This window comes from Centroberyx affinis, unplaced genomic scaffold (assembly GCF_046629955.1).
Source record: "Centroberyx affinis isolate AG114_WGS23_722 - 3 ecotype Tasmania unplaced genomic scaffold, CSIRO-AGI_Caff_v1 ptg001373l_1, whole genome shotgun sequence".
Lineage (NCBI taxonomy): Eukaryota > Metazoa > Chordata > Actinopteri > Beryciformes > Berycidae > Centroberyx > Centroberyx affinis.
Genome location: NW_027279859.1, coordinates 195,994 through 268,082, shown reverse-complemented (window position 1 = coordinate 268,082; position 72,089 = coordinate 195,994). Strand labels below are relative to the sequence as shown.

The 72,089-nt window shown below is 42.8% G+C and overlaps 1 protein-coding gene across 1 annotated transcript; it reads right to left on the bottom strand.

The window, feature by feature from the left end:
- Positions 1 to 13,650: 13,650 nt before the first annotated feature.
- clybl (citrate lyase beta like) lies at positions 13,651 to 69,763 on the bottom strand. The gene is made up of 8 exons (XM_071525981.1): positions 69,714 to 69,763; positions 39,987 to 40,200; positions 28,116 to 28,304; positions 22,968 to 23,069; positions 21,551 to 21,644; positions 20,738 to 20,905; positions 15,824 to 15,948; positions 13,651 to 13,979 (listed from the first exon to the last, which is right to left on the bottom strand). The coding sequence occupies exons 1-8, from the start codon at positions 69,755 to 69,757 to the stop codon at positions 13,884 to 13,886; spliced, it is 1,032 nt and encodes a 343-aa protein (XP_071382082.1). The 5' UTR covers positions 69,758 to 69,763; the 3' UTR covers positions 13,651 to 13,883.
- Between the last annotated feature and the right edge of the window lie 2,326 nt (positions 69,764 to 72,089).

The window sequence follows — 72,089 nt, the reverse complement described above, 5'->3', positions numbered from 1 at the left end:
TATACATAATATGCACGCCAGGCTGCAGGGGAAATATTCGACAGCAAGTTAGAAGCGGCTCAAAACTTTGGTATTTTTCGTGGATGAACTTTTTTTTTTTTGCCCTAATTCGTGGATGTTGGTAGCTGGGGAAAAAAACACTGACTAGCCTTTGTCCCGTTTTGCATTTGGACTGTCGGACGTCTGCAGGGGAAATGTCGCTCCTCTCCAGCCCAACTTCAGCAGCTGTGGTTTCACCTATTAGCCCCGATGTCTTTCCCAAAGGAGTGCGGGAGTTAAACATCTGACAATGGGCACGCCGGGGGGTCACTCAACTGACCTGTACCCGGTTTTAATAGTTTCATAGGAACTTCATTAAATCAATTACCTAGTGAGCACATCATAATTTATTTGTAATTATCTGTGAAAAGCTATTTCTTTTCTTGATGCATGTAGACTTGTCATTATATGGTGCAACCTATATGAATTGTTTACTTTAGGAGCTACACGTGTAACTAACAGTTTTATTCAGCCATATAATTCATTTTAAGGAGCCTGTGTGTCGCAAAGGAAAGCAGGCTGTTGGAGCGACTGGCATTTTGACGCAGTGTTGTTTCAGATCTCAAAACGAGGCAAGTTTCAGAGTAAAGGTACACCAAGCTAAGTGGTCTTGAGTTAGAGTGCCAGACTTCACAAAAGTTTATCTTTATTCTCTTGTTTGCAGTAGCTCATTTAAAATAGAGTACACATTTTTTTTTTATGGAATTCAATGGCATAAAATGTATTCCAACTTGAAAGGAAACTCGAAGCATACAAGGCATAATCAAAACACTTCTGGGAGAAAATAATAAGCTATACAGAGATTTTCCATCCTTTCATTAATTCGTTTTTTAATAAGTAAAGAAAAATCAAATAAAACAAAACGTGAGTAAGGAATTAAAAGCAACCATAGCAAGCAATAACAGGTGCCAACAGGCTAATAGGCCTCTCATACTAAACTTATGTAGTCTAAGCATATGCATACATGCGATGAGTGTACACATATTATATTTGCAATACTAACACTGAGTAAATATATTTGCATAATTGATATTGTTTATATATTGTTTTGTGTGAGATAAAAGACATGCATTGAAAAAAATCATGTAACAACTTTTGTATTTTATCTTTCTGACACTGAAATAAATGTCTTCAGTTGTTCGAGTGTTGGCATGTTTAAAGTGAAAAGTGTTATTTTGTTCATTATTAAAATATTTTATTTTGGTTGGCACTATAATGATCAGCCATTACGAGGAGATTTTACTATTTTAGTGATAAGTTGGTCATTTCTCAATGAAATGTTAGTGCAAGAGAAGTATGATTTAAAAGAAATTCTCACTGAAGGTTTTTTAGGATCAAGGGGACCTCATTGATTTTCCATGTTGTCACATGGACCACGGCTACTTTACATTCATCCACCGCTCTACACAGGAGCAAGATACATCACTCTGATGCTGCCTGTCTCTATCTCAGAGAACTGACATAATATCTGGCGGCTCAGTAACATCTGTGGGGGTAGAGACTTGGTGCCGGTCCAAAGCCCCATCCCAGGACTGGGAGCCACTCCAAGGCAGTAGGTGAGGAGAGCAAGGTCGTCCACGGACAACCGCATGAGCCAGGCCCTGCTACCTGGCCCTCATGCAGCCCACCGGCCAGAAGGTAGAAACTAAAGTGCAGATAAGCGTAAGCACGCTGCCCCAGTAGTCTCTTATTGAATGACAGGACTTTCCTAAAAGCCCCTAAATGCAGGATGTAGGCTTCAACGTACTTGGAAACTAGGCTGACCAGGTGGAGGGAAATGGTGAATTATATTCTACCAAAGGGAACCAGATGGACTTTTTAGAGCTGGATATTTAGATTTGTACCCATGGATGATGTTGCTTAGAAGCTACTTTAGTCAGAACCAACAGAAAAAAAAGGCTTCATTTCTGCAGGAGACTTAAGAATGTTCTGTATGGATCTAAACGTCTAGCAGGCATTTAAAAACAGGCATTTAGGATGTATGTTATTTTAACTGGGGCTGGTTTGGGATATGTGAGCAGAGCCAAGTGAAATGGGCATGATGACAGTATCAAGACATATCAAATTTATCTCACTGTGTGCAACACATTTTGCCTCATAATCCAATGATGCTTTTCAGATGTTATTATGCAAGACATAATGATGCTATCTGCTGTAAAAATGACCTGGGAAACAAATATCATATTTAGAACTTAATTGATTTCTCAACCTTTTAAGGGACTGTGTTCATCATCACAACCCCTCCAACCCAATTAAAATGTATGTATCTTCCTTCCTTTTCAACTGAACCTACCTTAAGTGCATGCCCTATGATGAATCAAAATTATTTCAACAATATAGTCCCGGTCCACCATTTTATCTACCCCCATTCTTTACTCCTTCCTTTTCTTCTTTTTTCCTTACCATCACTCCCTCCAGTGTGGGCAAAGATCGGTATCTTTACTAGATTTGTGTGGAACTATCACGCCTGCAACATCAGAGGGCCGGCCCTGAATGCATCCCGTTTTATTGCAGAAAAGGTCAGCATCCAGAGTGGGAGAAATCATTCTATCACAGCTGGAGGGGAGGGGGGGGGGGGGGGGCATCCTTGGAAAAGAGAGCGGAGAAAGGAAGAGGGATGCATGGCCAGGTGAGGAGAGAGAGAAAGAGAGCAGCCTGGACTCAAGACACTTTCCTTGCACATAAAAAAGAGGAGGAACCGTCCACACGAACAGTAGCTAGAGGAGTGTGACAGTTAAGAGTTTGACTCATGCTCTGCCTATTAGGGGTCTGGCTGTCTTCATGTTGTGGAGCCTCTATATTGTTCATGGTGGGCAAGTTGGTTAAGTTGGTTACCAAACATCCTCAGCTTCCAGTCTCCCTGCAGGAGCTCTAATCCAATGTGATTAGCCAGTGCACTAGCAGTAAAGTATCCAGTGTGGCGGCACCGCTGCCTCCCCAACCATGCAGAGCCAGGACCTCCCTCTGACTTCGTGGAGGTGTCTGCGTGGATCTGCAACATCACAAGCCTCACGCCCATTCTCTTTAACAGACTTGGGATTGGCAATAACAGATATGGCTCTGGATGGGCAGAAGAAAATATGGTGTCTTGATGTTTCCAACTGACCAGGGATAAGCCAGAAAGGAAATATGGCTGGATAGGCAATAAGATTGAGATATGGGGTCTCCAACTGACCGATGGCTTCAAAGAGATGGGGTTTTGGTCTATGGAGGCCCCAGATGAGGCTTAAGACAGAAATGATTGAATAGCAAGATGACCTATGTTATTAATGGGGTCCAATAAACAGCACTTACCCAGTTCTTCATCCACCTCTCCGCTCTTCACCTACCCTACCACCTGCCCTCCTGGTCTACTGCAGACAAGATGTTTGGGTCTCACTCTAGTGTTCAATGTCGACCTGTAATAAGAAACTGCATTTAAGAAATAGAAACGACAATGTTATACACGTTGAATGAAAGGAATCACAACCCTCTACCTCTTCTAAGGACATGAGCAGCTCACTTATTAGGATGAGCTCTCTTACTTGTTGTGAAGATACTGATGACAGGCATAATGTGTCTGGTTGTCCCATAGGACACTTAGCTCTGGACTGTCCCAATCACAAGACTAATTGTATAATTAGGCCAGCTCCGTTGGGGATGGGCACCTTTTGGCCCTTCCCTGACACTTGCCATGGTAAATGACAGTATATCTCACAAACTATCACAGCCGATCCATCTTAGTGACACTAAACCTAGAGAGACGGCAATATTTTATTAACATGACTGATAGTTTGTGAAAAATATAAGATAATAACATGAGATCTAAATCTCAAACATGAAGCATTACAGTGCCTATCTCATGATGTGTGTTCATTATAAATCTAAAGTGCCCTCAAACTAATGAAGATTACCTGCTTATCATCCCAATAACATGACTCATGTTCTCAAGTTTATCAAAGACCTTTAGACCACTAGACTACTTTTCCTTCTAAGTCTATAAGGGGTTTTTTTAATGAGTAGAGCAGCCAATAGATTATCTGCATCACTTCAGTGGGATGCTTCAGAATATGGCGCTTTTCTGAATTCAGCCTCATAAGTGAATTGGTCCTGCAAGGGCTCCTCCTGTGTACAGTGATGGAAATTTCTTGATTTCCCTACTACACCGGTAACTAGCAGCCCCCCTCCTTAGATTTTCAGCATCACTATGCACATCATTATAGTTGTCAAAAAGTTGTGCGTCGAATATGAACTCTCGGTGAAGGGGGCTGTGGCAGGCGCTGCCCGGGGGGAGCCGGGAGGGGGGGGAGGGGGTTGAAGGTGTCGGCGCTTCATTTCTGACTGGCCGTGGCGAGGTTAGGACACCTCTCCATCCAGGAGGGCCCCATAGGTGCTCTCATTACGCAGGCCCCTGTAGCACCGAGCGGCGTGCACATGGAGAGGAGAGGTGCGACTCCTTGCGCGGAAAGTCTCCCTCTCCCACCTGGCCTCTGTCTGCCTGTCACAGCTCCTATAGGGAAGACTGCTAATATGAATTATAATAAGGATAATAACGGTCCTGTGTTTGCGGGAACACTGAATATATTAGTAAAGAGGTGCCGGTAATGGCACATTCTAATGGTCAGAAAGTTAGACAAGCGTCAATTTCACAATGCAACGAGACGAGACAGTGGAGCACAACAGACTGAATCAGCTCAAAAAGTACCCTGATGTCTGCACTTAATCCGCGCCAGAGTTTCCATTTCTTTGTAGTTGCAGAAATAGTAAAAAGAAAAGAATCCAACACTTTTCCAGTCGAGCCTTTTCAACATAGTTTATGGTGCATGCATGGAAAGTATGTAAACGAATGAAGTTCCTCCAAACTTCCCCGCTGCATACTGTGACCGAGATTCAAAGGGCAAGTGGTGCTTCATTAACCGTATCCCCATTTACTTTAGATCCCCCCTGAGTCTCAGAGAGAGCGGATTAATGTCAATTACCTGTCATTTCGGAACACCTACAATATGTTATGTCGGCTCCGGCTCGGCATTAATGGCAGCATGCGGCTTTTCCCTCCAAAAATAATTCTGAATTTACAATTAGGGATCATTTTTAAAACACTTTAAATATGCGCTACGTGAAAATGATAACAGATGAAATTATTAAATTATAAGAAATGTAATTATTCGCTTAGTCGTTAATTAGTCGCTTGTTTTTGATCTACGGCCAAATGTGCAAGTTTTCATTCAAAACAAGGTAGGCTACTGCTATATCGCGTATCACAAAAGATTTGATTTATCCTGCAATTTACTCTGAACAGTGTGTGTGTGTGTGTGTGTGTGTGTGTGTGTGTGTTGGGGGGGGGGGGGGGGGGCCTGAAAGGAAACTGAAGGACTGAATGATTTTATCGGTCACAGTTTTATGACAGGCGTATAGGCATAATCTGCTTGAACAAACCAAACAAACGAATACATTAGGCGCACTTTAAATGACTAATAGCCTAATAGTTTGGTTTTGGTTTTGCCTAAATCCCAATTAGCGGGCTCCTTGGATTAACTTTTGCCTATATGATTTTAACAAGATAATAAATGGAGACTAAATGTGTTATTTTTTGTTTTGCATCAATAATGACGAAGTAAATAAAAAACAAACTGATCACTGTCACCAGTTCAACAAAAGTGTTTGTCTTCTCTAACAGCCAGCATTTGGCTGTAATGCATGATGGACTTGCTGAACGAAAAGCCAGAGTATGGGCTATAGAAAGCAGCATCTATCTCAAGGACTTCCATAATGAGGGGATTCTTTCACTTTTCAATCACTTCTAGTCGTGCCCGGGATTAAGGGAGGGCTCTTGACTCTCTCTTTCACACAAAACCAAGTGTGCTTGTCAGCAACTCGAGGGAGAAAAGAACAGAATAATATACGTGAGTCCAGGGTTATCGTGTTTAATTGGATTAGATGGTGTCATATTGAAGGCCAAGTCTGGAGCATGACAAACAAGGGATAGACAGCCAAGTGGGACATAACAGGGAGAAGAAAGGGGTTCCGGACAAAAAAAAAAAAAAGAAAAAAGAAAATATGTTCAGTTGGTTGTCAGTCGCGCTGAATCGTGGGATGTCTTCCAAAAGTGCTCACCATAATCATGAACACAAACTCGACATGAACATTTCCAACATGTCCCATCACATCAACATCTGGCAATGACTGACCTTTATTGTGCCGTGACAAACACACAGTCAAACTTGGAGCAGTAGTTTGGCAGCATGTAGGCCAGGGATTTAAGGGAGGTAAACTCACTTCATCTTTTTATTTGCGGTGTAAAGTTTAAACTACTTTTTCAGGCTGACATAAATCTCATAAATTCAGTAGGCCTATACATCAAACTAGTAGCATCAAACTAAGTTAAATTAGGTATTTTAAGGTGAAAGAGGATGCTTTCCCCTATAGGTTTTCTTAAAAATAACAGATTTTATTTAGAATGCCGATTGCTTGTCTTATGTTGATCACCGACTGGAGGTGATATAGTTTGTCCTTTTTATTTAGCACATTATTCTGAGACACAGAAAGGTAGCAAAGGGGCCCAAATCATTGTATTTGCCAGACTGGCCTACACTGCACGCCTCTTACCCATTATCACTCCCAAAACAGGAGACGTGAAACACGCTAAAGAGCCCGAGTCACTCAGAAAGTGGAAATGAGCTGACACAGAGAACTTTTGGCACTGGAAAGGAGAATGGTCGGGATTGTGGTATGTGTGTGTGTGTGTGTGTGTGTGTGTGTGTGGGGCGCTGTCTGTGCGTCAAGCAGCGGCAGCAATAACAAGGTGCGCGCAGCTGAGCGTGCAGGTGCCCGGCCTCCACCTGCTCAAAGGCAAGGGAGAGAGAGAGAGAGAGAGAGAGAGAGAGAGAGAGAGAGAGAGAGAGAGAGAGAGAGAGAGAGAGTGTGTGTGTGTGTGTGTGTGAGTGTTGGGGGGGGGGGGGGTCGATGTCAGGGTGCAGAAGGGGATGGGGAATCATGTAGTATGACAGTGATGCCCCAAATCACTCTGGTGTATCGCACCATTTTGTTCAGGAACATCCTCTGACACAAAGGACAGACAAAAAAAAGCATGTAAGCCTCGGTGAAGCTTATCAGTCTTTAAAGCGTGTAAAGATCTACTCAAACACTGATGACCATCACTGTAAAGGCGGCAAAACCGTCCAGGTAAAGGAGGCTGGGACACAGTCAGAAGGACAGACTTTTTTTTTTTACTTGCATGCTGTTAATTGCTGACTGGCAGAAGTGCGCATGCACTGACTCAGGATTTACAAATAAATATCAAATAAATATCTATTTTATCTTAGGCCACAATGGAGGTCAGGGATATCTGCCTCTATGGGGATGTGAGGCTATCCGATACATATATTTCTAAGATTTGCTGAATAGCTTAGATGAAAAATAGGATGGAAAAACATTCACCCTATTTCATTATTCAGTTACTTTATTGGCATCAAAACTCTATTGCCCAATTAATGCGGCTATTACAGGCAGAAGTGGGATCTGATTGCCGTTCATCGTCTGTATGGCTACAGAATTTTACAGACCTCTACAGACCTATTCATTTTATGAGGTGCCGTTGCTTTTTTTTTCCTTCCCTAAAACTGTCTGTGACAGTCGCATAAACTTTCTATTGGTCTGTCTTGTCTGGCGCGTTCATGTGGCGTTGCAGCAGCATGCAGGAACAACAAAGAACAACAAACAAACAAGCTGCCGCTCCTCGCTCCCTGTCCCGTCAGGGTGGGAGTGTACTGATTCATAATGAAGTTTAGAGCTGGGGAAGGGACGGGTTTAGTCTGCACTATCACGGATGCGGGTTATTATAATGGGAATGGTTGTGGTTGTACACGTCAGAAGTCACATCCTTCTGAAGTTGAGTCAGAAGAAAAATAGGCTACATACAATCTATGGCAATACATGGCATACATGTTAGTTTGCACATATGTCTGTACTAATAACCTCACCATAGACATAGGTTACTGTAAGCCACAGTCTGCTGCAGTGGTGTATTAGTGATTTATAGAGTTCAAGTAGCAGAAATAAAACAGTAGAGTGCCACTTCTGCTGCAGTGAAGTTGAAGTCGAAGAGGCTTCCTCCCAAGTTACAGAACAAACTTGAAGGAGTCAGATCTGATAACCGATGGACTCTATATATTCACTCACACTCAAGGTAAAAAACGAAACAAGTTGGAGACACTTTTGTCGCACTATAACGAGTCTCATTACCATGCACCCCCCTCCTCCTCCTCCCCGACACCCTTCCTTCACTTTACCAGCCTCCTGGCAACAGCAGACAAAGCGGCCGGGTTTTTTAGTGGTCTCCACCGGGGCCGGTCAGCCTTTGATCTGGCCCCGTTAAGGAGAAGGGAGTCAGGGGGGGAGTCAGGCCGAGGAGGGATGCAGAGGAAGGTAAAGTCACCTAAAATCATTTTACCCACCTTTTTATTGGCAGAATAAAGTTTCCCACCGTTTCAGGCTGATATAAAACTAGTGGTATCAAACTGATATACGAGGATAAGGTCTTGTAAGCGGGAATCCCTGGAAATATATTTGATTTTCGTTGATACTTGTGTTTTTGTTTTTTTTCTTATGATGATGTCATATCTTTAACCCACCTTTTTCTTCGTCACTACATCACTGGAAGAGAGAATGCTCCAGGTCTACACAAGTCGCACTCCATTGACAGTGAATAATTATTTCTGCGTAACCAGAAAAGGTCGAGGTAGGCTATAGATGGGACACTGTAAGGGAAACGGACCTATAGAGCTGAACTCAGCAGGAAGCCTATGCAAGGCCGAGAGTTAGGCCTTAAACCAGAGGCCCTGAACTGGTATGATTGGGATAGATTATATAGAGAAGGATCCCCCCTCTCTCCCTCCCCATGAATAACAAGGCATGTAGGCTAGATTTGGAAATAGGTGGGCGGCAGCTATACAGCACCTATAGAACATTTTTCACATGTAGAGGTGAATAAAAAGGTGGGTAAACTGTAATTTGCAGACATAGACAAGTCATGAGGTAAACATCCACCAATATAAACTAAAAATCAATTATATATTTTAGAAAATCATTCATTTATCCTTTTTAAATACATCATTCTGATAGTATTCGGTATGAATAGGCTTACTATGAATTTACATAATAATCTATCAGCCTAAAAATGTGCGTAAACTGTATTCCTACATATAAAAAGGTGTCTAAACTGAGTCTGAGGTGGGTTTATCCCCCACTACATCTCTGATCCTGAGTACCGCGCCAGCGCTCCGTCCCCTCGGACTGTCTGGCTGACAGGGACACTCAGACAAAAGGTCTCCTCAAATGAAGTTAGTAATGGTCCACATGTGCCAGATCAGTCATCCAGCCTCCAGACAGGCCAGCGAATTTCATATCATGCAAATTGACTGAAAAGGATGCTGGACATATGCCGATCATCAGTGGGGAAACAGGCTGTGTGTTAAAACTGGCCCGTTGCTTTGCAGTTTCTAAGAACAATGCAATATCAAACTGATATTCCTCTAACACATGTGTTTGCATTCAGAAAAACATGTAGAATATAATTAGTAGCCTAGAAATTTTGCCTGCCACCATTTCATTTAATTGAAAAATGAGTCATTTTGGGCAAATAAACATAAAAGGAAAAAAAACATATATTAAACAGATTAAAAGTAAATTTACCCCTTTACCCCAAAGCCCACGTCGTTGTAAAATTAATATAAAGCATTTCATTCATTAATTGCATTTAAAAAAAAAAGGTGCATATTGGCACACCAATTACTTTGCAATTGAATTATTTTGTTTTTAAAATTGTGTAAAACCAAAGTCTTTATCTCAGAGGAAGGGAAAGTAAAACGAATCCATTTCTTTTTAGTTGAGAGCCTGTGTTTATTTTGAATGCAATAATTGATAAGGGAAAGAAAAAAAAACATTTTGTTGCCTGCCTCAAGGCAATGATATGCTGAAAATTAAAGACTGATTATCATGGTAATAGAGTTGTAATAATTTTGTGACACATTAAAAATTTCCCAGAAAAAAAGGCTTTTGTACAAATTTAGAAAAATTAAATTAAAATCCGTATCCCTTCTAATTTACACTATATCCCTAAAATATTGAAATAAATGAGAGAATTAATGATTAGCCTAAATGCTATTTCTTGTTCAACTCTACACACATTATGTTTTGAAGCCATTTTTGCAAATAGCTTAACACTTTTCTTTTCAAACTGTGCTGTAGCTACAATAACGAGGGCTTTTATTGCTTTGGAATAATCTTTTGTTGAAATTAGTTTGTCATATATTGTCATTAGCAGACTATTAAAACAATGAAGTCATTATTTGGGCATCCCCGGGCGGGGAATTAGGAGAATAAAACCATCTTTGCCACACGGGTCCCATTTAGATTAATGGAAAAATATGTAAAACATTTCGTTTTAATTTTCCTCTGACAGTGTTTTGCATACATGCATTTTCTCCGCCTGCGTTGTACCTCATAATTTATGAAAGCAATCTCGACCAGCACATTACGGGGCTATGAAATACTGCTCGCAGCCTAATTGATTCCCGTCACAATTTTGTGAGGTTATAATCGTGTTAATTGTAATTTACTCTCTCAGGGAATACCGGAGAGATGTATTTAAATAAATCTGCCGAGCGGACTGAGAAGATTATATCAGTTCCACACATAATAGAAATGTCATGTAGAATTACACAGCAGAGGCAGACAAAGATGCATTCCTCTAATCTACAGAGATGTCACTCAAATCTGTTACTTTTTCATTCCCAGATATTACTGGAATCGTCAAGGTGCAACGAAAATTTGGGTTATACCTAGATAATTCTGTGAAGACTAGAGGACACCTTTAAATCGGGGGAAGGAGAGGGACCAAAAAGTGTGGCTATTAGTGTAAATATAAAATAAGACGTGGAATATTGGATGGAATAAGAAAATTGACATAATACACCTGCAAGCAAGTGGAGGAAATCAGGGGTTTTTGTGCTTCAAATTTAAAACCAGCAAATTAATTATTTCATGATCATCTCCAGAAGAGTTGCCCTGTTTGATTCGTCCCTGCATGAAGCCATATGCCTCTGCTTACTCTGCTTTGAGATCTTCCTTCCTGCCTGTGCTTTGGGACACCTGTTGTTAGCAGGTTGGAGAAGTCAGTTGTCCAGTCAGAGTGTCTCCTCCTTGGTGCAGAATCACCAGTGTCACCTGCTGCTCCACTATCTAGCTCTTCAGTGACTGCTGAATATTCCTACTGCAGCGGCATGTGCCATGACGCCTAAGTTTGAATTTCTGTAGCTTTTGATACAGTCCACTGTACAATAACACCATATACAGCGATACAAAAAGTCAAAGAGGGGACCTGGAACTGGAAAATGTGTTACTGTACATGCACCGGTGCCATTGTCTTATTTAACAACTGAGTGAAGACAATTTAAAATCTCACATTTTCATGCCAAAGTGTAAAGCCATTGTTCTCCCTATCCATTTCAATCCTTTATATTGAAAGGAATATAAATATTTGATCCAAAGTTGTTCTGACATAAGCAACTTTGCTTTATTTTCAACTTTACTTTTGATATTGTGACAAAAGTTTATTAATATTTTAACAGTAACCCAGTATATTGTATATCAGTATCATACATCAAATTAAACTCTTAGATGAAGAGATTGTTAAACCCATTTGACTCATTCATAGTTGTGTGATTTAACAAATAAAGGATGCATCTGATTGTATGTTTGCTTTTTCATGTAATATTCAGGTGGATGTTTGTTCTGCGACTTGTCCAACAATCAGGAATGCATGCATTTGTTCAAGGGTCATCACCTCCAACCAGCAAGATTTAGCCACCACAAATGATAAATGAATGGAAGTAAGAAAGCCACTGTGAAATATATTAAAGTTTGATATATCACAAGACATATCACAGCTTTATCATTTATGGTTTCCAGACTTGAGATGCTTGTATGGCTATTAAAAGAGAACAAGACCTTGCATTTCAGTTTTACCTGGTTTTACTACTTATAGTCCAAAGATCCTGTAATTGATGAGCAAAAGAAACATATTTTACATGTTAGACCAATCATTCCATTTTAAGGTTAGTTGTAGTTCAAGTCATCCATGCCTACAGTTCAAAACATGTTACATCCCAAATCTAACACACATTCTGCAGAGCTGGGGAACACTACAAAGCGGCTCTACCCGAAAACTGTTTGAGGATTTAATTAATGTCACACGAAATAGATCTCTCTCCACCGACCTCAGGGTAAAATAGTAGGTGGGATTGGGTGAAAACAAACAAACAAGCTGAATGTGAATTGATGACAGAAAAGTGAACCAGGGGTGAGGGAGATATGTGGCCAAATGCCAAGGAGACAGCTTACTGTTGGGGCCTTTGGCTGGGCGCAGGAGTGGTTTCGATCTTTTTGTCTGGCTTGGCCTGACACAGACCACAGTCCTGCCCCAGACACAATAGATCATACAGTATGAGAGAGAGAGAGAGAGAGAGAGAGAGAGAGAGAGAGAGAGAGAGAGAGAGAGAGAGAGAGAGAGAGGTGGATGGGGTGGGGTGGGGTGGGGTTGGGGAGGTGTAGCGCCTTTCATTACCATGGTCACCAATGGCACTATTAACCATTCAACACCCCCCCAATTATCCTCCCATCCACAGTCAGAGAGACAAAGCCTTGGTCCTAGTCTGCTGGAGCAACATGGCCACTAATCTGTCCCACTCTAACATCACACCCACTTCACTGTCTCCAAAAGTCAGACACGCACAAGCGCTTCACACTGCCCCATTGTAGTTTTATTTGAAACTGCACAGCAAACTACTCCACTGATGCGTTGCCCTGGTGTCGGTGTTCATTTTTCAAATGCTACCATTTATCACTGACAGCTGTGTAAGCAGAAATAGTTATCGGAGATGTTGATATATGGGCTGATAACACCAGGAGTACAGGTGAACATAAGCCAGAAGCAATATTTATCTTCTTATAGTGCTGAATTGAAATGAGAACATCCAAGTTTAAGTGTTTGTCCCGAGGAGAGAGCAGGTAAAGAACACTGTAGCAGCAACTGTTGTGCAGGTCCGAGTGTGTCTGACGCCACATGCCCTCCACACCAACAACACAGGCTCACAGCTGACACACAGAGAGCTGCGTGGCTTTACTAAGGAGACTGAAACAAAAAGCTAAATTGTTAGTTTAAGCACTTCCATTGAGGCTTTTTTAGCCAAACAGGACTTTGATGTTTGTGAGTCGGGGCCTGGGCAGGGGGTCGAGGCCCGGGCTGAGGCCTGGCTTGAAGGCTGGGGCCCGCCATGCCCTGGCTGAATAGATCAACAACAGTGGCTTGTTGTGTTTGTTTACCCTTTCGCCCAGCTGCCTGGACCCTGGAGATGGGAGAGCATCCGTCATGACCCAGGAGAGGTGGGAGGCATGGGCACACACACTGGAGAAGGACACAATGGCACACACATTGCAGAGCTTGCCAAGAAAGCGCCCACACAAGACAATAATCCTAGATGCCCCGTTACAATAGAAGCAAATATCTGCTGTTGCAATAAACAGAGTTCATACTGTTAAAAAAAAAAAAAATAAAACTATATGTCAACTGTCATATCAAATAATTTAATTTAATCAACATAAAAATCAACAAAACATATATTTCAACAATGAGTACAAGTTTACAACCACAATTTGCAGTGTCCTGTTACATCAGGCAATAGTTGTTGAGTTTCTGACACTATTCCTGTCAAGAGACCTGCAAAGTTTCTGGTGTTATCAGGTCTCCTTCAGTTTCTCCCAGCTCAGTTCCGTTGTGTGGTTCCTCCGCTTTCTTTCCTCCTCCAGTTTTATTTCTCTGGCACGGCGGCGGACAGTGTTATGATGTTCTGCGCCTGCTTCAGCGAGGGCATGTCGATCATACTGCCTCGGAAGGTGAAGGCACCCTGGACGGGTTCACAATACAGGAGAGAGAAGCGAGAGCAGCATTAGAAAAGGACAGCAGAACCACTGTAAATACAGGTTATTCAGTTCTACATATTTTCCTGTGGGTAACATCATTCACAGATGCTAATGTATGTGTATAGGTGAAGCAAAAGTAGATTACTGTGCCAAAAATACAAAATACAGGGTATTATTGTTAGGGGTTCATGGCATCTATCATAGCAAATATTTTGTGTGCATGAGCGATGTGGCGTATAAGTGGCATAAAAAATGGTTGTGCACTTCTCAAAATGAACAGAAGAATCAAACATAATCCCACTGATTGTAGCAGAAATGTGTTATGGAAGAAAACGTAAATCAATAAAGAATGTTTCACTTTGGTGAGCCAAATTTTGCCCCATCTTTCTTCTGTTATAAAAACACAGTTTGAGACATCAGGTAAACTATCTCTTTACAGTGTCACCATTGTGCCTATCTATTCATGCTAGGAAAAACAAAAAGCTGCAAGTAACATCAAAGTCAAAAAAGCAAAAGACATTATAAAAAATTGAGTTGATACTAGTAGCTGTAGTGAATAGCTGGAGGTGAGAATTATGAAAAACAAGCACCTGTCGTGTTGTAAGACAAAGGGATTGACCCTGCTCTCTGTTCAAACCCCTATACACACACACACACACACACACACACACACACACACACACACACACACACACACACACACACACACACACACACACACACACACACACACAAACGCACTGCATGGCAGAGGGAAGGGTAGGATATGAGTCCCTCGGGCGATGCTTAGTGAGAGCAGCCCTGGCAGGGAGAGAGGTGTGGGCAGATTGTGTATTACCTCAGCAGATAGCCCACAGAGCTCAACACACAGGATCCAACCATGCACTAAATTAGGAACAATAATATTGTACACTTAATTGGCCCACCTCCCCCCCCTCTGTCTCCTATGTTGTCTCTGAGAGTCACCCAGGGGTGTACAGTATGTATTCTCTGGAACTACAGAGGTGTGTGAGTGGGTACACAAAGGATCAGTCCAATTCTCTGAGCAGAGAAAGACCGCTGTCATCTCTCCATGCCCCGCACTGTCAACACAGAAATGGTGTCACAGTGGAGCCATACGCTAGAGGGATATGGGTGTGGGTATGGGTGTCTAAAGACAAAAAGAATATTGCAGTTCAGTCTAAGTTGCTTCTCTAAATCTCCACAGGGATGTTAACTAATTTATTTAAGAATTTGAAAATATATATATAGAAATAGTCATTTTGTCACAGGACACGTCCCAGCAGTAGGATACAGCGCTCTATACATACATTGACCACAAACCACAGCCAAATTTAGTAACTTCAAAATGTCGGTCCAGATTTTGGAAAATGTGGTTGGCCTCTTTTAGAATGAAAGTGATATCTTAATGAAGTGGTAGCTTAAGTGAATGTTATTGGAAATACCACAGTAGTCACAGGACAGCCGCTAAAAAGCTTATGGGAAAGAGTGATGGGCATGTGTCCCGTCCATTAAATAGTTATTTTTGCTCTACATTTGTATACAACATAATGTTTTATGCAAACAAAAAATACATACTTTATACAGCTAGGTATGGTCATATTGCATGTTATGGTTATTGATAAGTAACTTCTTATTAGTGAAAATTCCCTTTGAGTTAATTCATGAACTGTCCTGTGTCAGCATATTTCAGCACTGGGAAAATACGGTGAGCATTTCCTACTTACTTGTCCACAATACTAACAGGTAAGAAACTACACAATAATTTTTTAACACTAAGAAATGAGCCACTGTTTTGTCACTGCCTGGTAGAGGGTGTTAACGTTACCTTTCCCTCCTTCTGGTGTTGGTCAAAGGCAGCGATCAGCTCTTTGGCCCACTGTACCCTCTCCTGGCTCGGGGAAAACTCCTCCTGTACAGCCTGGATCTGCCCCGGGTGGATAACCTGCTTACCTGTACACAGGAAAACACACACACTTTCAAAATGCACAGAAAAAAAAAATATATAAAGAGTATAATGACAGGGGGACAGTGGTTTCTAATGAAATGACATACAGAAGCACCCTGTTCTTATTAAGCAAAAACAAAACATGTTTTAATGTAGTTATATTCACATGCCAGGACTAAATCAACACAAAACATATTTTTGTATGAGAATTGGTATTGAAGAAGTAGTTATAGAAAATCGGGAGGAGTATCAATATTTGTGGGCTGCGGCTGGCACACAAGTATGCGGTGTGTGTGTGTGTGTGAGAGAGCGAGAGAGAGAGAGGGAATGAGAGAGGAGGAGAAAGAGAGGGATATGTAAAAGACTCTAAATGTGTGTGTGTGTCAGCATCTCCTAAGCCAGTCAGTGGGCCACCACAGGGCCGCAGGATGCCATGCATCACAAGTGATATCAGGTGTCTCCTCTATTGTGTCCTCCCGGCCCTGTGCAGCCCTGCTGCAGGGCAGAAACTTTGCTGCACGCTTAGTTACACTTCAATCTGTGACAGAAGTCATCTAGAACAGGACCCCGATGACGATAAAGTGGCCTGTGCGAGCCCGACGGGACCTAAGCACACACACACACACACACCCACACACACCCACACACACACTCACACACACTCACACACACACACACAAGCGTGCAAGCAGTCAAGTAAAGCGTGGAAAATTGCAAAAAAAAACAAAAAAACATATAGAATCGTATCGTATAATAAGACAATATGCCTGTAATTCAGTACTGCAATGATTATAGCCAAATGGTAATTTTTGATGCATCTTTACTGTACATTAATCCATAATTAAAATACTAAAATATGAAATGCCTCATTTTCTGTTTCTACAAATGCATATATGGTGATTATTAATTTCCTCTGTGCAGTGTTCAATGTCAGCAGATCCAAACCTCTCCTCAGACAATTGCAGAAATGACACCTTTTTGTCCAACTGAAACAGAAGCCTAACAGGGAGTTAAGGCAGCTCTGTCTGACACAATCCTCGCTTCCCTCCACTCCTTCACAGTTAAATCTGGGCGAACGCCACAGACATAATCCCGTGTACATTTGCGGATCAAACTTGTAGTGATAAGTTAAGGTTATGAAACGTCTGGTGAGAACGACAGCCCAGCAGCAGCCAGCAGGAACTCGTCACTTTAGGGCTTAACTCTGTCGCCAACAACAAATCCTTCAAGGTGGCCGAGCAGGCGGGCTGCGCTCGCAAAATTTAGCCCAGGAGAGGAGGAGAGGCGAGGAGGGGAGAGGAGAAGAGGCAAGGAAGGGAGAGGAGAGGAGAGGAGAGGAGAGGAGAGGAAAGAAGAGGAGAGGGGAGGAGAGAACCCACTCCCTTCATCTGCTCCTCTCACCCCAGTTAACCCCACAGACACTCACACAGCAGTTACACAATCAACGCACTCTCATTAAGGATTTTGGACAGTGGGTTCCAATTATTGATATGAAAGAAAATAATTAATTAAATTGTGACTAATGATGAATAGATACCTACTACCCAAGTGTGAATATTACAAAATACATTCTGTGTGTGTGTGTTTGTGTGTGTGTGTGTGTGTCTGTGTCTGTGTCTGCATCCATGCTTGTGCATGTGTGTAGAGCCGAGGGACACTGTAGTTGTATAGTCTCTGTTGGGTAAACAGCCTGAAGACTCCTTAGTCCCAAGATGGAGGTGTGTGTGTGTGTGTGTGTGCGTGTGTGTGTGTGTGTGTGTGTGTGCGTGTGTGTGTGTGTGTGTGTGTGTGTGTGTGTGTGTGCGTGTAATCTTGCGTATGTGAGTGTGTCACCTTGCATGCAGCAATTCACTGACTAAGTATTTTGGTTTTTATGCTTTTGCTTTTGTGTTTTTATGCATTTTGTGCATGTGCGTGTGTATGTGCATGTGTGTATGTGAGTGTGTGTGTATGCAGCACGTATGTTGCGGTCTAGGGGCGTGGCAACAGAAGCGTGCGTTCCCTCCTCTGCCACCTGTTTTGCTTCTGGCGATGAGTTGAAGATGGAAGTACGTTTCCACACTCTGTCATGAATCCCTGGAATTGGCAGGGTTAAATAAAAGTGGGTCCTATGTTTGTGTGTGTGTGACACTGTGTGTATGTGTGTGTGTGTGTGCGTGTGCGCAGGATGACAGGAGAGTGACAGAGCACAGAAACAGACAGTGTGACTCAGGTGCCCTCAGTTACAACCCATTGGTTCCCCCAAAACGCATCATTCATGCCCTCCAGCCAATCCCAGCCTGCCATGTGGTGCTGGCATCTCATTGGAGGATTGCTATTTAGCAAAGTGCTCTCAGGCGAATGATGGGCAGGGTCCCGGGGATGGCAGTGAAATGTGGTGCCTGAAAGCAGAGAATTTCCACTGCAATTTTGTGAAACCGTCCTCTATTTCTACTTGCGGAAGGCAGATATTTTCCAGTTGGTTGTCACCAAGGCGTAATGGCAAATGTGTTGTAACACACAGGTAAAAACGCCTGAAATATGTGACGCTGAAAAAGTGAAGACGCTGTCAAAGCCCCAGAATTAATTAGCTTCAATGCTGGGTTTTGCCTTCACCCCGTCCAGTTCACCAGTAAGAAGCACTGGGTGTTAGTGTTTCACCAGTGCTTTCCGTGCTCTGTGCTAATGGCTGCTGTATGCGGCTTAGAAAGTGCCAAGGTCAATTACTGCACAGGTAGAGGCTTTTGGCTGGACCGTATTATTGCTTAAGTACACTCTGGCCAGTAATAGCCACTAACTAAGATTATACAGAGTGCCCAGGCTTGTAAGCCATTAATCCATAGTCCTTTGAGTGGTTCTGTTCCATATCAAATCAAACTATTCATTTCATCAGCTGGCTGCTTCCCTCATCGTCTGTTATGGCTCACCTTGTGTACACACACCTCCCAACAAAGGCTTCATTTGTGCATTTCTGTTTTCATAAATATATTTAATTTAATTAATTTAGACTGAAACACACACAAATAAATCAAAATATTATATTTATGCTATTTGTATCAATTTGGGAAAACCCCAACGCTAAATGCATCGGATCTATCACACTTGACTGGGTGAATATTTCATACTGAAATTGTAAAAAAGAGAAAATGTAAAATTCTAAGGTGGCAATATTCAAATCATCTAGATGGTGAAAATACTCTGACTACCTTGTAGTAGTGTAGAGTAACTATAAAAAAAAAAGAAAAATCCAGTGTAAACACACACAAACGCACACACACCCACACGTACAAAAAAAAATAGCCTCACACCCTCCTTTGTGCACTGTAAACAGTGTCTGTTGCAGGCCGCAGGACCAGAGAATAGTGGTGGCAAATGAGGTCATTTGGAAAATCAGCTGCTATACAAGACACACTGAAACTCCAAGCAATGAAAAAAATCCATTACATCACCGTGCATATTTATGTGTGAGTGGACGTGAGTATGCAAGACATATGCTAGAAGATCACCTGCAAGAAGATTCGACATGGAAAGTGTTTGACTGTGTGCATGTGTGTGTGCGTGTGTGTGTGTGTGTGTGTGTCTAAGCCAGTGCAACGTGGGGAGGGTGCTCATGGATTAATGATTTGGCAAATAAAAGCAAATGCCAAGCACTTCTTTTCCTCCATTTCTTTCCAGTGTGAAAGCCCATTAATGATCATAATGTAATGTCTAACCTTGTGCTGCTCTATTCAGCGAACTCTTACTGCTGCCAGACACATAAAAAAAAAATCCAAACCGAAACAATACGGCATGTTAAAAAAAACGGTATATCTCGAGATCCAATGCTGGTCTTTTCTCACGTTTACGTGGAGCCGGACAACAGGAGAAAATGCCTCAATCAATTATTCTTCAAGGGACGAAAATACCAGAACAACAATATTTGCTGCAGCAATAGAAGAATAACTCTGGAATATCCACTTTGGAACAGACTGTCCTGCCTCCTGCGGTCTGTTACACACAGTCTGTGGGGCACACGCACGCAAACGCACACACACACACACTCACATACACACACACGCACATTCTGAAAGCGTTGCCTGGCTACAGACACACACTGAGCTCTGTTAAGCTAGAAGCTAACATTCGATGCTAACTGCTCCCTTCTCTGACACACACACACACACACACGCACATGCACAAACACACGCACACAAAACCATTTAGTCCTCCTTTCATGGTGGGCAGAACAGAAATGTCATAATCAGAGACCAACGTTTAACGACTGAGCAGTGCTATCCAGGTTTCGTTAGAACGGAAACCAAAGCGTGGAGTGGAGTGTGAAAAAGACGAAGACATGTAGCCGGTAATAAAATCACGGACATGTGATATCTTTTCTACAGTGCGCGAGAAATGTATGTCAATTTCAAATGAAAAGCCGGGAGATCGTTTGCTGCCTCCCACTGCTTTTCTAAGCAACATTTTAAACATTCATGAAACAGCTCATAAGTCCAATTCTCCTTTGGAAAGCGGGGAGGAGTAAGAGAGAGTGATGGGGGAAAAATGAGGAGCGGAGAAGGGACACACTGAAATGTTGCATCGGCCTGAATGGTTTGGGCAGAAAGAGCATGGGATATAAATAAAGGAAGGCAGACGAGGAAGATGTGATGGGATAAAATAAATCAGAGGAGTCTGGGGGGGCTGAGAGAAAGATATATAGATATATATTGACCTAGGGCAGAAGTAAAAGCTCTGCAGCCCGTTGCAGATGAGCTATCCTATCGGTTAATGGGACAGGGGTGAACCTGGCCTGGAGAGTCACATAGTAAGAAACTGTACCTGTGAAGCCCATGAGAGCTCCTTCTCTGGCCTGCTGTCTCAGCCCCTCCTTATCTTTGTAGTCGATGTAGACCAGGTCAATGGCCTGCAGCCCAAATGCCTTGGTGGTCACCACCACCTTCTGCCGGGCATAAAGGAGCTCCCTGGCATCCTTAGTCCGAGTGGCTCCTACAAGAAAATATATGGGTACACATGCAGAATGTGAGCATGTACAACACACATTACATACAGTATGGAGGATGCGTGGTGAAGATCTCAGAGAGAAACAAGTGGATGTGCAAGGAAATAAGAGGTGGATAGGGGTTAGATGTAATGGATCTAGAATGAAGATGAATGGAAGAGGAGCGAGTATGAAACCCAGGACAGCAATGTTCCTTATACATGCCATTCTCTTTCTAGCATCTGGCATTTGAATGTTACTTCCCTTATTGGCAAAAATGCATGCCTGGAAGACCATGACTTAAAACCTTTTATGGATCGGTAGAGTCTACTGGTAAATTTGGCATACCTACGATCTGCCAAGCACCACCTACTTCAATAATGACGATTTGTAAAATGACATTTGTAACTGGTTCAGCTGCAATTCATACAAACTTCTTCCATTCCTCCTCCAAAATACACCATAGAGGTGGCATGGGGGGCATGTACTGTGAGGCATGTATTTGGAGATAAGGCAACATTAAACTGACAGATTTAACAACAGAGTTTGACGTGATGTTCTCTCCCATACAACCAAAAGGAGAAAGAGAGAATGGCAGATAGCAAAGGGTGAGAAAGTGGTGTGTTGTGTGGAGCGGACAGACTAATGGGCACCTATGCTGGCACAGAAGTCATCAGAGCCAAACACCACGCCGTCATGGTGGAGACCAGCCTTGGGAGCAAGTCGACGCACTTCCTCGCACACCGCCTGGAACACACACAGCGGTGTGTTATAGCCACAAAGAATATGTGTCTAATACAGGCAGACACAAGCGAGACAGATGCAGGAGAGAAATGTTATACATCTTTGCACCATGTCACGTTTCTCTTTTCTTACATTCTGATGCTGACCATAAGCTGTATTCCTATATTCTTTCTAGAGTCCAACCAATATGGGTTTTCAAAGGTGGATACAATATTTTTGGATTAAAGCTGCCAATAGCCGATATTTTACGCTTATATTCTGTATATATAATTTTGAACATTTTCATTCCAAAAAACTCTAAATAAAAGCATTTAGTGTTTCCTCTGGAATTTTATTATTTTTAGGGTGAAAAAGCACTAAAACTCTCCATTAAAACCCATGCTAATGAACATATATATATGTATATCGGTCTAACCCTAATTCATACTCCAGCTTCCATTTCACAAAGATTGACATTAATGTGAACTGTTCCACTAAACACACCGCATGCAGACATGCACACTTACACGCAAACAAACACAAAAACACACACAAAACACCCACAGATACTAAGAGATGTCTGTTCATTTTTGGCCTGCCTCAGACACCTTGCTAAGATGACAGCTGAAGATAAGACTACTGGCCACAAAGACTATTGAATGAGGAAAAAAAACATGACTGGAATGTGATTGTCTATGGTGAAGAGCATGGAACAATAGGAATGTGCCTCCTGCTTTTGTCGGCTTCCAAATTAATTTCACCACTAGCTGTGACACAGCGATTTTTTTTTCCATGCTTGGAACCTGGGGTTCAGTCTGGGCAAAGATACAGGGTGTTCTCAAGAAAGCACACAGAGGCAACCCCCCACCCAAAAAAAAACACTCACACACACACACACACACACACACAGACACGATCACAAAACAAGAGGGGGGAACTAAAAGACAAATCAAAAGAAAGAAGGACAGCATGTTTCTCCCCAAATCCCCAAAACCGTGCCCTTTCCCCCGTGCAGCTGAAGGTCGTGCTGTAATATAACCAGAATTGCTTTGATGCTTGCCAAAAAATCATTAAAAACTCATCCAATAAGATGATATTAAAACAGGTCTAATTAAAACATGTCAGTGTGTCTGGAGAGAAAGAGAGACAGAGAAAAATAGGAGACAAAAAGAAAAAAAAACAGGCTCAAAAGCCTCATTTTGAGAGACTGTCCGAGTGCTTTGAATCCCTTTCTTTTTGGACACGTGGAGCGTTTCGCTGGCTGACACAGTCTTTAATCTAAAGTGAACAAGGGACAAACAGCAAAATGTCTTACGCAGGCAGTTTTTGGGTTTGTTTGTAATTTACCTTAAAATTGAGCAGGCCCACAGCGGTTTCCACGAAGGTGACCAGGCGAACGGGCTCTGTCAGCGCCCGTCCTTTCAAGTGGTGCTGAAACCTGTCAACAAACTAAACACACAGGGACAATCACACGCACAACTCATTAACTATAGCCATTGTTCATCTGAATAGAAAAAAAAAAGAAATACTCCAAACAATCATAATAAATTCATTTGTTCTCACTACTGTGTACGCCACACTACAGATATTCTAAAACAACTCAAGTATTCCTCAAATCTCTGTGCGGCACTGGAGCTCATATATCCTCTGTCGTGTTTACTTTTTCTCTATGTTTTTAAGACTCATTATCAATTTGAAACTATTTAATTTTGTTTATGACAACCATTGAAAGCCAAGGAAATGTTGAGTTATGATATATTTGTTTTAATCTGTGTGTGTTTCACATTAATATGTGTGGTGAAACACTGCTGCCAAGCTCAGTGGAGTCATTAATGCATTATGAGTTATATGAATGGGGAAAAAACAGGAAACCCAAACTGAGATATTGAACTGTTTGTGTCAGAGTGAATTTGAAATTGTGAAAAAAGCTTCAGGATTAACAATACATAAAATGGTAAGACAGCTCTTTCAAATCCACTGTGGGGGAAGACAGAGAGAGACAGGGAAAAAAAAGAAATTTAAATGTACAAAAACTCACTTTTGATATAAATCTTGACACCTTTATTACCTGTATCGTTCCCATTTCACTCCTTATTCAGAAATAAATCTGTGAGTGTTCAAATAGCAGGGACAGGGGAGCAGGGGAGAGGAACGACAAAGCAGGGGGAAATGAAATATTTTACATTATCACCAGGGTTCCCCCTTCGTCTGAAGTCTTCTGCTCTACCTTCTTTCAGAGGCTCCGCACAACTACAGCATGTGCTCCCCCGAGAGAGCGCTCACATGTAAATGCACACGCGCACGCTCGAGCACATGCATACACACCGCGCAAGAAAGAAGAAAAAGTACCAAAAAAGGGGAGAAGAAACAAGATTTGGGATGTCTTTGAGTGTGTTTTACTCCTACATTATTCTGTTTTGCGTCCCCCCTCCGTGGCAGGGAACAGGGAGATTGGAGCAACAATCAGAGTGTGATATGACACTTTGCTGAGGCCTTTATTCTGCACGGCTCCTGCTAATATGCGAGCTCACCTAAGAAGGGCTTTAAAACCAAGTTTAGTTCTTTGAAGACCAAAGCATTCCAATTTTTTCCAACAGACCAGTTCACAGCTAGCTCTGGACTGCCAGTGGGGTAGCCCAAATTCCAAAATCTATCATCTGGAAACACACAAAAGCCCCCTCCGTCAGATATTTCCTTTCAAAGCCAGTCCAAAAAAAAAAAAAATAGGAGAGGGGGTGAAAAGCTCAGAGTAGAAATGTCTAACTCCATGTCCCCCCTTCCTCTCCTTTTTCTCGCTCTCTCTTTCACACACCAGGAAAAAGACAGATATAAATAACCTCAGGTAAAGCACCGCTATTTTTCTAAATGAAGACCAAAATAACCCCCATGTGCGCACTCACACCACACTTGTTCTCAAACTCAAAGAGTGGGCCTCCATTGAAGGATTTCAAAAAATAGGGGCAATTTTAATCATCTCCCCATTCAATCTCAGTTGGATAAATCATATCTGAGAGATTTGCATAAATACAAACCATCAAAGACTTTTCATCTTCAAAGAGGTTTTCAAGACCCAATAGGCTTTGTACTGTAATCATCTGAGGTCACAACCCTGCAGGAGCAAGGCTGCTATGGCAACATAAAAACTAACGCTGGGGGCTTAGCATAATATCCCCCCTCCTCCCCAAACACAGAAAGGGAGGGGGGCAGAGAGGGAGAGGAGGGAAAAGAGGGTGTAGATAAACCTATTTCCCTGACAGAAGATACTGGAGAGATATTGCACATTGTGGGGAAACCTACCTGATAATACACACAGATTACCACCGCTACACCGCGCTGCGCAAGACTCTAACAAGGCTGCGGTGATTGGGCTGTTTGGGTTCGGCCGAGGGAAAACAAATGACAGCTCGACGCGGCGCCACTGGCTAAAGAGCCTCAATGGCCAAGCCTCTCTGATTTCATGTTTATGTCCTTCTGGTGTATTCTCCAGTTCAACAATAATACACTTTAAGGGCCCGATTCACACTATATAAGAGCCGCTGCAGCGCTCGTTCATTGTTCCTCTGTCGTGTGGATGCAACCATTAGCTGTCAATGGCACTCAATCTGAAGACCCTTCGAGATGTTATTCACTACTGACACAAAAAAAAACCCACCTCTTCTTGCCGTTCAAGGCCTCGCTACACACCAAGCCCTCTGACGATTTCACCACCCGATCATGAGAAGGGAAGGAGGGAGAGATGGAGCTAGAGAAAGGAGGCTATAGTGGGACAAGTTTCAATTAATTTTCTTCAAAAGGGGGCCAGATTAAATGTTTCCGGCCTGCTGAAGTGTTCATTTCACAGAGGGGAAGCGGAGAAAGGGGATGAGGGGAGGGGACAGGAGGAGGAGGAGAGGAGGAGCGGGGCCGGGGTGCGATTCTTTCGGTCCCAGTGCACACCAAATAGTGTGGTGGGCAAAGAATGCACACGGCTCCGAATCTGTGTGAGAATTGTCCTCGGACAAAGGAGGGAGTTACGCCTGTTATAGCCCAATAAGGCCTGTCAGTCACACAAGGGCTGGGGGAGAGGAGAAAGGCAGAGCTAAAGATTTCCACACAAAGGGAAACAAGTAAGTCCATCTTTTAGCAACAAATCAGTCTGGAGGTTCCAGTGCTAATATCAATAAAAAGGGAGGAAAATAAACAAGAGAGGGATTTACTGCACTGCCTTACAAGAGTGGAGAAAATCAGACACATGCTTACAACACACACACACACACACACACACACAGATGCGCACAGACACACAGACATGCATGTAAACTGAAGAAAAAGTCAAGCACACAGACAGGAGGAAAATACATACACATGAAAGGCAGACGGAGACGGGAACATACATAAACATGAACACACACACTGGTAAATAAATGTCCCATCAAGAGCTACAAGCCTGACTTAGTGGTTTTCACTGGCACACATTCATGCACCTGCTTGTGCACAAACACACACACTGCAAATCAAATGTGTATAAGGTACACAACAGACTAAGTTTGCATCCACGAGAATATATTTGTCCTGAGGGGAAATGTATTGATATAAACAAGTGACTTACAGAATAAACGTAAAGGTCGTCTTTGCGCTTTAGTAAAAACTTTATGTAAGATAGGCATTTACTTATTGGTGTATTTGTTTTGGAGCTGTGAACATACAAGCTAAGATTTCCAGCATTAAAAAAAAAACTTGGATTTTAAAGGGGAAAAAAAGAATGGCGAACAAAAATAATGTTGTTTTTTTTTTCAAATGAAGAATAGAGGTGAAGGGGGAAACGGCTGAGCGAGGGGAGAGAATCTGTGAACACCTGTCGGCAATTATACTTGGAAGAAAGAAAAGGCAGCAGGAAATAGACGTGTTCTAATTAAAACCACTAGTTAAAAACTTCCTGCTTCTGGCCCCAAGACCCTGTGTGAGTGTATATGTGTGTGTGTGTGTGTGTGTGTGTGTGTGTGTGTGTGTGTGTGTGTGTGTGTGTGTGTGTGTGTGTGTGCATAAGTAACGCATAGAGGGAAAAAGCCAGACTGGTCACCCTCCTTTCACTCTCTTTTCTCTCTTTCACCCCCCCATATTACCCCTTACCCCTCTCTGTCTCCCCTAACAAAAAAATTATTCACCTCTCCTCTCTCTTAATCCCCTGACATTGTTTTGCCAATTTGTAATTTGACACAATCAACAAAATATTATTTAAAAAAAAAAAAAAAAATAGCCACCTAAAGCTACCTAGTTTTAGTCACCTAACTCAACTAAAAAATCAGCTAGACTAAATTGCTTACACTTGTAGATGTGTGAGAGAAAAAGAGAGAGAGATAGATAGATCAAGAGGAGAGAGACAGAGACAGAAGGAAATGAACGATAGAATGGTTGCTATCTGAATCTGGGCATACTCTGTCATTTGGTGTTTTTGCTTTGGCAAAAAGTACTTTTGAATTTCCTGCCAATAAAGCACCTTTGAATGGAATTGACTTGACAGAAGGACACAGACACACAAACAGAAAAGGAGGCAGACAGTAACCTGGTCCCTCCCGGTAAGTGTCCCATATGGAGCTGATCAGAACGGCCTGCTTTAATGATGTCAATGTCTCCTGACCTGTCGAGAGCTGACATCCGCACAGCGCCCCTTTATAGAGAGCTAGAGGGATGGCCAAACCCACACAAACACCTCTCTTAACTAGGGCACAGGCCACTTAGCATGGACAAATTGCAAACACTAATTTATAAGGAAAAATAGGAACAATATTGGTGGGTAATCATTTCAGAAAAAAACCTCAAGTTATTTTATTTGTGCAATTATCAATAACTTTTGCTAGAGTGGTGATCAAAGCTCACAATATCCTCCATCAAATCTGGTATCGGCCTGTGATCTTCGTCATACAGTGAAACTTTAGTAACCGGGAAAGGAGGCTGTTTGACTTTGTAAAATGTTTGGACAACTGAAATATATTACAATATTTAAATGTGCGCGTGAATAAGTAAATGCAATATATGTTTCCATTCATTCTGCCTGTCCAGTTGAGTGTTTGTAGTGCGGTTATATAAGGTTTTACTGTAGAAGTCACCATTGTGTTGTTGCAGGGACCTATCAGGCTTCTGAAGCTAATCCGAAGAAATGTCATCTGTTTCTTGAGCCGGAGCCAAGAAAAACACTCCGTCTCTCCCTGGGTCCTGCCACAGGGATCGATTCCCACTTTTACTGGGAAATGGAAAAGTTTGTTATGATTGCTTTGAAGATTCCCGTGGTTTCCTCTTACTTCATGGGCTTGTGTAAGAGCACCACTGTGTTCTTTAAAAGACACAGGGAGGAGAAGGAAAGAAATGTCATGGATATTTTTAGTCTTGTTTAGTTTTTGCATGTATACAGCTTCCTGGAGGAACGGGTAAGAAAGCTCACTCATAGCTCCATTTAGCCTATTTTTGTTCTTTTGAAAGACTCGGATCTCTAATACGGACTGAGACCTGTCGCCTTACCCACTGCACCTCCTGCGTGTCCTCCACTTTGGGCAGCATGAGGGCAGGAGGGAGCACCTCAGCCTGCAGAATGACCTGCAGATCAGCCTCAGCCAGGCCGCTGGATACCGAGTTCACCCTCACACACTTTTCTGTCCGCCCCAGGTCCAGTTCCACCAGCATCCTGGGAATGGTCTCCCTGGCCTCCGTCTGCAGCACAGGAGCACAAGACCACAGTCATTATAATTATTAAATAGAAGTTGACTTTGTCAGATTGTACTACTTTGAATAATTCATTGTACTTCATTTGATGTTCATTTATTCAAACTGTGCTAAGTTGGAAGTGGATTCAATATTGAATTACATAGATCTAATGTTGAAAGCGGGCCTACTTATTGTAGGAGCAAAAGAGTACTGTATTATACTGGAAAAATGAAACACAAACAACACTATTACAAGAGGATTAAAGCTCTTTTTAGAACTATTCAACACATTCAAAATAAGCTGAGATACAAATCAATTCAATTCCACAAAATAAAAAGACTTGGCTGTATTGTGTAAGAAAAAATGCAATAAAAATTCAATTGGTAGGAGAGATGTGCCTCCAAGGAAATGGCCGAATATAAATGATTTTGCCCATTAAGCATGACAATGAAAATAACAATCATATTACAGAGACAAATAATGTGTGTGATTAAAGTGGGCCATCAACAGTGCATACATCAACCTGGAATAAATCCAAAAAATCAAGATGAAAGAGAAATCCCCCACAATCCTTTTCCACTTAACATATGGCAAGAGAACACTAAATAACACGGCACACATCTGCATGCTCCCCTGACTGCAATCCATCTATGTGCGCTACAATGCAACAAAACAGAGCCTGCACACTCAACTCCGTTCTCTCAACACAGGCATTATATGAGGAGAGCAGGAAGAGAGAGACGAGGAGGACGGAAAATCAAAGAGAAGCTCGCAGTCCCAACGCCTATCAGTAACACAGTAGCACACGCCGCTAGATTCAAACCAGATGCTGGGCTGGAGGAATGGAGAGACAGAGGGACGGAATGGGAAGAGAAGTCCGGCGCAGCGAGAGGAGAAAGGCTCTCTGGGAGAAATGTGTTACGAGTTAAGCGGCATGAGGAAACGGTAGCTTAGGAGTTGTCAGGTCAGATCAGAGACTGGAGGCTTTGAGTGCTTGTGTGTGTTTTGTGTGTGTGTGTGTGTGTGTGTGTGTGTGTGTGTGTGTGTGTATGTGTGGTAGAGATGCTCTGATTGGGATTCAACTTAAACTGATAACATTTTCTCTTAAAAAGTAAAACACTCAACATCAAACACATGCTGATGAATTAATATATGGCGTGTTCCAGAATGTTTTAGAAAAGCGATTACTTTTGAAAAATGATTAATTACTGAAATGACGTGTGTGTAATTAAACTGATAGGTGGCGGAGAATGTGACATGCCATGCAATGCAATTACATGCTCGACGGCAACGTTGATGATGCAAATGCTTTGCGTTTTCTGCTCCACAACATCAGAGTGGAATATCTGAACAGGCCGATCATCGGTAGGCCAATCACTGCAGTCATGTGTGCATGTGAGTGCGTGAGAGAGAAACTGTAGACAGATATAACATGGAGAGCCCATACATCACCGTCTCTTGTAAAAACTAATAGTGAGGCAGACTAGAGTAGAGCTTAATTCCCAGGTTCTGCTGGGTGACGGCTTGTCGGGACCCCTCAAGGGTCACGGGACAGCTCCTGAGGCAAAACAGCCCTCGCTCTGATCTCCTGGAATGCAGAACTGTACTTGATATTATGAATACCCCTCCAATATCAATAAAATATGGTATCAAAGTACATATCAAAGATTAGCCTGGATTTAATAGGGGTCATGTGCGGGCTGCACTTCTGTGTGTCGTCTATGTCTCCCTTTCGCTACATTGGATGAGACAAGAGGGATTGTCACACCATATGAGGAGTGCGCTGTGATCTTTGAGTCTTACTCAAGTTTTGGAATAGCCTCTCTCTCTCTCAGCCCAAGATAGACCCATAACTGTATCGCGGTAACTTAAAACGGACGGAGCGATTTACGCAGCCATAACTCACTATTCATAAACCTGCTACATGGTGGATGAAATTCTGTCCGTCCCTCCTCAGTCCATGGGGACAAGAGAAATGGATCTATGAGAACCGCCGGTTGCCTCATGTGCCAGGAGTCACATTCATCCCTGACCAAACTAAATAAATAGCAGTCCAACAATGATCAAAAAGCATGGTTTATAACATTCGCAGATCAAATAGACAGGAGAGGGTTGAGTCTTGAGCTCCAACCTCAGCCTGATATACTGCCAGCCTGCATGTATAAAATTCTTTTTATGTAACCAGACACCCAGTCATCGCCAAAATTGTCTCCTGCACTTTTCTTCTTTTGTGCCGGTACTTTTGAAACCATGACGCCAGGATGGTGGGCTGTGGAGATGACCAGGTCACTGTGCACTCTCCCTCTTTTATCTCTTTCTCTCTCTCTAAAGTGAGAGAGAGCATATTCTGCCAGACACCTTGACTCCTATGGGCCCCGCTACTCCGAGCTTGAATAAAGCCCTTTGAAAATGGGATATTTTACATTAATGGACAGCCGTCCAACAAGTTGCTTCAAAGCTCCCTCCCCAATCACCTGGTGTCCCATGGAGAGCTCGCCCCGACGTCAGCTCCATCTCCTCTTTGATTCCCTCCATCATCCTCATCATTAGAAGCTGACACACAGGCAGGCAGGCGGGCGGGCAGTCAGGCAGGCAGGCAGGGCCGCCGGACGCATAGACGCGCACAAGGAGCTTTTCAAGTGCAGAGAGGCTGACCTTCCAGGAGAGAGAGGGCAGCCCCTTAACACACAGCCTGAGTCTCCGCGCCCAGGATCCTACAGAGTGCTGTGTGTACGTTACGCAGCATGGCTACCGCCTTGTAGACACCACATCAGACTGGAGCGTCCAAACTGATGTGTGTACAGTCCACAGCAGGACCACCTTCCTCTCCTGCATCAGATCATGGATGTCCAGCTCTGCCATCATGCAGCTTGACACAAGCAACGTCAAACACCGCCTCTGGACTTAGACTCGGTGTGGAGACTCTGACTAAACCACTCTCGCTCTCTTTCCCTTCATTCAAACTGAAGTAGATCTCAATGCAGTGGTAGGCAGTGTATAGACTGGATAGAAAATGTGGCCAAATAAAGAGAGAGTTGCATGATGTGAAATGTGCTTTAAGGAGGGCATAAGAAGGGGTAGAATAAATGTATTTTGCTAGTAAAACAAACATAGGTACAGTACATATAGCCTAAACAAGAACAACTCAAATAAAAGACAACGTAAATAGCATAAATCAGAATCATTTACCTCAGTCACAGAAGAATTAAAGTCACTTTCAATGCCATTCTTAAGAAAGTATTAACAACAGAGTGTGTGCACTCTCAGTAAAAAAATAGAAACTTATATATACAGTATATCATTGCATCTTTTGTTACCAACATAGTACCTTCAAACAGTACAGTGCTGTATCTTTTATTCTGAAAGTGTGCCTATACGTATGTGTGTGTCTGTGTGTGAGTGTGTGTAAGGGGGAGGAGGGAGAGAGAGATCATGAGTCACAATGAGCGTAGTTGTTTTTCCTTTTTTTTCCCCTTTTGAGAGCCGGCGTTTTGCGTCCTGCTGTGCGACTCGCAATGCCATTTAAAATGAGCTGTAGACTAGCGCAGGTGAAGGCTGCCTGCCTGAAGTGTGACAGTGTGCGCATTGGTTTGTCTGTCTGTCTGTCTGTCTGTCAGTGTATGTGTGTGTGTGTGTGTGTGTGTGTGTGTGTGTCTGAGTAGGCTCCTAGTCATCCTGGATGGGTTTTGACAAGTGACACGCGGCACTCCAGAAAGCTGGAGTGGGATGAGTGATTAATGCAGGCTATGTTGATAACTGAGACGCAGGAGAGAGAGAGTCAGGCCTTCACTCTGTCAGTCGGAGACACCCTGTGTTATCTGTTATGCTGTCAGGGCAGACAACAAGATAACTAGCAGGATAGAGATGGAGAAATTTGTAAGTCATGAAACCTGCTTGTCATAGATGGTCAAAGCTGGCAGCTAGAAGTGGAATCATGGCTAGCTTATACACACTAATTAGCCACAGTAAGAGCTTATTACAGCAATTTTGGTTACAGCTCATTACAGGCTGTATTACATGAGGGAAAAGATTCATTGCCAAAACACTATATAATTTTGGGAAGAAAAAAAAAAGTACCTTAAGTTCATCTTTCAATATCTCTAAAATACAATCTAGTCTGTAAAATGCCATAATCTATTTTAGCTTTGTTCCATCAATCAATTTTTAAGTGTAGGTGCCACATTTTTTTCCCAAATGACTGATATCTCATTTTGGAATAGACTTTTCACTGCAGTCCTCCACACCTATGTTTTTCTTTCAGATTTGACTTAAGGTATACAGTATGTTGAACATGGTTTCAAATAGCTGGCTGAAGCACACCCTTCTTGCAAGATAAGAGAAATAAAGCATTCCCTCTTTTTCCCCCCCTCATACACCCACATCTGCTGTCTTCTCCTCTCCTCCTCCCATCCTTCCCTACTTCCCTCTCCTTCTCCCCCTTCCCATCCTCTCTCCTCCTCCTGGGGCTACTCTCCAAGTGTTGGTTGCGCTGAGCAGCCCACGTAGCGAAGAGCGGTGTGGGCCGCGGCTCTGCCAGTGAAAACACAAGAGTGTAACAGGATAATGAGAGAGGGAGAGAGGACCTCTCTGTTCTCCATGTCTCAGCGTTTTCCGATCCCTCGCTCGGCCTCAATCCTTGCCCTCAGCCCACAGCATCTGGAGCTGCTATGTGTGTGTGTGTGTGTGTGTGTCTCTGTGTGTGTGTGTGTGTGTTTTTCAGCGGATAATCAAAAGACATGAGAATGCATAGAATTAAATCGGTTCGATGCATTATCTACACACATACACACACACACATACATATATGTAGAGGGAGAGAGAAAAAATTGATAAAAAATGCAATTTCAAGCCCTCTAACATTCTAACAAATGCCTTCTCTCTCTCTCTCTCTCTCTCTCTCTCTCTCTCTCTCTCTCCCCTCTAACACCTGACAAGAACTCTGTCCATTCCTGAACAACGGTCGCTAATCACAGCACTGTCATCACTCTCCTGTGCACCCTGACCTCTTGCTTGCCTCTAATCCCCTCCCAAAGGACAATCTGTACATGACACTTGACACTTCACACAGACACACACACACACACACACACATTGCTCCCTGACAGACAGGAAGGTTTGGGATGGAAGGTCTTTCTGATCTGGCCGGGACAGGGACTATTTTCTGGCTGAGCGGCTCAGATCCCCGTTTGTGATTCTTGGCAGCCTTAGTGGGAGTTTCTCTCAAGTCTACTGGGTCCTCTGAGGAGCTGGGCACACAAGCACACAGGCATACATACACACACGTACACAAGCACGCACACTCGTACATATGCAAACACATGCATACACATGCATGGAGATACACGCACGCACACTGTAAATACAAATGTTCAATATTCATAATTCAACTCACTAGCATTGATTCCCAGGAGTTGCTTCTGTCAAGTGTTTAGTCATTTGAATCCACTTATATGGAGAATAGATCTTTCAATGTCCTCTGGAATAACACTGTGTGCATTCAACTGAGGTCATGTATCAGTTGACAGTTGGCTGCATAATTTATGTTAAGTTGAAAACCTCCAGTGTCAGACTCAGTTCATGCACAGAACATAGTTCATATCTTGAGTGCATTACTACCAGAAACAGGTAGTAGACAGTAATAATGTCATCCTCTGTGCAATGTGTGATCTATTCCTCCTTAAGCTGCTCTGCACACTGCAGCCAGAAAGGTCTATCTCCTGACCGGTGGTTAATAGTGTTACTGGGGGGAAGGAGAGAAGAAAAGAAAGAGGAAAAAAGAAAGGAAGGGAAGAGAAGAGATGTGTGACGGTGTGCACATTCATCGGTGAAAACAAAGGGTACTGTAACAAGTTTTTTCACATAATATATGTAATAAACAATCATCCAATCATACAACTAAAACTCAAGGCAAACTAAAGCCAACAATCACAGCCACCTATGCCAGCCATAAATACAAAATCACCTCTCTCTTTGATTATTGGGCCCTTTTGTCATGAGGACCTTTTCCGTCCCTCCAGGAATTTGTGATTTTATAATCGCAATAATAAATGCAAATTCAACAAATCCCCACATTTTGCAAAATTGCTGATTTTTTTCTCCACACAAAATAGTCAATTAAACAGAGTGCTGGCAATTTCGGATAGAATGGTTGGAGATATCACTAACAAACCATGTCTACCTTGGTCTTCTTATACAACAACCAACGACAACACTGTGCCACTTTTGAGAGGGAGGAGATGGAGGATAATTTAGATAAGTTCAAGTGAGTTGTAGTTTGATATAGTTTTATTCACTCCTACAGGTGGAAGAGATTGAGTGCACTTAGTTTTTTTTTTTTGTTTTAAGCAAGCAACTTGCCGTGGCGCGCTTCTATGTCTAAAGGTATCCAACAGCGCAAGTGGCTGTCAACCGACCAAGCAGAGCCCATATTCCTACTGACTTGACAGTTTATGCAGCATGAAGACTAGCGTTACCGTTACATTTAGGCTTAATTTGTTTAGTGTAGAGCTTAGTGTTTATGATCTAACGCTAGGTGTTATATAACATTAGCTAGCATTTGTTTAAGTTACAATGTTAGCTAGAAAGCTACCTTTGCTATTGTTACTTTGTTGATACTGTGGTGTGGAAGTTGTAAATGTTACATCTTGTTTAGCTTAACTTATTGGAAACTTTTAATGTACAATTGATACTGTAACCTGTTATATTAGTCAGCTTTACAGACAAAACAGGTGGCAACTACCGAACTTGAAACTAAACTAGCTTTCACTTGCTTTTATGTAACCTGCACTGTTATAGTTACCATTTTTCCATTTATCCGAGCCTTTGGTTTGCATACTGTCAGAAGTACACAAACTCTACCTCAGACATAGATGGACACTTTTTTTAAACGGAAGTAAACAGTTTTATAATCATGAAACATATTGGACTCGTATATATATAAAGACTGGAATCCAGACACAGTATTTCCTTTGTTCCTTTGAGTCCATGTTTTTTTCTGTTCTGAAAATACAAATAAGCGCAGCTCCTGTACAGACCCACGGCACGTGTGTTCAATTCAATTCATTGCGCTGAAGCATTACGACACGGTTATCGGTTAAATAATTCCACTAACATCACTTAGATACCACAGGTGATAACGTACCTAACGTACCTAACGTGAAAGTTTATAGGGCAACGAAAGATGTGGATGTATGTAAATTAACGGCAGAGAGTGGGGTTCAGTGTGGGAGCAATGCTCAGCTAGTGTGACACGTTTATCGGTTAAATTATCTATTCCACCAACATCACATACCACAGGTAACAATGTTACCTAGCGTTAAGATTTGCAGGACAGCAGAAGATGTGGATGTCTGTAAATTGACGGTGAAGTGTGTGGCTCTGTGTGGGATTCAATATGGCATTATCAGTGTATTGGACTCAATGTGGCATTTAGCCCATAGGCGAGAGGCCAGTCAAGGACGCCCTCTAGAGGCCATCTCACGAAGTGACATCTCACTAAGCGTTACCTGACTGACTGACTGACTGACTGCATGACCTGAATTTGCCCTGCGATGCCCTCGGCTGCGACGTGGGAACAAGAGTCCCTTGAGCTGCCTAATGCCATAATGACCATGATATTTTACACATAACCAAATGAGGTAGCCTAATTAAACAATTTAATGCATTACATAGCAAATATTTATATGTCAACATACTTGTCTTCACACACATGGGTGGTATTAATATAAACTCTGTATCTTAGTTTATCAAGTTAGTAAATACGTTTGCCTCATTAATATGCTCCAAAATCAAATCATCTACTCTACAGGGCCTACTTGTGGTGTAAGTATGAAGTTATTGTGTTTACAGCAATGTGTCTATAGACACACATACAGACTCCACCATGACGACATATTGTCCCGCATACCATACCATGGTGGTGGGACATAAAAAATGATGAGTATTTAATTATTTCCAGTAGTTTCTGTGATATGCAGTATGCTTATTATCACAGGTAGTGGTTATATATGACTGCTTCTTAATGGAAGGTAGTTTTTTACCAACCTTTTACCAATTCCTGCAATTTTACTGAAAGAGGGAAAAAAAAGCCTGATCTAATTGCAACTGCATCGCAATTTTTGAGAAAACTCATCACAAGATCAACCGTTTTTGGTGGTAATAATCACAAAAACTCCAGGAGGGATTGGTTTCTGGTTTCCTCTGTGGGTCCAAAAAAGGCTACCCGGGGGTTGTTCATTATTCATGTGCCACAATTTCCATCAACATTTCTATGATTCTTTTTGCATCGTGTTGTCAGCAGAAATTATTTCAGCTGGCCTATACTTTCAAATGAACAAATAGTGCATTCACTATTATTATATACATTTTAAACATATTGAGTCTGCCCTGGTAAACACTACTCGGACCTGCAGTGAAGCAGTGACTCTCTAATGATAGCAATTGCATATTATTTCAAAATTCAGAGGCTTATCGGGAGATGAAGAAAACAGGAAAAGAAAACAACATCGGTCCACTTTCATACTTGAGTGAGATAGGTGCTCCCTGCCGACTGGATGTACACAAGTGTATGCGGTTGTGTTTGTGTGCAAGTAAAGTTTGTGTGTGTGTGTGTGTGTGTTTGTGTATAGATGTGTGTATGTGTGTGTGTGTGTGTCTGTGTGTGTATGTACATGTGTCTGCATGTGCACATATTTCTGTGTTTTTGAGTGTGTGTGTGTACGCATGTGCACATTCGTGTTCTGCGAGCCTTGTGTGTTTGTGTGCGTTTGCTTGCACGCACTAGTGTGTGAGAGGTGCTCCCTGCCGAGTCGGCCGCGCCACCATGCCATCTGGAGAGGAAATCGAGTGTGAAGTACAGTATAGTTTGGGACCAGGCTCCGTGGCAGCGGCTCAGCAGTTAGTTCATTAGTTCCAAACTTCCAGGGATTAGGAGAGAATCTCTACGGCAGGGAGGCAGGGGGGAGTCAGGGAGGATGGAGGGACCCGACGGGGGGAGAGAGAGAGGGAGAGAGAGAGAGAGAGAGAGAGAGAGGAAGAGAGAGAGAGAGACACACGCCGAGAGGAAAGCTAGACCATAGGGCACGCAGAGACAGAGAGAGAACATGAGAGAGATAAACAATCTTAACCCTGAGGACCCTGGAGAGGAGAGCAGAGTGAGAGAGCGAGACAGCGAAAGAGCAAGACAGCGAGAGAGAGAGAAAGAGAGAGGACAGGTGTAGCCGTCAGTTCCGCTCCAGGGTTTCAACCTGCCCTCCCTCCTCCTCCACCCCACTGATCATACAGATATGATGATATGTGTAAGAGTGTTAGAGCAGTCAGCCTTGTCTTCCCTCCCCTCTCTCCTCCTCCCTCTCTCCCCTCCGGGTCCACGGTGACAGTTAGCAAGCTCTGGGCGGCTCCTACCCCTCACTCTTCTCATCTCCTTCCCTCCTAAGCAGCCAGCATTACTGCCAAGATGGTGCACAGACATTTTAGGAGTCAGAGTGGCAAGCAATTACAACGGGCACTCCCGGATTTAAATTTTCTGGGGGAGGGGGAAGAGTGCCCTTTTTAAGTAGCATACCTCTTTGTCATGAATATCCTGCCCTGTTTTAGGGTGATAGGTGATGGATAATGAAAAGAATACATTAATGAACGCATAATAGGAGGGCACTTTGTGAGGGGCAGCAGCCCCATTTGGAGCCTATCCGTGTATTTACCTGGTAACTAACCTCTCATTTCTTCTGATGCCTTCCTCCCCTTCTGCCTCCATGGCATTTAGCAAGCTCTATCTTTCTCTCTGTCTCTCTCTTTGTCTCTCTCTTTCTCTCTCTCTCTCTCTGTCTCTCTCCGTCTCTCCAGTGGGCACCAGGCATGCATCGCAGGGGCAGTGTAGAGGCCTGGCATCGCTTGGCAAGGCGACAGGCCCACTGTGCCGTTGTCATGGTGAACATAATCGCCGCTACAGTGTATACTGTGGCAATTGTCAACACAAACAGATTCACACAGTAAATGCTAAATCTCTCATTTATTTATAATTCAGTAGGTCCTAGAAGAGATCATGATGTGCTATAGTAACCGGCAGGGTGGGGGTAATATTAAGATTCTCAAAAATTCTTGACATGACATTTTCTAGGAAGATGATAAACGCAACCAGTGACAAAGTCAAATTGATTTCAAAACACGCAATTTAATATAGAAAAAAAAAACATGTCTTAGTAGTATGCATTGGCACCCACACATACACACACACACACACACAAACGCAAAGCACTGTTTATCCAATAGGAAAAAATATCACCTTAAGGCAAGGTATAAACACCAACCCCCATGGATTTCCAATTGCCACGATGGAGAAAGCAGCTGAGAGTGTGGGAAGCGAAGAGAGGGTGCCGGTAGAAAAGGTGCATTGTATTATTGAGTTAATAACTCATTTTTATATTACACAGTACGACCTAACAAATAGATAATGGAACACAGCTTTTTGGCATACTGCGCCAGACTCTTTTAAAGCTAACATATGGTGTCAAAAATTGACTGGATTCTGTCTTGACGCCTTGTACTGTGCCGTGCAGTGCAGATCTAGCCAGATCAGAGAAGGGGAAAGCAATGGGATTATTAGGCAGGAAATTATTGTAGTACAATGCTATTTTACAGGGTTTATTGTTGGTATTTTTATGTGGCAGACCTGCTCAAGGATATTATTCTGCATGTTGAGGGAATGGAGGCCCTGTAGCTAATGTCATTTTCCCCTTCGTCATTAACAGCACCTATCAGCGGCCTAATGATATCCTTTACAGGTACAACCAGCCACCTAAAATGACAAATACGGGAAAGGCGCTGCGAAATGTTTTAGTATCATTCATAGAGACAGAAAAAACAATATTGGGGAGTGGGTTTATATCATATTTTCATATCATAATCGTTTCCTCTGAATCTGAATGAAATTGGAAATTTATATTGTATGTGAAATGAGTGGGTTGGAGCAGGACACTTTTCTTGGAATAAGATAGAGACATGAACCTGTCACATGCTGACAGCTCAAGAATCCAGAGTCTGAATTCTTCTCAAGCCTGAATGGCTGCTACAATGCTGCATTCCTCTCCACATCTCCCCTCTAACACATAATAAAGACAGAAGCACTGACATCCACCAACTCCTTCGCAGGGTCACAGTTTTAGCCTGTCAGTCACACAAGCCCTCATCTTATTGTCTTTGCCTTCTACAGGAACAGCCTCCAGCCATATCAATCATCTTTATTATCATGACTTAAAAACCTTTGTTGGTTGACTTTTTACCCGGGCCCCTTCTTTATCCCGCTCTCCAATCACAATTTCATGGGCAGTTCGGCAGGGCCAATGGGGAGGTGGTGTGGGCGGGAGGAGAATGCTTTTAACCTGCTGCATCTGGTGCTTTCCCGCTGCTTCGCCCAGTGGGACGTGGTCACCTTGTTTTAAAGGACTCTGATAGGGGGGCACCACTGCCTTTATGCCAGCATAATAGGGTGAAATGTGCTTGTTTTAAACATCTCACTTAGGTAGTTTTCCTTTCAGTGATTAAGACCTCGCACCTGTCTGAAGGAGGGAGACGGGATTAAAATCATACAGGATCACGCAGCTTTGTGGGGGTTTGTGTCAGTGTGCTCCTCCCTGACTCTGTTCATATGAGGGTGAATTTCATTTATATATGTGCCCTTGTGTGTTTAAGTACCTTTTTGCTGAGGGCTACTCCGTCCTCACAGTCCAAGACGGCACAGTCGACATCCAGCGAGGCTAGTTTCCTCAGTTTCCGCTCGTCATTGCCAGGGCAGTAGAGGACCGCCCTGCGGGGTATGTAGCGCAGCGAGGGGCCTGCAGTGTGATGGTGACCACGCCATCCTCCTGCATACAGCTGCCAGGCTGCAGGCAGGAGCCAGCCACTCTCCCTGTCAAGACACATATACACATACATAAACACACACACACAGAAATGCACATACGGCATACAGATATACACACATACATTTGTGCACACCACACAAGCATAGGTACATTCAGGCAGAGGTAACATGCATACACACACACACACGCGCACACACACACACATAACTTTAGTGCATACATTACTTATGTGCGCACAGTATCAATACAGGGCTGTGGGCAATGAATAATTAAATGAGGGTGTTGCTGCATTCATCATCATAATGTCTCCGGTGTTTATATTGGATGAACATCAGGGAGGTGGCCTCATACTCCTGACTATTAGTGGAGTGAAAGTCTGGAAACATTTCATTTAGTGAGTTCTGTTTGCCTTTCAGCTTTCCATTGAAGTGGATGAGACATGTTGACCTGTGCTTTGACACTGTTTGTTGGGAACAACCTCACCCAAACACTGAGCCACTCATATGGTAATGTTTCCACAGTTAAGCATATTCAGCTGAATATCTAGGCAGGGCAGAAAGTGGGAGAGCTGGGGTGTCAGTGATAGCTGGAGAGATAACCCATGGAAAAACAAAAGTTTGAGCAACACAGTATAGCTGTGTTATTTTAATTAATAATTTATAAACTACTCCGACTTGTAGTTACGATACACAATGACACAATGAATGCACATATACATGAAGGGGTAATATGGACGTATCATATTACAATATTTTGAGATATCATTGTGATTTACGCTATGCATCTAAATATTTTGCTTATTAAACATAAGTTATGAAAAAAAAAAAACTTCACAAAATGTAGCAGGACACTAAAGAGGGTCAACTACGGTATTATGAGCAATTGATAGACACCTTCATTTTTAACTGTTTTGATAGGAACAATCCTTTTCTAGGTAAAACATCAATTACCTCTTGCTACCTCTTAATGCTCCTCTCAAATTATTTGCTTAGCAGTTTATCTGGTGCTCCTTAGAAGATTCTTCTTCCAAGGAGCACCAGATAAACTTTTTTTGGTGGCTCTTTAATTTTAGAAATCAAGTGACACAGAGCAACTTTGTCCTGCAGCAAAATGCAGAGAAAATATGCTTCATGTTATTGGTGTTTTAATTAATTAAAAACAAAAATGTGTGAAAACTACGAGTTAAAGAGTGAAAATGAAAACATATAACAATCTTATTTATTTACATGGAATGTCAAACAATGACATATCAAGATATAATGGTCTACATCACTTTTACGATCAGTTGTTGACATAGTTTCCATGCTCTCCACCCCCGAAACGTCATGTCTTGGCAACTCGGGTACCATAAAAAATCCCCACTTTCCCAGTCGTATAATTTACCAGTTTGTTGGGTCCTTCATGTGCACATAATTTATAATTATGACATTTCTGACAGCATATGACGGCAGCATATGTCCCTCCCTTTGGCTGTTCTCAATGATGCACCAAACAAGATGCTGAATCATGCAATTTTAAGCTTTCAGGATAATAAGAATGTCATGCACTGATTTGGGTTAAGAGTTTGGTGAAAGCAGTAAATGTAAACAGCTATTAGCCAATGTTATACTACATGCATACACAAATGTTTCAAGCATTCACACACACTGAGTCACAAACACACACAATTACATAAGCGTATGCCTGCACACACACACACACACACACACACACAGACACGATGGCGCACACACAGTCACACACCAATAATCACAATCATGGCGCACACACATCTTAATTATTTGTTCTGTCGATCTGGCTGCTGAAACAATTATCCCTAATGAATAGCCTAAATGATTAGGATCGGATATATCTAATTACAGTGAGAAACAGCTTCTCCTGCCACCGAGTCTCGCTGGGTTTCAGCAGCCCTTAGAGGGACCATATTTGTAGATAGTGCTCTTCTTCGCCTGGGGAGGACAAGAGAAATAAAGGAAGAAGGGGGATATGGTTCTTCTTGTTAAAAGATGGGCTGAATTATTCTCTTTTCTTGTCTTTTGTTCTCTCAAGGAGCTAAAGTCACTTCAATAGCCACTTAATCCTGTCAACTACGCTTCCAAATGCCTTCCAGTCTCAATCAGGCCTAATCTGGACCGAGATGATGTGGCTGTAGCAAGCAATTAAAACCAATTCAGGTGGCTGTGGCCTCCAGCACTTTAGTGCTTCCAGGTACACAGAACCTCTGCAGGGTACCTAAACGCTCTGGTGTTTGGAGGGGGACAGTAACAATATTTCACAAAAGGTTGGAGGGAGGAATATGCAAAAGGCCCTCTGCCATGTGGATTGGGGACCAGTGAAAAGGGGAGGATCTCGCCATCACTTCAGGGACAAAAAGCTACAGGGCCCATATTGATGGGGGAGACAAAAAAAAGCAAACAGCAAAATTAGAAAGCAAAATAGTGGGTTGGAGGGGGGAGGTGGGGGCATTGAGTGGTAGGGGGCAAGAGGGGGCTGTTGAGACCCAAATGAAGTCAGTCTATTCAGTGCATACTGCTCAGGGGGGAATGTTAAATAGCCATTCTAAGTGCCCACTTGAAAGGCAAATAAATTATAATGTAAGTGGGATACAAGAAGATGGTGGCTGTAATTTAAGAATAGATTTCATTAAAAAGGGAGAAAAAGGAGAAAGAACAGAGGGAGTGAAGATCCCTTGATGTTGGCTACAGTCATCAGAGATGTAGAGGGACAAGACCAAATCAGCTGACACTAAAATCAGAGGTCAGTAACAGAGACCAAAATCAGCATTTCTCTCCATTCATTCCACCTTTCTTACCTCTTTCTGCTCTCTTTTAGCTCAGCGGGAGTCTCACTTTACAGTAAACTGGTGACTAAGGGTGAAATTGGGGATAATGGAGGTCAACTTGGCTTTGTCTTTTGTTTTGTGGTCCTGGCATGTAGCTAGCTGCACAGGGTAAAAGAAAGGTGCACTTGTTTAGGCTTAGGTCTTGAAAGACCTTCAAGATTGGGCTTCATCAGTTCTCTTAAAGAAATTATTCCTATTTCTGAAAAAGACAATGTATAGCCTAATACACCACATGTACCATTATGGACAGCTTACAATATGCAACAGTTTCTGTTCCAACGATTACATCTTCTGACTCCTCTAAAAGCTGCTGTTTCATTCAGCTGAACACCAGGCAGTGGTATGCACTGCATTTCTCCTATGTAAGGCTTTGGGCATTGTGCCAGGAAAGTAGCAGGGGCTTGATCAATAGTACTGTATGGAACAGCTGTGCACTATCATTAACAGGATGCATCAGCTTGGCTCACTGAGCCCCATACATTTCAGAAACAAGCAGGTGATTTTATTGAAGTCTATTGTATACACTCCATGGTGGTGCTACTGCTGGCTGGCTGAAGACTACAGCCAAAGGGTATTACTGAGGTCTTGGTTTAGAAGGAAAAAATCGTAAACAACAATGCTTTGTTTTCATGAAAGAGAAATGTGAATCATGGACTGCAAAGCCAAAATTGTGCCTCTCAAGGCCGCTCACGTCTTTAGCAACGTCATTTGCTAATAAAACAAACATGCTGCTGGGAAACAACAACATCAGAGGCCAGGCTCTATAATAAAGTGGAAGAGCAATGTTGACACTTCAGAATAAACTTGATGTCATCTTTTTTCTCTTTCTTGGGTCCACAATGATGTCAAGCAGCATGTTCCTGCACTCCAGTGTTGTAAAAGATTAGGCAACCTGTGAGACCGACAGTTTTTCCTGGCCTCAGTAGATAGCATTGTGTAGCCACAGAAGGAAGGAAAGGTTTACTAATATGTGAAATAATATGCATAGATATGCATAATATGCATAAATTAAGATATTGATATTTCATAATTAAACACCTCAGTTAAACTACTGCTGGCATTCAATACAATAATAGTGATGTTATCTTGAAATTATTTATTTGCTCATATTTGATTTAATTCTCATCTGTTGTTGTTTTTAGCCCAGAAAACCAGCGAACTTAATAAGCAAAATGGCAGAACTGGTCGCTAATATGAAACAATGCAATACTCCCATAAAAACGCAGAGGAACTGCTTGTAAAAGCAGGCAGCCATAAACATTATTTGTACATTACAGTAGCACTGCAACCAATGGGGATCTAGGCTTTGTCATCACAGCTTCACTTCCATATACTCCATGCAATCTGGATACTTTTATTTAAACCATTCCACATCTGGTGGACATTTTCCTACTATTAAATCGTGATATATGTTTTATACATTCAACAGTCCCCAAAGTACTGTACGCACCTACGTTACCAAATTCTTTTCCTTTTCTCTTTTTTTCTTTTTTACATGAAAGGTTATGATAACACAGGGCTGTGTGGCTGCATTAGCGGCAGTAAAGTGGTGGGACCAGGCCGCAGTGACTAACTTTACTGCTCTGAGATCAGAGGTAAGTGCGTGTTAGTGGGTTTATATGGTGCTGGATGGGACTGGTTCTCATTAGCAGAGAGGCAGCAGCAGGTCCAGTGGCACTGAGAGGGGGAGGACAAGGGGAGGACAGGAGGGTGGAACGTGGTGAGAGGTTGGTGAGGTTTGAGTATGGGCCTTCCCGAGGTGCATACAGTAGTTTTGCAGAACTGACAGTACAGTATGCCGGGTCAAATTGACTGGCCGAACCTGCTGTCTGACAAGTAATTTCTGTCATTGACCCGACAGCACTGCTCTTAAAAACTTTCAGACTTATTTTCCTCTGTGCGGCACTTTCAACGCCGGCTGCGCAAAGTTTTACATACAGATTTGCGTCTGTCTTCCTCCAACACCAGAGAGCTCCATTGTCTTGGACAAAGCAGTTCACTGGCATAGAACTATCAACTGATCTTCAATCCAACAGAATAGTCTCTGATGATCTGACACCCGCTGCCTGTGCCTCTGTAGTCTGTAACTACAATAAATCCACCTTGAACCGCACATCCTTGAACTACACATCTTATCTTCACCACTCTCTCAGACAACCATGTCACTGCTGTACACCTGTGGCATATTCTGCTCCTGTTTTCCCCAAGTTCCATCTCCTTATCTCGGAAAGCAAAGCACCCTCTGTCATGTCATCCAGCCAGTCGCACCTATATTTCTCTAAGATATCAGCACATCACTAGTATGTCAAAGAATTGGCCTCTTCAGCTGCAGTGTACCACGCTTTCTCCCAACAATAGAGAAAGGAGAGGATCAGTTCTTAATTAATATTCAATTTGACATATGATCTCCGCACTGTTGATCATGGTCTGGCAGCCAATATTGTGTTATGAATAGCCTGTAGTAATTGGTTCATTATCATCAGGAGATGATCACTATTTCATGTAACTATATTGGCCTCCACCTGGCAGCATAATAGCCTAATTCAGGTGGTAACATTCATCCTACCACATGAATTACAGCAGATAACAGAGCCCCACTCCAAAACAGACCCTGACAGCAGCCTCCCTCTCAATATGTAGATTTCCACAATTATCTCCAGCATGGCGGTGCAGGCAGAAGCTGTGTCTAAAATGCACAAAATTAAAGATCTGTGTTTCTCCCCCACGATAATCAGCTGCTTTTTAATATGCAAACTACATTCTGCGGTCTGTGGTGTTTAAGGTTCCAGATTAAATTTGGTGAAAATAAATAAAGATGAATAAAAGGGAGGAGGAAATCGATGTTGCGATGCATAAACAGACCCTCCGTCCCCAGAAAGCTGTTGGAGGGTGTGAAATGAAACGGTCAAAAAGTCATCAATATTTATCTGGTTTCATGCCCACCTTCCCGTCTCACACTTCTTTTTTAGAATGAAAAAGAGGGCTAAAACAATCCCCACGCTGGTCCTCCTCCCAGCGTGATGCTGTATGTGTGTTTTTTACACTGCCTCAGGTCTGAAGACACAATTGGATGGCCGAGAAATGCTGAAAAATTAACCGGAGACACCCAGGACAGGCAGGGAACGGAATCAAACACTTTTTTTCTTTTATTTCTCTCTTTTTTTGCCTCCTGCTTTCTTCACTTGCCCTCAAGCGAGTCAGAGCTCGGGCTGAGCAATCCGTTCCCCTCCGGATTAGATCAGCTGGTGGCTGCTGACCTCACTGAGAGCTCGCCTCTCTGTTACCGGTAGGAACAGGAAAGACAACAGTACGCTTGTTCATAATGTCTTGATGATGATGACCGATGATGATAACACCTCTTCGTGGTCATGAGTTTTCAGAGCGAACAGAAAATAGAAAGAACCAACGCATGAGTCATCGCTCAAGTTTATTCATTCTGCTCGGAGCAGATGGAGCGAGCAACTCTCTCTTATCCTCAACAGTCACCCGTGTTGCCCATGTGTTATATCTTGCTCATATATGAGAGATTATGGCTTTCCCTACTCTTCAGCCATTTAATTTAATTTAGCCTTCTATGTTTGACATTGGAAGATTTTTGTACCAACCGTTTTTTGATGTCACTTCCTCAGATTTTATCAAACACTCACCATTCCCCCTACATCTTCCTCTCCCCCCTTTTACAAAGCTCATTCCAGTCACCATGTCCCTCACCATCAACAATGCCCCTTTCTCCTCCTCCCATCCATGTCTTCTCCCCCTCTCCGGTCTCATTAGGTTGGGTTTTATGCCTTAATCTGCACAATGAGGATGAAGTCATGGCGGTTATCTTCAGCAGCCAATGTCTGTCTACCTGTAATCCCTCTCAAAGTCCCCTGCTTTCTCCCGGCTCACAAATCTGCACACAATGCCTTTATACAAGGCCTCTGCCTTAATGCCCAGAGACGACAGTGGCCATTTCTTTCTCCCCTCATCCCTCCACACAGAACTAGTCAAATCCCGCTCCTCCTTGGAAGCAGGGAGACGTCTTTATCTGGGTCTCCGGCCCGGGAAAAGGCAGAAAGGAAAGGACATAAGAGCTATCATTTGCAGAGTTAGAGGGTAGTTTTCATGGTTGGTAGTCTCTCTCTCTCTCTTTCTCTCTCTTTCTCTCTCTCCCTCTCTCTCCTCTCTAATGAAACGCTGCATTACAGTTTGTATAATACAGTTTGGATAGCAGTAAAATAATCAATGAATTTATCATTAAAAGATAATTGAGAGGGGAGCTTAAAAAGGTCAAACATGTCGCTCCATTTGACGAGGGCATAAGGGGGTTAGCTTTTAACTTAGCATTTTTATTGACTCTGGCAAAACAAAATGAGCGGGCTCTCTAAGATTGTGCACTCTGCATTGGCCATTCAGGCCTTCAGAGCCCCATTGTAGTACTTTGAAGAGAATGAAAGGAAACCCCACTGGTGGAAATGCAGTGGAACAGCCCCACAACAGGCCACAACTGTTCCCTTATGCATGAAAGGCAGGGACATAAAAGACAAGATGGACTTCTGAGGTAGGGCCAAAAACAAAGGCAACAAAAGTGCTGATCACGAGGGGATGACACGACTCGTCTCGGCAGAAGGAGCAGGGAGAAAAGGGACAGGGGACAATAGCACTCCTGGCCAAATGACATGCTGAAGAATTGAAAAATCCACACAAGAAGTGTCTTCTCAATTCATTAAACCCACAAGGGCTGGGTGACTGTCGGCTGGACCCTGATCAACCTGAGGGGGGTGGGCTATAATCAGCCCACAGCTTCTCTCCCTTTCGCTGTCTCCCTAACTTTCTTTCCCAAATCTTTCCCTGTTCTGGCAAACAACTTGGCAAGGCCAGAGAAGGACTGGGGTGATGGCTTCAGTCCACACACACCAAACCAAAACCAAACCAAACCTAATCAAAGCGTGGTGGGTTCCGCTCCCGCAGCTTCCGTTTTGATCTGTTGGCTGTCTCTGCGTCTGATCTGTTTCTCTTTGCACCCTAAACACAATTACGCTACTGCCTAACCTCCATGGAAACAGTGAGACGAACAAAAACACTTTCGCTCTCATTCTAAAAGCATCCCTGTTTTTACTGCCACACTGTAATAGCTGCTGATATTTGAGGAAGCTGAGCCAATGCTTCAGAAGCCATACTAAATAACAACAACGCTTCCTGCCAATTATCATTCTGTTGGCTTCTAGGCTGGGAATAACAGGCTCTTTTCATTTCCCATAGTTTAAGAAAAAAAAAGTATCTTGCAAAATGAATAAGGGGCTGTGTGTGTGTGTGTGTGTATATGTGTGTGTGTGTGTGTGTGTGTGTATGCGCGCGTGTGTCACTCATGTTAAACGGATGGCCAAGCTTAATTTACATTAATTTACAGTGCAATCATGATATTCCGTGCACCCAGTAGGAGAGCTTATGTGAAAAGAGAGTAAATTTCAGAAATCTGACAAATTTAGACCATATCAATAAAACCTCACACACATACAATTGTTTGCATTATTTCCTCTGTTAACTCTGAATCAAGAGTGATGTGCTGTGCATGTCAGTGACACCATACTAAACTCTGTATCTGTATTTGCATTCATTCTCAATAAATAACATGAGTTGGCTGACTGAAATATATATATGTCAGTGTCTGTCTGTGTGTGTGTGTGTGTGTGTGTGTGTGTGTGTATTTAGGTTATGAAGATGTATAGGCATTCCATGCACTAAAGGACAGAGGGCAACTTCTTCTCTCAGGAATAAAGAAACAGGAGATTCCTGTAAAGGAAGGCCAGGACTACTTGTTAAGCCAATGCTCAGGTTGCAGAACAGTGCACTCCACAGGTGAAGGCCCTCCTCCACGTTAGCCTGAGGCCTATCCCATAATGCTTCACACATAGCTACCCACGCGCCGTTTCACTGGCTGACTTAGGGTTGTCAAACGTATCGATACTCCGATAAGTATTGATACTAAACATTTGAAACGGATACAATACTCATTTGCAACAGTATCGATACCAGCAGTGCTTTCGCTTAATGAAAAATCAAACATATTATTTCTCCGCCTCCACACACACACACTCACACACACACACACACACACACACACACACACACACACACACACACACACACACACGGCACCGCTGCCCACAGCCCCTCCTCTCACTAGTAGCAGTCAGCTGGTTGTTGCCTCAGTCAGCAAACAATGCTACAGAGTGGTGCCGACGAAGGGGGGGCAACACGTCAAACTTGGCGAAGCACCTTAAGGACCGACACGCCAGTCTATATAAAGAATTTCGAGAGGTTAGCGAAAGCTCCCGTTTCAACATCACTGAAGCATTAAACACTTATCATAAACGTTAACGTACCCTGCACATCATCCGTTTTAGTTTAGCTAGCAAACCAAACGTTAGCTAGACGTTGAAATGTCCGATTAAAATCATTCTGTCAATAATAATCCACTAACTCTAGCCCTGCTGGTTTTCTCCTATCATTGGTGGGTATCTGTTGCTTCAACAAGCTAAAAGTGTTCTGATAGGCTGATGACTAGAGCAGGGGTAATCTGCTGTGTAAGTGAAAAGTTTTGAATGAGTTATGGAAAAGCGTGCGTCTGTCTGTCTGTCCGTCCATCTGTCTCATTTGCACCGGGATTTCCCCCTGCGTTATCGGATATTAAGGGACTAGTTTGGGTCTCTGTGTCTGTGTTTTTTGCTTAGTTGCTTACAGTCTATGCTGCAGAGGCCAGGAGGCAATATGATGTTTCACATGCTTGTGCAGTATAAGCCTAACCCTAACCATGTTAAAATTATATTTTAACATGAAAACAGTATTTAAAAAAAAAAAGATTGAAAATACAAATTTTTCCCTGTGGTATCGAAAATAGTATCGCATATCGATATTTTCCTGGGTATTTTATCGAAGTTAGAAATTGTAGTATCATGACAACCCTAGTCTGATTAATGGATCGATGTGGTAATTGATTAGTGAAGAGGAGGTGGGAATAAGAACACAGGTCAAACGTCAATAATGTCCCTCTGACAAAGGGTGGTAGACATAAAATGTAACAGTGATAGCCTGCAGCAAGACCTCTACCCATCAAAGCTCTGGCAGGACTAACATAAAGGCCCCGGCCCATTCTCCAGCCTGCCCTGCCCTCCCTCCCCAACGCTCCTTTTCTCTTGGTAATGCTGTCCGTTAAAGTGACAGGAACCATTATTTGGAGCTGCTTGTCGGCTCACCTTCATAAAACAAGCCGTAAAGCAGCCAATAACAGGCTTATATGGCTTCATTATGCTGGCTATGCAGGATCACAGCCCTCGGCTGAAGGGTGAGGGGTGAGGGGGGTCGTGCTGGTAGTGGAGAGGCGGGGAGAAGGTTGGCGGGACAGCTTGGTTCTCGTGGGGGTTTGCTGTCCCAACGGCTGTCACCATGTCCGTGTTTGCTCAGGATAGAGGACCGTTTGACCCCCTTCAACCCTATATTCCCAAAATCCCAAACAGGACAGACAAAGAGGTGTGACTCACTTGGGTGTTGCTGTCACAGCACAGTCTAATAAGGCTTTCTTTAAATACAGCACCGGCACACACTACATCCTAATGGACTTGACACTACGGCCTGCTGCACCCATCATTATGAATGCATAGGATGCACAAATAAAAGTGTCACAAAAACATTAACAATGCGTTTACTTTCAATGCAGTCCATGAAACAGTCAGGTTTGAACGATAAGGAAGACTGTAAGCAGACATATGTTGAGCCTTCTACCAAATATTATCCACAGTCAAGCACTCACTAATGATGGTGTATCTGAACAGTTAAAGACTAGAGAGGAGGAGAGCAGGGCCAGATGGAGCTTGCATCTGGGACAGTAAACCTTTGGCCGTGGCAGGGCTGGACGTGAGAGAGATTCTCATTTATTTCATGCAAATATCTTTGGGCCGTTTCACAACCTGACAGCGGGGGCCGCAAGGTGGTCAATATCTCAGGTTGTGTCTCCAAAACATTTCCCCTGTTTTTCAGAGTCAGCCACGGGTGCCTGGCACAGAAGTCAGCAACAGAAGCAGCAGTAATATGCAAGTGTGTGTTTGCGTGTATGTGTGTGTGATCTTGCCAGTCTGTGGCACGGATATAGTGTGTCCCTATTCTCCCAACACAACTCACGGTATTTCCCACTGATTTGCTTTGCTTGGAAACTGTCTCTGTCTAACTTCTAACTCTTGTTTTCAAAGATCAACATTTAACATAGAGAATCATGGCTGGTATTTATAACCCTCCATATAAAAGAAGAGGCCTCCGTAACAGTTCAAAGCTTGAATAAGAACTAAAAATAGGCTCTTGATATTACCAAGTGAAATACTAAGCGCAGAGAGCTTGCAGAATATCTGGTAGACGAGCTTAGGCTATGTTCTCCGAAGTCGCTGTCCCTTTATGTGCTTATCTGTCATCTGCCCGGTCCCGGTCCCGTTGAGATCAGTCACTTATCTCTTTAGCGAGGCTGTGAGGCAGCAGTACAAGCACATCACTGTGATCATTGCATTGTTAATTGTCACTTCCATCAACATTAGCACTCTCTAACATGCTAACCAGAGGGGAAAAAGGGGAGTTGACTCCACGCTCCATTCTGAGTCTGACACTTGTTCTCTGAGGGGCGGTTTTCAGTGTCAGGATTACAGTGGAGTGGAGAAAAGAGGAGGAGGAGAGGGAGGGGGGGCTTTCTCTCTAACACTTGTCGTCGGGCCTGTCGTAATTGCAGCAGAGGGAGAGAGCGAGTGAGAGAGAGAGAGAGACAGGGAGGCAGGGAGGATTGATTGGTGTTTGCTTTTAAGCAGCCTCTCAACCAATGGGGAGGCAGAGAGACCAGCATGCATTGGGACTGTCTTCCCTCGACACTCTGCTGTGGGCTAGCTAATCCACCCCCCTCCTCCTCCTCCTCCTCCTCCTGCTTCACACACACTCATACAGTATACATAGGCACATGAGCAACATAGGCCTACTGAGAAACGCTTCACCTCAAAAAACACACACAAGGTTGGGAGGGGCTCGACGTAAAAGCAGTGACAGACAAACACACACACACCCAAATATACACGCTACTGTGTCTGTTACACTCCTCTGGCAGAAGGCCAGGAGGATTCAGATGTGTTGCCACCAAACCATATGGACACACACCTCTGAGCCTAATCTAACAAACACACACACACACACACACCTATATTCATGCGTACACATAGACACACACACATGCTGACTGAAAAACAGCATTGCCGCCTTGAGCCCTGTGGATCACCCGGGCCATCTGACACCGTGGAGCCTGAATGCATTAAGACTGGCAAGGTGGCTGCACTTTCCATCTCAGCAGTTCGCTCTCGGTGCAGTTACATAACCCTTCACTGACATGAATGCATTATCAGCATTAGGTCTACCATGTCTACAGGTGAGAACGATTCTCGCCGCTCGCAAGCGATCCCGCGTCACATTTACATAATAGATAACGCTGCTGGATGTCAAACCAGCTTCCATCAAGTTAATTATCTAAGGTAAAACAACAGCTGATACACCTCAAAGCTGACTGGCATGGCATTCCAGTGATGAAGCATCTAAACAAGATGACAATAAAAAAGTCAATTAAAAGATGTATGGCCTAGTGACTCCACAGGTGTCAAGGGTCCTCTGGTGGGGGAAAAAAAAGAGGAATGAGAAGAAGTGGGTGAGGAGAATGAAGGGGGGTGGTGAAGCCTGAAGCAGATGCACTGCATGAGTTGGAAGTGGAGAAAGAGAGAGAGGAATAGAGATGATGGATGGATAAGTTACATAGGCTAGCTAATACGATGATCTGAATAACAATATCTCCAGTCTGGGGCAGGGTGGGCCGGGATCAGCCCAGGAGATGGATATGAGTGGGACAGCAGATCAGACTGATATTAGGATATTAGGTCTAGGCTGTGATATGCACTGTGGCTGGTCTCTTGCCCCCCCCCCATCCCCCACCCCTCCAGGCCCAGACACAAACACACCCACACACACACCCCTCCTCGGACCTCAGAGAAATCTGACAGATGGGTGGACTGGAAAGATCCACTCAGGAGACCAAAACCTACTAAGGCGCTGTCTGTCTGAGGTTTGGATTTGGAGGGAAACTACAACCGGAGAAAAACAGGACAGAGAAAAAAGGGACATCTGTGACATTTGTCTTATTTCCTCTCTAGTGGGACATGATGTGTCATGACTGAGTACAGAGTCTTTTGGATCATATTCCATTTAATTAATGGAACCCCCCCCCCCACACCCCCACCCTCTCTTCCTCACTGTTCACACCCCAGCGCAAAGCTCATCTTCTCTTCCTCGTAAGTTGTCTGTGCCCCCAAGTGGTAAAATACAATAACTGCAACTGTTTTAAAATGGAAACTTGTGAAGCCACTGTGCTTCAGCAGGAAAGACTGAATATGACTGATGTCCAGTATAACTACTTCTTATAGCTAAGAGAAAGTGAGAAAAAATGAGAAAGGTAATCAAAGTATGATGGTATTATGTATGGTATGAATCCTGCTTTCAGTGACTCAAACTCCTTCACTTAACTCAAGCACGCTTGAGTAGATACTGAGTGGTGAGCTGAGAGGAGATTTCTCTCTCAAAGGAGTGGGCATTGCTCTTCTCTCATGATTCACTTGTGCTCTAACACATAAGATCAGTCAACAGAATGCATAAGGTGACATAAAGTATCACTGGAAGCAAAACAATAACCCTGGCTTCTTAAGTGTATGAATAGAAATAGAATGTATATACAAGAAAAGATCAACCTAAAATGTCAATTTTAGCATGTTACAAGATGGCTGAGTGATAACTGAGTGGGCTGATATTGTTACAGCATCATTTGTGGCCTCGTATCACTGTTGAACAATAAGATTTTTGTGAGGAATTTTTTAGCAATAATGCTGATGCTCCCTAGTGCTCCAATGACAGACACTTCATTCTTTTAACCAACGGGGATGCCTTTTGCCCTCGACTTCTGCCCAACCCCAAGCCTTTAATTAAGACTGGCTTAGGCCCGATTGATCCTGACACACCAGGAAGTTTCCTGAAAATCAGCCTGCCAAAACCCCCCAAAGCAGCCCACGACCCCCCACCCCCACCCCCACACAACACACATATACACACACATAAAAAAGGACTATAAGCTGAAAGTTCTCTCCATAAGATCTCTCATGATTGAAGTATGCCTACACATTCTCCAGTAACTCTTAACCATCTTAACCACTACATCCATAAAAATCCTTTCTCTTTCCTCCTGTCCCTCTTTTCCTCCTTGTCTTCCCCATTTCTTTCCTTTCTACATATATACACACATAGAAACATGTGTGCCCTCATATTAAGCCAAAACATAACTTAAGTAAATGTGAGAGATAAATGATTCATTAGTATATATAAGTCACTAGTATCTAGGTTTCATCCTCACATATTTAATATTTTAAACTGTTTTTTTTTTTTTTATCAATGCTACACTATTTGTGATCATGGTTTTATTAAATCAAATAGTTTTGGGGGGAAAAAACACAGCAAAACCTCTCCACAACAACAGACCCTCCCCACTGCAGCGTCATTAAATCAACAACACATTTCCTTTAGCAAAAGCTGTGATGCAAAAAGGAAGCTGGGATTGTCACAGCTCTGTGTGCTGTGGGTGCTGTGCACCACATGGAGGGAATACTTGTGCTGGATTTCACCGCAACACAGCCACCGATGAGTCAGCAAGCCCCATGAAAGTGCAAGAGCTCTATAAACACCAACCTCCTTCCATGGTTTCCCACTATTCCATAGTTAAACATAAGTTAAACATAAAGGGGAATTGTTTAAAATCCTAAATAATTTAAATCTATCTAATTAAATGACAATCAGGCAATATAAAATCTTACAGTAAGGTGGATAAGATGTACCGCTGCACCAAATGTAGGCCTAAGGATATAATAGGGAGGAAATGCAGACTTCTGAACAAGGCTAACTGCAGCACCTGCTCTCTTTCCTCAAACATTTGAGTTTAGTAAATTGCCAAAATGCCAAGAGGATGCAGATTTCAGCTGAACTGCCCTGAGACTTCACAGTGTGAAAGAGCCTCCACAGCATCCTGAAGGGCTTGGACATATTCGAGAGGAGGAGTTAAGTGTTGCGGTTGAGAGGAGAGAAGTTTAGAGTTAAAGACTCTGACCTTCTGCTGGAGGACAAATCCAACCAACCAGCCAAGCTGTTACCTTCATCCTGCAATGTTTAAGATACAGATTTTTGACAATCAAACAAACTAGGTTCAAATACAACAGTTGAGTCCAACCCTGATATTGAGGGATCTTTTCTGGGGCTGTCTGTGAACTTATTACTGAGCAGTCCTTGGATAGCTTAACTGACATTGGTATAAGCTATTTCCCAGCATTAGTTTTAATGTAAACCAATATTAATTTTAATTTATGTCGTGCCCAAAGTTGCCAACACCCTTGTTTTCCACACACTGGTCTAATGGTGAATAAAGGGTGCTGGCTATATTGCAGGGTAACTAATGTGGGTGGATTCTACAGTAGATGAAACATTCAGAAACACAAACATAGACCCAACTACGATGTGGAAAGTGAGAGGGAAAGAGCAGGACCCTACCTTGGCCTATTTCTCCATTAAGGGTGTGGTGCAGGGTGGGCAGCAACCCATGCCCCTTCCTTCCCCTACAGGGCGGATCATGGAAACTCAAAGTCACGTTTTCAACTTGTTTGACACCAACACATTTCAGGATTAGACTACGCTACTGCAGATACTGTAGCTGTTGCACATGAGTAACAGACAGATTTTTCCACAAGTAGTCAACATCTGACAATCGTCTCTTAGAGCATTTAAAGAGAAACCCTGACCTGTCCTCTGTTCTGTGCCACTATGTAGAAAGTCACAATCTTAGAGAGGCTAGGCATCAACATTAGTCTTGATGGTCATTCCTGAGTGCCGACAACAATGCTCCATCAAGGTCAAAGGTCAGAGGTACAGTAAAATTAGGCCTGGATCCCAGATAGCATTAGCAGGCCTCAGGTACAGGAAGTCATTAAGAATATTCCATTTGGAGTTACTAAAGGGCTTCCTGAACAGAGTGTGGACTGGGCGTTGGCATATTGTTGCTGGAAATGTCTGCTGATTGACACGGGGCATGCAGGTTGAGATGCTGCAGACTGTTTTGACTGGAATGTAGCCTAATAGCCTCGTGCTTTTGTAATGTTTTCAAATTTCTTTTTTGATAAATCCACACAATAACATGGTCAATTCATCAAAGAGGTACTTGTAAGTCTTTTATAGCCAGGAAAGGGATAGATGCTGCATCATATGGTAAAGACGGCACATGTCAAGAGCTTTTTGAGTAGTAATATGGACGTTTAAGTAACGCCAGCTTGAAGGTTAGAAAAGTAAAGAGAGCTGGCCGAGTTTCCCCTCCAGTTCAGCAGCTCTTGCCCCTGGCTTTGTCTCTCTCTAGTGCCTGTAGTAAAGCTGGACTTCAAAAGAGCCTTATCACTGTCACGTTCTCTCTGAAGAGAACGCGGTAATGGAGAACGGATGCACAGGCTTATGCTAGGTTAGGCCAACACAAGGAGAGAGTGGAGAAATGCTTTGAATTTGGCCTTGTAAAGGGAAGAACTCCTGTACAGGCCTCCTGACCTTCCCACTCCACTTCCTTCCCCAGAAGTAAAGGACTGCTGTGTCAGGTTTTATAAATTAGACTAGCCTACAGTATTTATGCCACTGACATACTGTAGCATAACACTGGTTTGTCACTGACCAACCTATGTGCTACACGTACACCTAGAGTATTTAATAATGTATTTGGGTTTCCAAAAGGTCTGCTTCAGTTACATATTTAGGTTTTTAAAAGGTGGGCATTTTTAAACACTAAAACACTTGATTTCTAAACTACATATATGGCAGTTTGTGTTACCTTTGAGGTTTTAAGCTGTGTGGAATGGTGGAAAGTGGAACTTTAACATAATAAAGGAATTTACTTACATATAAAAAGTCATTTGGTACAACCATGCCTGGTAAGGAATAAACTGTTAAATATAGGTAACTGATCTAAACGTCTAACTGAACCAAAGTTTGGACATTTGAACATCAAAAATTGACTTCACATCAAGTTACATCACTGACCCACCTTCAAAACAAGGCAGTAACAAGAACTACAGTCTTTTGGGGAAAGCACTAGCAGCCCAGGATTTCTTCCACCACTATACAGGAGCAAGTGTGGGCTGTGCATACATGCTGTGCACACCGCAAAATACCATTAAAGAAAATATTTTGAAAATTAAGTATTCATATATTTGATGCTTTTTCACCACATCACCTTCCTACATCTCTCCTCCCTCCATCCATGCAATGGCTAACTCAGTGGAACACGAGGTCCCTCCTTCGACTCCGGCTGCATCCTGTATTTTCCAATTATCACCTTTTAAAGGCCAGCTGGGTGCATTCCAAACCATCGGGGGGCAATTCCATTTGCATTGCTCTGAGACAAAGTCATGCCCAAGTACTTTCATGCTAAAGTTCATTACAGATAGACTAAAAGGACGCTAGCTGCAGCTAGTAAGTTGCTACTATAGGCCACCTTCGGTCACAGTATATTGGGAGAAGTCTAACAAGTCCAACTTAAAAAAAAAAAGTAATTTGTTCCCTCTCATACAAGCTTAGAGGGAGAAACAAGGGTGAACTTGATAACCTGATACCTGAACCTGAACTGAAGTAAGTTGGTGGACAACAAACCCCGGCTTCAAGGTAACAAGTTTGCCTGTAAAACCTAGACAGCAGCTGGCCGAAACTTTCTCATTTCAGACTGATCAATGTAGCTCTCCTGTGAGAGCGCTGCTCTGTTTATAATTTCAGCTCATTACGCTGATTTTATTCTTCTTCTTCATTAACTTGATTTTTAATCAGCTCGAAGAATATTTTACATCTATTTTATTTAGGTCAATTTCTTATGCCCATTGAAATTCCCAGCAATCAAAGGGCTCTTCCCTCTATTGAAATGGTCGTTTTTTTGTGTTTTTTTTTTTTTTTTTACTGTTCCATTTGCTTTGCACATTAATGAACACAGCTCTGCCTGCCTTTAGGCTCTCTTCTCCCTGCTCATCTGTTCACTAGTGTAAACCTGTGTTTGATTTCTCCTCTCCTCTCCCTCTCGGACTGCATATAGCAGCATTTAGCTGTGAATTAATTTTCATGTTTGGATATACCCTGCTGAGGTGTGATGCTGCTGGTGCATAATCAAAATCTGCAACACTACATATGGGTAGATAGGCCTTGTGGGTATTTTCACAGCGCAGCTCTGTAGCTGGGCGGGGGAAACTAAAGGCAGAGGGAAGAGTCAACGGGAGCAAAAAGACGAGGACATGGCAACTCTTGGGCAGTGTAATGACACATCAAACGGCAGAGCCGCCAGACACAGCAGAAGTCAACGATGGGACAATGGGACATGATGGGTAGGGTTTTAACACAAAAGAATATATCTAAATTTATTTGGCCTGTGGTAGAATACTGAGTAGAAGACAACTTGTGTAATGCGGTGTGCAACTGTGAGTGTGTTTGTGTGCCTGCATGAGTGTGTACATGCTTAATGCGCGTGTCCCTGGCCATGGGACAAGACACGCACCCACAGCCACAGCTCTAACACCAGCAGCCCTTAACATGGTGTGTCTAATGCTCCTATTTAGTGTTTGGGGTGCAGCGGCGCGTGGCCGCAGGTTTTTGGGAGGGGAGCGTGGATAGCACCTAGCCCGACAGCTGTGGCCCCAAACGGGAGACAAAAGCCTGAGGAAGTAGCGCATCACTGAAGATGGGACTAAAAGGCATGGCAATTTGCTTGTGCTCTAGCCTATACTGCCCTCTGATTCAGTGCGCAGGCCACTTTTCATGGTGAATATGGCCCGAGAGGCTGGAAACGCAGCCAAATTAAGAAAAGCCAGGGACTGGAATATTTTGTAGAGATAGGAAACTGAAGACTATTCTCGTAGCCTAAGCCTAAACTAGGCCTACATCTTAAAACAAACTCAATATCAAGGACTAGGCGTCATGTGGTACATTTAGATCAAAAGCAGAAACACAAACTACTAATTCATAACAGAATTTATTCCAAACAAATTTAATACAAACAGAAAGAACACAGGCCACCTTTTGTGCATCAGTCTTTTCATTGGAGTTTATTTGTAATCCTTTGATAGGGGGGAGTCTCTTTGTCAATCGGGGTACATCAAAGATAAGCCAACTTACCATGCTGCTTGTGTTTGTGTGTCTATGCATGCGTGTCTGTACTCTGGTCTTTAATAACACAGTGAGGCAACATGTTTTTAGTCCATTGATTTAATAAGCTTGGGTATCAGGCTGTTTGCTACACAAATGAACCAGCAAGGGTAGTAGGTGACACATCTCTAATAATGAGACTGCCTTCAGTTTAAAAACCTGCTTTGTATTTGAGCCCTTTAGGTAACCTTTCTAAAAACAAGCAGCCAACCTTTCATTCAGAATATTACATGACAATTTTTAATAAACAGAAATTTGCAGCTGAATATCGCCTGCCTTTCTGTACAAATGACACATTTTCATAAACACAAACTCCGACCTTGCACACATTGTGTTATGTTACATTAGACACATGTTACACACATACACACACGCTAGGTGAATCTGGGGGATAAAATACAGCAATTACAACTGCTAGACTAATATTTGGAGAATAGCTATGAACAAGCTAGAATCAATTTAGTTCTACAAGCATTTAGCACCTGGGGCCTATTTTCATAAACACAAATCCATTATTGCCATGCGCAGAGGTGCTTTCATTCATTTTATGGGTTGATAGAAAAGAGATAATAATTAGTTGTTTGCTATCATATCAGCTATTAGGTAATAATTAGACCTAGATGAGAAGTTCAACTCTTTTAAAAGGTTTGTTTGATCTGAACATGGTGTTCCCAGATGGATGTCTGTGTATCCTGCATTAATTGCTATTCAAAATTAAAGACCCAGCAAGCCTTTACAGAACAGGATCTAAAGCTTCAATATGCAGTTCTCTTGAATGCAACTCAGCAGTAAATAGTGTTCAGTAAATAGAGTATATTGCATGACCTCAGGAAGGTACAATGACAAAGACAGACACATCTGGATCTGCAATCTAGCATAGCATGGCCTTCCTATTATCCTCGTGATGGGGAATTGCAAGGAGTGTTGCACAACTTTTCTTTTATGTTTTCATGACCGTACTGGATCTGACTTTTGTTGTGAATAGACGTTCAGTGTGTGTGCTTTACTTGGAGCCCAGTGAGACAGATGAAACATCAGTAAATGTGAACTCCAGAGCAAGAGGTACTCACAAAAGGGTGGTGCAGCCATTCCTGGCATCCATATCAATGACAAGCCTTGTTATGAAATGGAAAGCTAAATATTTAGAATTGCAACTTAACAGCAAAATAGGAAAACTATCCATCCATCACATAAAGGAACTTCCTTTATTATGCCTCTGTGTCCACACACACAGACGTCAGGGGATTGAAATGAATCAAAAATATCCACTGGTTTTAATTAGACCATCAAACGCTCCACTGCTGACATGTTTCCTGTGTGTGTTGGTCTGTGTGTGTGCGTGTGTGTGTGTGTGTGAGTGCAGTGGGTGGACGGGGGATGAGGGAGGGTTGAGCAGGTTTCTGACCTCCCATGGGTGCTGCTGAGTGAGTGCAAAGGTGTCAGTTCACTAGAACAACAATCTATGTGACACGGGGTATTTCACAACAGAGAATCACGGCCAAGCCTTATACCTACTTGATGAAACTTCTAGAATATTTCTAAGGGTTCACTTTTCAATTCCTCTTCTTTTCATAAAACCAAAAACAAAATGTCAGAGGCAATTTATCAGTGTCAATATGAAAGCACCAACATTGATTCTGCCTTGTGAAATCCCACCCTGATCCTCTGGGCACACGACTAAACAGCAAAAACACAGTGCACTGCTGAGTGATCAAAGGAATATTCAGTAAGATAGACAGCCTGCTATACACTGTTTTCCACAGCTGCATAATTATAATTGCTATAATAGTCGTTATTATATTATACAGGCGGTACAACACCACCTAACACTGTGAAAATCTCTTACGGTATAAGCCTAGTCTACACTCAACATCTGCTGCCAATGTATTATTGCTGTACCAGTAGTTTCAGAGAGTCCGGCTTGATGAAAAAGAGCAGGCCCTCCTCAGTGAGAGTGGCTGTGTCCTTAGAGGGCATTAGTACAGGCATTATCTTGTTGTGCCAGACAGTTCACTAGTAAACACCCTGGCAAAGGGCCTCGTAGTAAACTCTGATGGAACTGTACAGTAGAGCCGGAGTGTTTTAGCCGTCCTGGCACGGAGATATGGGTCACGCCAGGCTGTCCTCTGCCTCACCCCAGCACCAGAGCCCAAACCCTGATGAGATTAGCCAGTCAGCCAGGCGCTCGGCGGTGATAAAAACACAAACACCACCGATTACGTGGACATTAAAGTCGGAGTGACACTTCAGCTCGGTTCCCCTCGTGCAGGGTCACGAGCGGGTTAGTGTGATGAGTGTGCTTCTGTTCCCAACGTATATGGCACTACTACCTCTATCTTTAGACCCACCTTCGACCCTGTCAGATCCTTAACGGGCACTTCATTATCCCGTGATTACAGCTGACGTCATCGGAGCCCCATGCGTTGACTTTCAATGCACGCAGAACGAGGCACTGGACACAGCCGCCTTACTAGAATCAATGAAACGATGACTTTTACGGGAGGAAACTTGTCTGCCTGTCCGACTTATTTGTTAATATGCCACAGAAATGTAGGATGAGGGCTTCAGCCAAAACATGTCGACTTTTCCCTTCAGTGAGTAGTTTTATGGGGTAAGCCAGTGGAGGCAGCGCCTTGGCCACTGTTACTCCGGGTTAAATCACTGCTAGAAATGGGATTAGGCAGTTTGGAATGCCAGGGTAATCACTCATTCAGCGGCAGCCAGGAGAAAAGGCCCTCTTAAGGAGAAGGGGAGGGTTTTATATAGCTGGGAGCTTTGATTACGGCTCCGTCTTTAAACCGCATCCGATGAGTAAAGACATGCACTGGTCCTCCCCCACATTTACTGGGCGAGTCGCCCTCCTGGGTTCCTGTAAATAAGTGACGTCACAGCGCCTAATGATGCCCAGACCAGACCCAGTTAGACCCTGGGAAAAAAAAAAAAAAAAGACTACCAGCCTCATCACCACTGCGAGCAGGCTGTCAAACCATCATGTCAACAAAGAATCAGCCTCACACAATGCATATGAATTTTTCTGTGGCACTTTTGATGATGCAGTTGAAGTACTGTGGAGCAGTGAAAAGGATCAAGGGTATTCTCTCTTATTCTATAAAGCTTGTAAAGTTCACCCTCAGGGAATAGAAACATCCTCCTCATCTGTGGATCAACGGCTGCACTTTCTCTAATGAAGATGTTCAGATGGAGAGCGCGTGGAAAAAAGACACGTTCTCTGTGCTTTCTCCCGCTCTCCCCGACGCAGACTGGTAGTGACAGTTGTTTCCAGTTGCTAGGTATAAAGGGCCCATCATAAAGCCCGGCTAGAGGAAACAGGATAAGCGCTTGAGCCAAGGCAGTAAAAAGCTCTCTGGGAACTTGAAAGCCACACAAATGAAGTCTGCGTCTGCCATCTGGAAACAATAAACAAACAAAACCCAGCAGCCAAACAAACACCACAAAAGGGGGAGAGAGAGAGAGAGAGAGAGAGAGAGAGAGAGCAAGAGAGAGAGATGGAGACAGAGAAAGATTGAGAGTGTGAATGAATGATCTGGAGAGGAGGGTGTCAATGTTAAAAACACGCGTACGGCATGCATCATTAGCAGACACTGATGGGGAGACAGACAGAGACAGCCCCGTCCTTTGTGTAAAGCCTCCTTTGATGGTGGGGAGATGGTGCACTGGCTTTGCTGTTTGAATGTGTGTGTGGTACCACTGAAACCTGGTTCTAATGAAGTGTAGTGCTAACAGGAGGCCTGTCTGCAACCCGTGCCAGTGATGTGATGAGAAGCTATGAGCCAGTTCCAAATGAGGCAAAATACCATCAGAAACTACAGTCAGCTCTCTCTGCATACCCTGATACTATAACCTGGGAAGTGATTTTTCTCCGTTTTCAGGATTTCAGAAAAATCGGATTACAGATTTCCTGTTTTTATTAGAGGGTTTTGTGTGTTACTGATCATTTCTCTGTTTAACACACTGGATGCTCAAGAGTCATAGAGAGGCTTCAATTTACAGAAGCTGCAAAAACGGACATAGAGAAGAAATTTTCCTCATTCCTTCCTCAGTGGTGTATTGGCCTAACAGGTCTATGCTCATGGCCATTCATGTTTTACAGTGGAACCATATACCTACATGTATGCACAAACAAATGTCAGGTGCATTCATACATACATACAGGTTCTCTCTCTCTCTCTTTCTGCCTCTCTCTCTGTCTCGCTCTCTCTGTCTCTCTCTCTCTCTCTCTCTCTCTCTCTCTCTCACACACACACAAGTCCTCAGGGTCCAATTCCCTCGTTTACATCCCCCTCGCCATGGGAAATCTAGCCCCATTATTATCACAACCCTTATTGCTTATGTATCTTTAATATTTCATTTGCATTGGGCCATTAAATTGGGTTGATGCATTGCCAACACCTAATGTACAATTCACAATCCTGTGTGTGACTGTAGTAATTATATAATTACATTCTATACTGAATGTTATCATTTTAATCATTCAGTTAATCTCAATAGCAATGCAATTAGAAAAGAAGGAACACATTTTGTTTAAACAGCAGTAGCTTTTAGGCTTTGTACTTCATTTTACTTTACTGTTCGAATACGCCTACTAAAAATATTGTTTTTTTCTATAATCAAGATGTCTCTGATGGGGAAAAAGTCCTTTCTGGGCAGCATAACCTTACCATGCAGAGAGCTTGTTGTTGATATTCCAGACAAAACTGTCTTGGATAGTCAATCAATGAGAGTTTGGGTCTATTTAATGAGAACAAGTCAGACGTGAGATGCAAGCTTCACTTAGTACTCGGAGAGACATCCCAAGCTGCTCTCGAAGCTCCCTCCACAGAGCTCGCCGTCAACACTGACACCGAGGGGTTGGACTGAGAACTGCAGCTACGTGGCCACAGCAGTTACCAACATACTATAATCTACCTGGAGATAGTCCTACCTATAGATGTCCATACGTTTACACAAACATATTCAGGCAGAGGGGCACACAGACACACACACACAAATACACACATAACCCTGCTGTGCATGGTTAACAAACACTCTGCTCTAAAAGCAGGCCTCTTTCTCATTAGGGTGGTGTGTATCAGACAGGAAATGCTGGGTAAATTACACTTCATCGCCCTGGAACTAGCCGACCATCACCATGGCAATGAGCCAACCCAGGTGCCGTGAGAAGAGCGGAGCACCATCCTGGCAGAGGATGCCAGAAAACAGGGGATAGGGGAAGTTTCCCCTAACGACTAAAAACTGATCTAAAGTTAATGTTGCGACGTACACCTATCGGTTTAGGGAAGTGTAAGCTGAACCCAAATCTGTGTCTGTTTAACAACCAAAGAGACCCCTTGTGGAGGGCTGACAGAGGGGCTGACTCCAAACCTGGAAGCAATATCCTGCCCACACACAACTCTGACTGCTACCCAATTAATGCTAAGTGGGCTATACTGTATCGGCCCAACGCTCTCTTTCAGGGGGCTAATAGGAATTGTTAATCATGCCTTCAGTGAATGCTCCAATACAGTTCAATAAATAGGAATAACATAGGCTACAACTTCTCATGACCACCATCAGGAAATTGGGTGGTCTCTCATAAGGAGGTCAGTGTGTAGTATTTACAATAAACTGATGGCTATAAGACCATTAGATATATTGTGCCTATATAACAATAATACACAAACAACTTTAGGAAATAGTAGCTAAGGCAGACCTATACAGACCTACTAGAGATGTTGGCATTTTTTTTGCCTACCACCACAGCAGGAACACACAGTGATTGCAGCAGTTTTGTAAAAGATACAATACTGTAGCCATTTGATTAACACGTATTTTCACCATCAAAGACAATTCTAACAAAAAATATCCGTAGTTATCAAACATTTGCTATGTAAAATTCTTTGACACTCTGGGCTACTCTTAAAAGGGGTCATTTTCGTATGCGAGATTTCATCACGCCACTTCTATTGGCTCACATCTGTAAAAAGCAAACACACAAGTCTCCCACTTGTGTTATCATTAAAAACACAGAATATTTCCCCAGCTCCTCATTCAATCTGACCACCACGCTCAATCTCTAAACCACATAAACCACCCGTTAGCCAAGTCCACCCCGAGTATCTAGAACAAAATTCTTTTGTTGCATTGTTCACACATTCCTCTCTGGCCGTGTTTGTACAGATGCGATCCCATGTGCGCTCTGGGGTCCTGAGGAGTCCTACTCCTAAGCCAAAGATGTGCTGTTGATCAAAGGCTTCGGTGCCAGAGTAGAGGCACTTGTTTTGGGCTGGTTGTTTTTGTCTGTGGGGACCCAGGGTAACACATCCATCTGTTAGCCGTATGGATCCACCATGGTCGGCGCTGGGACAAGTGTAGGCCTCTCCTCTCTGCCTCTCTGCCATCCCACCCTATTCCCTCAACCCCGTTTACTCAGCTGGTCCCCACGCCAGTCGCCAGAGCTTTGTTTTCACACAGCAACATGTGTTAACTTAATGCTCTGTAACAAATTTCAAAGGCAAGCTTAGCTGGGTCAACAACAGGTAATAGAGCGATTTATTGATGTACTGGCTCGAAAAAAGGAAAGTGGAAAAAAAAAGTCTCTGTAGGCGTGCACTGGTACATACACGCACGTGTGGGCACACACACAGTGATGCAGTGATGTAGATTTAGTTTATTTTAACCCCATCATGTTTTCTTGCCAATGCTATTAAATCTTTCTAGATAAAATAAATGATCTCCTGCTTGACTTAGGGGCTGAACGTCTAATATATTTTATAAGGGGAAAAAGAGGAAGATAGGCTTTTAAAAATGGTCCACTTATTTTTCAACAGCATCTATCAAAATCTCCAGCGCACTTGGGTGTCACCAGGCAATGGCCAAGCATGTGGCTAGTAAACAGATTAGATAAGCCATTAGACAGTTCAAGAAAGGCCTAGCAAGTGGGGTCTGGCTTTACTTGGCCAGCCTGCTCTGCCTCCCTGGCTAAAGCATTTGGTTACACAGTCACCAAGGTTGTTTTCTTGCTTGATTGGATTATGGCCACACACCTCTGGCCCGGCTTCCACCACCAATCAATGAGGAAATGAGGTGTCAACACATTGGTGTTTATTCAACACTCATTTATTTTTCTACCGGAAGCCAAAGCAACTCGACCATGCAGGACACCAGATGAGTGGTGGGATTTTCTTTGAGCATTTTGAATCATCTCTCCTGTATAATAGCATTACAAATAAGCTGCTGGTAGGTACAACAGCTAATGATGTTTACAATAAATAAATCTGTGATTTTAGGTACCTGCGGTTAAACATGTGGTGTGAAATATTTGTCAATTTTTTCTTAAAATGTGTTCATCTATTCCATACAAAATCCTCTAATCTTACAGGCCAAGGTTATTATGGCAAATGATAATTGCAATTATAGCAAACAGATATTGCACTAAATTTATGAGCAATATCTATATAGCTAAATAAAATGTGTCTTGTTTCCAATTTCTTTTGCAACTGATAAGATGAATCTTTTACATTTCAGGCTGCACATCCATACGACCAAGCTCAAAGTCCTAGTAATAGGCAGACACCAGGAAGTCTTTAGTGCTTAGAGTCAGCATGAAGTGCCATCAAAATAAAATTCTGCACAGTAGCTGCCGCATTTAAACAACTGGGGCAATCGAAAATTCACCTCCCAATTTATGCCAAATGCCACTTTACAAACAGTCTAGCATGATTGCCAAGTGTCTGCACTGCTTTATGCCTTTTCTGTTAATTGAAAACGTTATAGGGGTGCATTACACTTGGGGTTTTTATAAGCTGTGCTATAAAGCCCTGGCAGGCCCTGAGAGGGGAAACTGCCCATTAACTTATAAGGTCCAGGCCTTGGCTGTCTTAATTGACAACCTCTAGGCTACTTTCATCACTTGTCGACTTCATAGCGGCAGTCAATGTTTCCTCCAGGATGCTGTTGCATCTTTGACATGAGGGTGTTTGTGACAAAGAGCAGTCTGCCGCCAATGCCAGGGCTAGGGCTCTAGGCTGTCCATAAAACAAGCACACGCATTCCTCTCCTAGTTCCAGCCATGTGAGAGGGCTGCATTTAACCATGTAAGTACTGCCTCCCCAAAGCACCTAGGACCTCAGCAAAAATATAATATGAATCCTAATAGGAACATAGCCAGTTTATATGCCTAGGTTATACTTATGAGTCTACAAATTGCACAATATAAAAATGTTTACTTTGATTTGTCTGTGTATCTCAAATGCTAAAGGAAAAGACTTTAATTAAATAGGCTCACTCATCAAAAATGCCAATGTCAGATTATTAGTAAAATGGGGATTACTGAGACTGACCAAACGTTTTATCTTTAATCTGTTCAGGCTATCCCCATATTAAACCACAACCACACACAGACAAAGACAAAGACACACACACAGATACACACACACACAACAGACTGGCGTGACAGTCACTTCACACTCCAGATTAGCAAGATCATCAGAGTTGTGCCTCTGGAAATTCATGCGCCTTGAATTAGAGCCACATGTCATGATGCTGCTGACCAGTATGGACACGTTATTAGAATCTTACACTCACTACCTTCTTTGTAACTGACATTTAAACTGTTTGAAGTTTCTCATTATTTTTCCTGAGAGACTGAAGTGTGAATTTACAAAAGCAGAGGAGCACAGTATTTATGTATAGGAAAATTTGACTACTAACCATCTATCATTTGCTTCTCATGACTTAATCTTAATTACCATTAACACTACTTGCAAAAATGTGCACAAGATGCACCCTCCTTTATTTCTCAGTATTTATTAGAGTTTACACTGCTAATTACCCATTATTGTGTTTACATAACACACTGTATTACGCCTACTACTTTACCTGATTGAGGTCTTATTCAAGATAAACTGTTCATGCTGTAATGACAAATATCTTCATATACAGTATATATGAATAAATACAATATTCTCAACATTACTTTGAAAACGTAACTTATAGAAACGGCTGCAAGCAAAAGTAAATGGGATACGGTGTATGTTTCCCAGCTATCATACTCGGATTTCCATTAGTGAGCTCTCAGCTTATCCGGCTTATTGTAGACAGAATTTGGCACTTGTGCATATACACAAAAAAACAATACATGGCTATCCTAAATAATATCAGAAAATACATGTAAAATAAATGTAAAAATGCACAGTGGAATAAATGTGATGGTGGAATCACTGTATATTCACATTACCACAGGAACAGATCCACCTCCTCAACTATAACCACTGACTTTTGGGTCACATTTCAGATTTGAGTAGTAGGCCAGATAGATATTGTTACACCCATACAACTGGCCAATATTGCCTAAATTGTTGGACTGGATTAACCTTGGCTTTAGCTCACATTCACAGATGTAAGTGGTGCTAGTAACCTATATTGTCATAAATCCATTAAGTGTTGTGATATTAATTGATATAGAAACAAAGAAAGTAGCCTGGGGCAGCAGTAGTGTAAAGGTTAGACAGTTAGGAAGTGACTTGTGACTGGAAGGTTTCTAGTTTGAGTGCCTGGGCAGGCTGGAAGATTCTGAGTGAATGAGAAGTGCTCTCTGCTCCTTAAGACAACTACCGCTGATGTGTCCTTGAGCAAGTTACTTGAGTCTCTATGGATCCAGAGAAGCTGCTGGCCAGCAGTCTAAACCTACTGTATAGGCTGTATACTGTATAAAAACTGTATATAAACTGTACACCTGTGAAATGTGAAGCAGGGCTTTCCTGAAAAAAGATAACGCATGCTCAGCAAACCCTTCCTGGAGATATATATTCAAGTGTAAAGAAAATAATAACCAGAGAATATTGTCAATATTCTTATTACAATGAATTAGAGTGAATAACAAGCTAACACACACACACACACACACACACACACACACACACACACAATCTAGATACACTAATTGTTGCAGCCTATAAATACACTAACTGTTGCAGCCAGATAACAAAAGTACTCTCAACCAATTTGTATAGCTAAACAAATACAAGCAGCACACACAAGAGACTTCATCTATCAAAATCTATGCTAAAATGTACAAGGCTAGTTTAGGAAAACTGTTTTTGTCTGGTTAGGTACAACACAGGCTTAAACTACTCTGTGCCATGAGCCACACACACACAAGCAATGCAAACACGCCTATGCTCTCTCTTTCTAGCACACATTACAGAGATGAACCACTATTGACAAAATAACAGCAATGTTGCCCTGTATCTCCCTTACTGAACAACTGTCGTTTGGTTGACAGTTGCTACCGTGAAAACGAAGTGCGTTTAAAACATATATATCGAAATTAGCGCCGTTAAGTTTCACCACGTAATTTATTTTATGTACAGACAATACTAAGAGGAAGAAGAAAAGGAGAAACTTCGGACTTACTGTGGAGCAAGCCGTTTGACAACTCTGCTGATGTGCGCCGCCATGTTTCTTTGAGTGACGCTCACAAGGGGCAAGCAGCGATTGGCTGCGAAAGTGTTTCGGTTGTACCGCCCGAGCGTTGTGATTGGCCACAGCATAGACAGGGGCGGGCCCAGAGGAACTCGTAGCACATGGCATGGTAAACAGTGTATATTGTAGTAAGATGAAGAGCTGCTGTGTGGAGAAGGGATAAACCCTAGAAGATTAAAAACTTTTGCGGGAGGGAAGTAACCCCCACCATTATGTTAAAATGTAAGCACGCCTTTGAGTCACAAAATAATTCAAAACAAGCCATACAAATAAACAAAAAAGGGGAAGGGTAATGAGGCATGTTGGCATTCATCAAAACTGTAATTAAACAATGAACATCTAAAATCAGTCTCTTTTTATGTGGTTATACACAGGCTGCACGTGTGTTGGTTATAAGTCACCTCAGTAGATTCTAGATCAATGTGTTTATTACTACACAGATGGCCTTTGTCCACAGTGACTTTCGTGCCCTTCTGCTCATAATAGCAAAGTAAAGACAGACAGAGGGGACAGGGACAAGAGAGAGCTGACGTTTGCAACAGAGAGAAACAGGGAGGAATAGGAGAGAGAGAGAGAGAGAGAGAGAGAGAGGCACCAGCAAGGCACGTCACCCCAGGAGTCCTCTCTCACAGCAGTGGTGAATTACTACCACTACCGTCAGCCAGGTCCGAGTGTGGTGCACAAATGACACGCAATATTTGCCATGATTAAGTCAGCAGGGGATTCGCTCCAAATGTCAGCATTCAGAGGACAGCCATTGGGCTGTGTGTGTGTGTTTATGTGAATGTGCTGCTTGACTTACTGTACTTTAGGAAGGATGTAGAGCTAAAAACATACAAATATATTTGTTGGTGCCTCAAGCAAAACAGCATAGTCCATCCTAATCAGTTTCCCCGTTTCAATAGGACTGTGTCTTGAGGCACTGTCCTGGCTGGATATCACAGACCAGAACTAAGCAAAAGAAAAGTGGTAGGCAAAAACAAACCTTATGCCTATCCTCATATAGAGCATTCAGTGTGATGCAAACGTGGTTTTCCCCTCCCTCATGTTATCTAGAGACCAGAGGGTATAAGTTCAGGGCCTAAACAACAGCAAGGTATTGATAGAAGTATTATCTGCAGTGCCTTGTAATGGCTTATGTTGTGACTAAGAGGGATTCCTTGTGGGTTGCTCTCCAGGACATTTTTGTTAGATAAATCATTTTTTTTAATAGGTACTTTCTCCCCCTTCCCTAGTGGCAGGTGGGTCAGCATGAAAGTCACATTTCTATTCACACATGACTGAAACATGAGGGATCCTCCTTGCTCACAACATCTGAAATGCATAGTGATGTTTGCTGTTTATACACTACATCTGACATAAATGCATAGTGTGCTTGCTGCTTTTACAGTATCAATGATCAGATACTGAAAGATTGTTGAGAGTGTTTACAAAAATAATTTGAAATATCAATTATTATTTCCTTTTATGATGTTTTCCTGACAACAAGAGGGGCTTTTGTGCTCATCCATTCCTACGTGGGATAAAAAAGCAATGCAGTTGGAAAATTCCATCCATGGGTTACTTGGAAACTACTTCTTTCCCTCCCCCTTCCATTCATCGAACACAATTGTTGTCTACTAATCCAGTTTTGATAGCATTTGGCACACTTTCTTTGGATCACAGCAAGATGCTCAACTTCCATTCTGGTCTCCCCTAGGAACCCCTGAGCCCAAGAAAGCAGCCGACACCGGGTCGCGCCAGAGCAGGGGGGTTCTCTGTGTCCTCATAAAGCACAGAAAATTATTTTTCGATTCAAGTCACCCATTGCCACACGCATACACACACACAGACACACATGCATACACGCACGCGCGCACACACACACACACACACACACACATCAAGATCAACATTCACCAATTTGACAGTTAATTCCAGATATTTATTGAATGTTTTTTCCTGTCAATCTGTTATGTTGTAAAATGTTGCAACTATCTAATGACCCCACCTGTAAGGCAATAGAATATAAAATATTATGTCAAAGGCAAGCCCTGGTTGCCTTTGTCCCTGTCTGTACTCCCTGATCCAAATGGACAATGCATCACTCGGGCTTGATGCCTCAGAAGTCTGGGTTCATTAAAATCTTGAACGAGTGCCAAGGCTGGAGTCATAGATAAAAGGAATATGAAAGGATAACGAAATTTATGGATGGCAAGTCACCACCTCACCCTGGCATTTATAATAAACAAATGGTTTCTGTTTCCAATTTAAATTTCTCATTATACTGTGACTTTTGGAAAATGTGTTTTGATTTACCAATATTTT

Excerpts from the sequence above, each read along its gene's own strand:
- clybl (XM_071525981.1), bottom strand. The coding sequence starts at position 69,757 with ATGGCGGCGCACATCAGCAGAGTTGTCAAACGGCTTGCTCCACA. Across the intron at positions 40,201-69,713 it reads GTCAAACGGCTTGCTCCACA|GGAGAGTGGCTGGCTCCTGC; the intron begins GTAAGTCCGAAG and ends GTGTCTTGACAG. Across the intron at positions 21,645-22,967 it reads TGGGCCTGCTCAATTTTAAG|GCGGTGTGCGAGGAAGTGCG; the intron begins GTAAATTACAAA and ends TGTGTGTTCCAG.